General features: G+C 48.3%; 1 protein-coding gene across 6 annotated transcripts; it reads left to right on the forward strand.

Moving 5' to 3' along the window:
- The first annotated feature begins 12,954 nt into the window (after positions 1-12,954).
- Positions 12,955-40,970, forward strand: LOC148831366 (transducin-like enhancer protein 3-B). Of its 6 annotated transcripts, none has more exons than XM_088920537.1 (21): positions 12,955-13,446; positions 13,926-14,136; positions 14,749-14,849; positions 15,569-15,632; positions 16,896-16,940; positions 23,352-23,414; positions 23,760-23,864; positions 29,114-29,318; positions 29,837-29,853; positions 32,059-32,181; positions 32,356-32,406; positions 33,008-33,160; positions 33,572-33,704; positions 34,151-34,320; positions 35,187-35,263; positions 35,827-36,076; positions 36,616-36,863; positions 37,107-37,254; positions 37,435-37,585; positions 38,329-38,405; positions 38,785-40,970. In XM_088920537.1, the coding sequence occupies exons 2-21, from the start codon at positions 14,113-14,115 to the stop codon at positions 38,890-38,892; spliced, it is 2,313 nt and encodes a 770-aa protein (XP_088776663.1). In that variant the 5' UTR covers positions 12,955-13,446; positions 13,926-14,112; the 3' UTR covers positions 38,893-40,970. The 6 variants fall into 6 exon arrangements, with proteins under 6 accessions (XP_088776663.1, XP_088776665.1, XP_088776664.1 ...); XM_088920539.1 differs by having other exon boundaries at positions 33,572-33,689; XM_088920538.1 differs by having other exon boundaries at positions 29,117-29,318.
- The last annotated feature ends 29,789 nt before the right edge of the window (positions 40,971-70,759 follow it).

The following is a 70,759-nucleotide window of genomic DNA, read 5'->3' on the forward strand; positions in this document are numbered from 1 at the left end:
GAGGCTGCCTGTCAGTATAAGGGCCGGGGGTCAGACCGCCAGCTCTGGACCTTCCTGCAGACAGAAAATGAACCCCGCTGTTATTGTTTTTTTTTGTTTGTTTCTGCGTGGCAGACACTTCTTTCCCCAGCTTCTCCTACTCCCTGAACACCAGTAAACCGACTGAAAGGGTTGTTTTGCATCGGAATACAAAAATAAATAAGATCAAATTTCCTTAAAGGCACCCGGTAGGCCAGGGCTCTACTCTCCTGAGTGCAGCATTCTGGCAAATCTCTCAAGCCTTTTCAGCTTGAGCTTTTCCACGGCCTGTAGGAACCGTGGGACCCCTGTGTTACCTTGGCTACATGGCTCCAAATCAGATTAGGACCTCCTTCAGCTAAGAGCACACGGTATTGGATGAAAACTCGCTAAGTGCCTCTTCAAGGAAACTGAATTAGTGTGTTGTGCAGCGATACGCTGGTGAAGCCAGCCCACACACCTTCAACACTCTGGGTTTCCAACGTCTCCGTACCAAAAGAAGCCAAATTTTTTTCTTTTGTATTATATTTTTCCTAGCTGACAAATGTGTGCAGCTTTGAAAAAATGCACAGTGGTCTCCACTGTCTTCCCTGTCTTTGCCCTGCAATGACATGTACGGTCATTTAGCTTACCTGCAGTATGAGCATAATCCTGAGAAACAGGCAGAACTTGCTGTGTTTTGGGTATATTTTAGGAGTGTCCTTTCCAAGGGAAAATAAAACTGTGCACCACAGTTCATTAAATAGCCTGCCAGAAGTAGTATTGATGTAGTTCTGTTCAATTACTTAACAAGATCTAGCTCCACTAATCTGAATTCCTGGTACTGGATGATGCTTTATATTTCCCAAACGTGAGGTCGAATATTCCCTGATCAACACTCTACCAGTAAATGTGATCTTGGGGTGAAACAAAGAGATTTATGTGGCTGTGGAGGGTAACTTTTAATGACATCATTTCCCTTTTGGTTTCTGGCACTCAGGCTATCTCAGATGTGGATGTAATCATTTGTCTCTTCAAATTATCCCGAAACCTCTGCCGTTTATCACCAGCAAGACACCAGCAATTCAAACTGTTTGGATAATAGCAGTATATAAAAAAGCATAATTAATTTCATAGCTTGTTCTGCTTGTCAGCTACCAGTCTGTCACCCTTCTGATCCATTATATCTACAGAGAAGCTGTGCGCCTTTTCACTAAAATGTTTCTTGTTGTTTCTCTGCTTCTTTAAGATTTCATGATGTATGTGAAGCTCAAAAATAACGTACGTGGGTCTGTGATAGCAGCGCAAAAGTATTCAGAGTATTGTTATTATCCCTTGTTATTAGTTTTCAATATGTATTTAGGAGAATTACCTATCATGATGAGTTGGAAAAGTGTCAGAAAAGTGTCATTAGCAATTGAAAATCCAGACTCAGAAATTAAAATAAAATACATTCATGCTGAAGTTTTTTGTTCATTTTTAAAATACCAGAGATGAATTAAATATAATTTAATCCCATTACCCCAGACTAAATATACAATTTGTTTTAATCTTGCCGCCAGTGCTGTTTATGATAATAGCCGGTTGCTGCGGGCTTGTTTGAAAGACGTTTGTAAGGTACAAGAAGATAATGAGAGAATTATTAAAAGAAAGTCAATTTAGATCTTCATTGGAAAGAAAAAAAACACGCAGAGACTTGGCTTCACACAGGCTTATCCTTCCTTTCTTGATTTGCAATTCATCTGTCTCGCTCCCACCCTCTCTGTGCCTGTGTCTCTCTCGCTCAAAAGAAGATATTTATGCCCCAAGGTACTTGGCAAACACCGATCTTATTATTTAATACCCAGATAATCAGAGGTGCTGTATCAAATGCCTTAAAAAGGTCAGAAAAGAAATCTCGCCTGCCGAAATCAATGACCTGTCAATTAAAAATTCCAGGAAAGGCACGTCTGGGAATGATCCCTCCGAAGCAGGCTCGCATGTCAATATTTATTGAGCCAAAAGAGATCTCAAAGCAGGGCCATGATTGGCTTTGACCAGTGAGTAATGAGCCTGTACTGCGCGGGGCCTGTGCGGTAGCTAGGAGACAGCATCGACAGCTCTGATCTCCGGGCTTAGCCCCGTGCTCAGCTGCTTGATAACTAACTTGTTGGGAGCTCACTTCATTTCCCTCTGTTCTTTTATTCTTCCTTACCCACTCCCCTGCTCTTGGAAAGGGGCTTTGCTGATAAGAGCCATCCTGCCGGTCCTGACCCGACTCCTGCGAGCCACGCCGCCTGCAGAAGTTATTTTCAGAGTCACTACTGTCACTCAGCAGCCGCGGAATCGCTTGTGTGAAGTCAGTCTTGCCTGAAGGGGGTATTAGAATTTGGCATTCAAGAATAAAGGAATGACCTTTGGAGGAGGTTAAAAAAAAAAACTCCGGCTCCCTAAAGTGACAGCTAGCCTTTGTTTTGCGGTAGATCAAAATCCTCTGCGGAGCCCAGACGCGTGTCTTCAAGACACTCAATATACCTGCCTCTGCTGCTGAACAGTGCCTTTCTGTGGAAGACGCAGGACTGATTCCCCCTTGCAATTCATTTCCTCTTGCCGGGCCAAAAGGAAGATCTCTCATGCCAGCCGGCTGTCTCTCCCTACAGGGAGAGATTAGGGAAGACGTGTATGTCGCTGTCTGAACACATTTCTGAAGTCTTTTTTAAGGAGATGAAGTGGCTCTTTTGATCAGCCCCAAGAAAAATTGATGGGGTCTTCCAAATATTTGCAGGAGAAGTGACTAGCATGTTCTTAATCAGCCTCAGGGACAAGCGTCTGTTCAGGAGAGAGGTACCTGCAGTAGGATCTTTGCCCTGCCTGTTTTATCTTTCCATTGCCTTGAATCACTCGACAGGTTTGCAGTGTGATGAAAGGCCAGTCACCTCTCTCATGTCCTCTTCTTTTCAGGAATACATTTTGAGTGTAGACTTCAGGCCGTCCAATGTAAATGTTGACCCTCTAGTGGAGGGTATTGTTGTATCCACGCTCCTTTTAAACTGTTCTTCAGCTCGGACTCTGCTCGTAAACATGTGCCTCACCAGCCCTAACCTTGCCCACTTGAGGAGAGGCAACTTCCCATCAGATTATATCAAAGTAATTAAAACAATGCTTCCACATGGAATAAAGAGTGGGAAGTCAGTGCCTCCCCCCCTCCCCCCCTCTGTGTGGGTTAGATTTCCACTGCCCCTCCCTCGCCCCCTCCCCTGCTACACTTCCACACTGGCCCAGTGCACTGCTTGCTGCTGCAGTCTGGAACTCATTAATTGGTTACCTTATGGGAGTTGTAAAGGGAACTCTTTAAGGCAAGGAACGATCTATTTAAGCAGTTTTAGCACTGACTTAATAGCTCCCTTCCCTGCAAAGCCGGGCGCTTCAATAACTTTCCCCAGCGAGTGCCATGACTGAGCTCCCGAGAGCGGGCCTGTCCTGTCCTCCCACTCCCCCTTCCTCTGCCCGGGCTCCTCTGTCCTGCCAGTCGGCCTGTCTGACCGCTCTCCCCCCGGTCCTTTCAAATCCAGCCTGAATGATGTCCTTATTCGGACTCTAGCTGGCCTTGCTTCCATGCGGCCCATTGACACGTTCAGGATCGGTGTGTTTATATCTATTACTCTGCACTCGCCCTGACAGATGTCATTGTACATGTTCTATGGGTCATGTCCCACAAATGCATCATCCAGCACTAAAAACATGCCTTGATGTTTACACCTGTGTGTATTCCCTAAAGTAATCGGGAATATTACACTTTTGACTGTGAGTCAAGGCGGGAACTCCTGCTGTAGGGAGTGGTCTTTATTTATGTCTTCGCTGGTGTAGAAAGCAGATTTCAAAGTCACATCCAGTGGTTTGGTGTCACCTTGAAGGCAGCGGCTTACTGTGCTGTGTCTGTGCCGGGAGTAAACAGTAACAAGATCCGGCCGCTGGGGCCTTTTCTGCGGTTACCTCCAGTGATCGGGTTTCCTTCTGTTTTTTTATCCCCAGAATTTACTTAAGGTACCTGTAGGCTTTCATTCTTCCTTTGAACAGCAATCAGGAGGTCTCTGCAAAGGTATTTCATTATCTGCAAAGCCCACTTCCAAGCCTGCAGAAAAACATGTTTGCCAGCAGTGATCCAGCGCAGAGATGGCTGATATCTCTGGTGTTTACTCAGCCAAAGCAATGCTAACTAAGCTCTGGTGCTCTGCAGTAACTCTGAGGAGCTCTCAGACACTTCCCCTGGGGGGCAGAGGCCTATAGGCTGTGCTCTCGCTCTCTCTGATCCTCAGACTGGGATTCAATAACCTGGACAGGAAATGAGGACTTCAGCTCTACTTGCACTTATTGTTCTTTTATTACATTGGTGCTCTTGAAAACTACTCTGCAGTTCCTTGCAAATCCCCTTTCACTGTTTCACCTTTGTCCTGCAAACCACTGTGACTTCAGACTTTTTTCCATTACTCAAACGGTATAATTTCTATTCAGGGTTAACATAACGGCATTAGCCCTCCTACAGGGTTTGTCATCAAAGTTGTTCTTGTTTTTTTCTTTCCGTTGTTTTGCTTTCAGGCTGAACCACCAATTTTCCCGGCTCATTTTTGACTACAGCGTTTTTTGGAGGTAACATCAACTCAAAACCATTAAAGAACACTAATATTAACCAGAGCCCTAGTCTTATCTAGATCTAATGTAACACTTTCCCACAGTGATAAGTCATGCTGCTGTGCATCTGTAATATATCTTCATAATCACACCTAGCCTCGGTGCTGTGACAACAGCGAGATGACTTATTTAGTCTTGCTGCATAGTTCGTCATTTCATGCTGCATCGTTTGTGCACAGATTTTGAGTTGTTAAATGAACGATATTCTCCCGATGTTCTTGTAGATAGACATGAATCAGAGGATTCCTGTTATTAGTGCTTTGATTGATGCAATCAAATCAGGTTTCTCTGATGAAAAGATTTGCCGGGGGGATGGCACCCAGCAGTACTAACAGCTCGGTGTTGTCTCTGTTATTGTTCTGTTTCAGCCAGAAGAATGGTGCGTCTCGGTACAGCTAGGCCGCACTTGAAGACTTCTGTCTCGGCGCTACTGCCCTGCAAGAGGCTCTGCCCGGCCACTGTATAAGCTGCTCTTCTCGCGTCGCTCCGCGGTGCACTGCACCTGGCTGGCTGACTTCCTGTGAGAAGTTTGTACTGTGTGGGTTTTGGTTGGTGACACATATCCCACCCCTCGGGAGTGCAGAGTGCCTGCAGTAGTCAGGCCTGACTCAGAACTCTATTAGCACAGCAGAGAGACAGCCGGAGTGGAAGTGCATCACAAAGCTCAGGAGCTAATGAAGGTTAAAAGCTACCCTTAGAGTGGGCTTTTCGTATCCAGCGCGCATTACCTTCCAGAATGTTGTTTTTTTCCCCGCGTAAACGTCACTCGCCTTTTTCTTTTTAAAAGCAGCTAAAAGGATTTTTTTTTTCCGCAGAGATAATAGAAAAGAAAAAAAATGGCCTTTTGCAACAGGTAATGGCGCACTCATGACCGTTCAGGAAGGAGTGATCCCCTCCTTGCACGTATTGTTAAAGCCCACTCCTGCGCGTCCTGATGCGGTAGAGGAGAAGAACCTGCTGGCAGGCAGGGAGTGTCGAGTATATGAGAGCAAGTGGCCGGATCTGGACAGAGACAGAGCCAGTTGGACTGGAGTGTCTGGAAAAAAATCCCACCTTTCCCCACCAGCTGCCTCCTCCCTGGCCACTCTCTGACTTTGCAGTGAAAGACTCTGTTGCAGAAAGTAATGAGTGCTTCCCCCTAGTGGCCAGGCCGGTACAGGCCCAGAGCACTGAGTCAGCCCATGTACTTGGCTCTAAAACTGTGGAGAAGACAGGGCTGATTAATGGTCCAGTACCACCTATAATGAGATCTGGGCCAGATTCCACTTTCTCAAACCTTGAGCTTTGCTTTGCTCAGACTTAAATGTCGGTGATCCCCTGCTGTCAGCCTGGCAGACTGAGGGCGTCTCTCCAGCTCATGGCCTTGCTGCTCGATGTGACAGGAAGGTGTAGTTGGGTGGGGAGGGGCTGCTGGTTTGCTGCCTTAAACAGTTCAGTACTGTGCAGGGTGGCATCAAGTCACCCTTCAGGTGGCATAAATCACCTGTGATAAATACAGTGGAATTAATTAAGACATGCTTAACCCTGTGTTAAGCTTTATGGTACTGTTTACTAGACAGAGGAGAAACACTAAAGCTCTGTGAACCCGTAAGCATCTCAGACACAATCTCTTAAGACATCCTTTTACCTCTGATTAGCCACAGAGCAGGACTCGGTAAGTGCTGCCGCGCCAGAGAGGTTTAAAGAGAAGGAACAGCTCTGAGGACTCCAGCCCTAAACTGAAGATAACAGGAGATGGGACCTGGGCAGGACTCCAAACATGTGTTAAGTGGACATCAGGGGAAAATCTGATATCTGGAAAGCAACACTTGATGAAGTCAACATTTCAAAAAGGACATTGCTTTTAAGAAGAAAGGGGAATTCAGCGGTACAACACCTCCGTGTGTATTTTGGCAGCTAATTTAGACTGGACACAATGAGAGAAGAAACAACAACTTTTTTTTTTCTTTTTGCGGTGGCATGGCAGAGATTTGCTGCTGAAGTGTGTTCCCACCTTGCTGTCTCAGTGCTGCTGTGCAAAGACACAGTGGTCCTGGTCTCAGTGCAGCTGGAACAAAGGCCGGACAATGAATTGTGCAGATGAATTGACCTTTGACCTTGAACTGACCTTCTTTTCTGAGGTGATCCACCAGGATCGTCACAGTCTGGCAGAACGATCACCCAGGCATGCTGGGATGTGCCAGTCGAGCTAGCTGGTGAGGATTTCAAAAACATCTCTTTCCCTGGCGTGATCAAGGACTGGCCTCAGCTCTCCAGTCTCATTGCACTTGTGACCTTGATCTTTGCACTGAATGTCTTGCTCCTGTCTGCGGCACAGACTCCTCCAGTTCTACCTGTCAAGCCACGCAGTAATTCTAGGCCAGCCATTGTCTGCGCACAAAAAACACGTGTGATCACAGGGCTTCAGGTGGTGTTTTTACTGGTGCCATTCCTCGCTGTGCTTAGAAACTTTATGTGAGCCCATGGAAAAGCCAGCTCCGGTCTGTCATACAAAGCACCTTTGGGATGGTGGGCTAGGAGTGTGAGTAGTGGTGAGAGGAGTGAATGTGTATTTGCAAGCCGTCTAAAAAGAAACGCAATGTTGTGTATCAGCGGTGTGTTTACCAAATGTTCACACTGGGGAACTGTTTTGGATTGTGTGTGATTATTTTTTCACTGTTTTGTTGCCTTGCCTTTTTTTTTAACATTTCCTGGGTCTAATTGGAGAGCAGACCTATTTATACTAAAACTGAAATCTAATCCTAGACTCCCTCCAGCACTGTTTATCTCAACAATGTATTGTCTAAATGTGTGACACCTGCTGAGTCAAGACCTGGCCCCTCCCAGGGAGTGCAGGGGAGGAGACAACAGCTCTCAGTGATATGTTCAAGTGGCTAGCCCTTGCCTGTTTCACACACTGTGGGGAAATGTTATTGTACAGTATGCCACCTCACAATGGGATGATTTCGCAAGTGCTGGGTTTGACACATCCACTGCGCACAGCTGCACAGCAAAGAGCGTGGACTGGCCTCAGGGGACAACTGAAACGGCGCACTGTGCAAGGCTGTACGATCGTTGCAAGACAATAAAACTCTCAGGCTTGTGAAACACGAATATGACTCTGCTCGGAAAGCATGTGGCCGCCTTTGTTAATGACGCATCCTAGAAATCAAATGCACAGGCCGAGGTGAAGGTGAAGGAATCTGCCCCTGGATTTCTGCATCTGGACGGTGCCAAGGATGAGACTTTGAGAAATTCCAGAGGGGCTGATGGCAAAAGGGTTGAAGATCTGCAACTGAGTCCTTCCACATCCACATGTGTCTGTGTACACGGCTCTCTCTGTCCATAACCTTTCATTCTGACTATGAAGCCAAGGACCAGACCACCTTTTTACCTTCACCACCCTGGCAGCACAGCAAGACCGACAAGCCCCATCCCCTTTGGCGCTCAATACAGCCGAGCTGCACATGTCTCAAAGGAACACCTGCCCCACAGCCTCCCTGCTTCTCACATCTTTCAAGCCTCAGAGGAGTTATTAATTTGCATGACGTTTTGTAATGCAGGAAATTATTTGTATTGCAGGCATAGTAAACAAGCAGACTTGACAGGCGAGTTCGGTATCCCTAATGGGCTCTAAACGGGCTTCAGATGCCTTTTTGAGAAAAGCTCATTCTGACCTGTTACCGGTGTTAATGGAATGGCATTAGCTGTTATATACGAGTGCCGACTTAACAGAATCTTCCAGGGAGAGAGATGACCTGTGCCTCCTTGGTACACTTTGTAAAACAGACAAATAGACTGCATGGTGGCTCTGTTAGCATTAGTCTCCCCTTGGATGTCAGTGAGCAGCAGCTGCTATTGATTTCTCCAACAACACGGGAAAGTTCATTGTGGAGAGCCGTTCGGGACGGCAGTATCTCTTCTCGATTTTTGCCTTTAGCGCCTAAGCGAATGTGTCCGCTAGGCCGCTGGCTTTCCAGCTCCTTCAGCTCCTTTCACTTCCTTCAGCTCGGGAGCAGGGCAAATCTGCAGGGCGAGAGGGGGGGTCTCTGAAGGCGTGTTCGCCTCCAGCCCCGTGCGGGAGCGCTGACGGTCCTCCCCACCTACAAACGCGCTCCCAGGGCAAGTGGCAGCTTCAGCCAATGAGAGGCAGGGGCCCTTTAAATACATGCCGAATCACTTGGCTTCCGAATCGCCTGTGATAATGCTGCTCCTTGTGTTTTTAAGATATTGCTAAGTAGCTGTTGATGTCAGAGAATTAGAATTTCAGAGCGGTAATTGGCTCTGTTCCTCCCCTCCCCAGCGCCGGACTATTCACGCAGGCTGTGCTCTTGCCAGAGTCTCTGTCTTTTTGTTTGGCGACACTGTTCATGTCTGCATTTGTCCCCTCGGATAACGCCTTTCATCCTGTTTGCATTGACTGCTGGCTGACGGGTAACCCTGATACACTCCGGCCCATTCATCCCGCTGCCGCACACTGGGTTGATTGTGGATCGGAATGCGTCTCTTTTGAACCGGGAGCCCACGTCTGAAAGCATGTCAATAACCCTGTGACTGCGGAGCCGCACAATACCAGCTCATGGGGAAAATAAGACCTTCATTTATTTACTGTGCAAACAGGAAGGCCCAGTGTGTGTGTGCGCGCGCTGAAATAATGAATATGATTCATTTGATTATGGCAACAAAAAGACCTTTTATTTCTTGGCATTTTTTTTTTCTCACACAGTATATCTATTCTAATATGCCATAGCACCAAAACACACTTGGCAAGTGCTTCTTAAGAAAAGAAAAATGAACACAGGGACATTTCAACAGCTGAGGAGAAAGGGGGCACACAGCAGAGCATTCATTTAACATTGTTTTTTTCCTGCCTCGCTGTTAAAGCAACTTTATTAACTTCTGGTTCCCTGTGTCTGGAAATATCGGGTCCTCGGTGTTGGCGTAGTTGCAGGCTTGGTAGCCGTTAAGACTTTTCTTATACACGAGCGCTTGCACAGCCTGGAGACCGACGAGAAACCTGCCTATTTCTGGCACATTTTGTTTTCTGTGTTAGAATTTGTCAGGTGGGGTTACGCTGTGGCCAGTTAATTGGGAACAGAACATGGCTCTCATTTTGTGAAGTTTTCAAAAACAAAATAAGCTCTGCAGACTTGTGCTCTGCTGTGCCTTCAGGTGGAGAGTTCACACTGGTTCTGTGGAGGTGTTGGGCTAACAGGCAGGAGTGGATGCAGGGTGCTTGCCTGTAGGGCTGGAGCACATTCTCATGGCCCTTGATCCCTGATTCATAGTATTGAAGATGAAGGTCATTATCAGTCCTGTGCACTGGGCTGCTCACAGAGGTTCAGGGGCCAGAGACACCTCACTGACTGGCTATTGACAATATGCCAGTGTCCGGACAGCACAGCAATGCTAATTCAACATCAGCGAGGAGTCACTCTGTCGCTCAATAAATCAGTCTTATTTTTTTCAAATCTATAATTCCTGCCTGTAGGGAAGGATTAGTCCTATAGTACAGTATCACGGCGCTCATCAAAAGCTTAACGCAATCTCCATTACTCTGTTTTCTTGCAAAAACTTACGTAATGCCAGATTATCCAGTAAATACATCTCACAGACCAGAGCTCTGGTGGCTAGGGTTTCCATACACCGAGGTCTCGCCCTGTCGAGCCTGGGCACATGGAGAGACCAGTCACAGCAGACGCCCAGTACGTGAGGTGTGTGATCCCACTGAAACAGGCACTGTTGTTTCCCCTTGTAAGGAGAAGACCGGAGTCAGTAACAGGATCAAGACCGACAGCTGGCGTTGACACCATTGTGAAACCTTCTGAGAGAATGAGACCTTTCTTGTAGTTATGATGCATCCCATTTTTTTTTAGTTTTAAGTTCCTACCGATGCCAAAGCCTGTTTTGCCAGTCCCGTTGAAAGACATAACGCTAAGATGAAGGTTAATAAATATGATTACACAAGAATGTTCATCTAGTCTTACAACGTTTTTTTTTTTCTTTGATGGTCCATTTAAAACGGAGTGTGGGCATCTGTCTGCGCGTGACGTGGCTGCCCTTGGCCAGCCCACTTCGGCGTGGTTTATTCCTGCTCCTGGGCAGGCCCCAAGTGTCTCCCTGCCGCTCACCCGCTCCGCTCCGTCTCCGCTCCAGGCCGGGATTTGGCTCCGCCCCCCCACCTCTCCGCACCCACGTGGGACCAATCCAAGGTCCCCAATTAAGCGGCCAATGAGGAGCAACCCTTTCGGCAGCCAGTGACCCTGCTGCGTCGCCTCACATAAACATCTTGAACCGCGTCCAATCAGGAGGAGCTACTCGGGAGAGGCGTTTGAACGGTTGAACAATGGCAAAGGCCTCTTCTCCCTATCTTACCCCGTAGCTTTACAGTAACAAAGCCCTTTAAAATGTAAACACGGGACACGGGTTTATTTTATCAAGGTGGGATTCTTGAAGATTTATATTTAGAAGTTCGTTTTTTTTTAAATGCATTAGTACTCCACGTCGTAATGCTGATGTCCAACAAAAAAAAAATAAAAAAACCTCCTTTGCTTATCAGGCGTTGAAGAAATTAACCCCTCATAAAGGGGGAAACGCGGTCTGCAACAGCTTTGTTAATTATTTTCGCATTTCTGCCTGTGTCAGTTCCAACTGAAGGGACAGCGCACCTTGAATCGGACAGCGAGCGGCTCAGTTTGCGATAATGTTTCATAATGCAATGTTTTTGCGCGAGTGTGTGCTCGGTGCTTGACATGGCAGTGGGGAATGGGGTGGAATCGAGCGCATGCAAATAAATTAGGTGGATGTCGTTTGGAAATGGGGGCCGGTCGGGCTTCCCGTTGTAAACATCTTCCTTTTGGTGAGGACGTTCCAAAAACAGCACTTCTGCAGGGAAAAAAAACCCAAACAGGCGCGCACTGTTTTAATTCCCCTAAAGTACAACAAAGGAAAACAAAAGCAGAAAGACGAGCTGCGTTGGTCGCGACGAGCATGTTTGCTTCAGAGAAATAAACGCTGTGTATTCGTGGTAATAAAAATGTGTTCGTTGAATAAAAAGAAAAAAAATCAAACTGATATTTAGCCCCTGCTTCCCTGCCTTTTCCCCCCCTTTGTTTTATGCATGACTCTTTTTACCACATGGTAGTGACAGATTGTTTGAGCTAGAAGGAAAAGCCATTCGGAGCTAATTAAGCAGCCATTCTAGGCACTGTTCGCAGGCAGGAGGCTTGAGAAGCGCAGGCATTTGTCAGCGCTCGGCACCCTCGTGGGTTTGATTGACAACAGTCGGTGCCCTGACTGACAGGCAGCACTATCTCTGACCAATAGAAAGCGAGAGAGCCCGACCACCGCGCGGCCATTGGACGAGGCAGCCGTGAAGGATCAAAGCGCCCCACGTGAGTTAGAGTAGCTCCGAGGAGCACGTGATCGGCTGCCTTCCTCTCGAGTGCAGACATGTTGTGCGGTGTGTAGATTATACATCATATTTAAAAAAAAATAAATGAAATCAAATTAATTCCTAATAAAAGCCAAAGGTCAAACACATCTTCTTAAATCATCAGACTTTTTTTTGTTTTTGAGCGCAACATGGCTCTTTGGCTCCCATGAAGTTAAAAATACATATTTTTTTGTATATTGAGTTATTGTACTGAGATCCCGATGATTGGTGTTGAGGTCATTTCGAATCGGTTTGAAATACAAAGTGTGGAGTGTCTGTAACGCACTCGACTAGATTGAATACATGTCTAATGGAGTGAATCGTGGTATTTAATAATTAGCCTATAGTGGGATTATTATTAGACCATTAACATACATCGTCGTTAAAATATCTTTCATACAAGTGCTTACACGTGAGATCACTTGCTCAACGTTTACGGCTGTATTGTGACAGGCAATGTTCTTCAGTTACTGTTAGTGCACTATCAAAAGCTCATCTTGTTTACCAACCTAGTTTCCCTAATTGGGCACAACTACTCTAACTCTATCGACAATACTTTACCAACATCTGTATGTTCCTTTAGCTTTTGAGTGTCTTCATCTTATCTGTCACAAATATGCATATATATTATTAATATATACGTTTTTTTTAAGTCATAATTTCGTATTTCACTTGGCTGTAACAACTTGCAGTTTAGCTCCAAAATGGCGGAAGGTGACATCACAAACACCCCGTCCAATCCTCTTTCCGAGAGCGCCGTGTCCCCACGTGGGGACAGCGCTCTGCGATTGGCCAGAGGGGGGGCAAACTCCTACTGCTCACCTGATTGGGCCGCGAGAGGCGCTCTCGCGGCTGTTGAGCAGCCCCCTCGTGTCAGTGCTCTGTCTGTGTGTGGTACAGTGAGCCAGGCAGTGTGTGTGTGAGCGCGCTGGAGGAAAACTGGAGAGCAGAAGGTTGGTGAATAACAACGTCAAAACTTTTTTTTCGAAAGAAAAACCGACATTTAACCCCAGTCTAACCCGAATGCGAGCTTTCGGTGGTACTGGGAGGCTCGAGTGGACGTACTGGACTCGCCACGAGCTAGCCAAGGCTCAAACGCTGCGTGTGTTTACGGACCAAAGTCTGAAACGCTTGTTTTTTTAAACCCTGGGCTTGGATACTTGGATAGAGGCATCTCGAGTCGCCCGGCATCGCCCGAGATCGCTCCCGGGTGCTCCACGGCAGACCCTACATGGGGAGATGATGTGCTGTTCAACGGTTCGTCTCGGGCGAGCTCTTCATCTTTGCGTTTGTGTGAATCTCGGAGGGTTTTGAAGACTTGCTAAGGACCGAGCAAGCTCCCTTGCCCCCGTAGCTGAAGACAAAAGGTAAAGGCTGGCGGAAACGCGGAGATCCAGTTCGGTTTACGGTCCGTGTGCGCTTTGTGTGTGTGATTCTGCCGCTGTTGATCAAGCCACGGGGCGCACGATACCGTAGAGAAGGTTAATGTCCCCTACAAAAATAAACCTTAGCATTTTAAAATATGTCTGGCGGAGAGAACAAACTGTGTCTTCTTAATGCGTGAAATCGACGATTTCCATTCCAGGCTGGAAAATACGAAGATCCCCAAATCTTTCTGAAAATTAATCCTTATCGCCGTTATAATTACCACTACGGAGGAAAAAACCTGGATTTGATTCAGCTTTTCCCAACAGATGTCAACGGACCGTTTCTGTGCGATGCAATTATTCCGCTCCGACTGCCTCGGAGCTGCGTGGCTCTCTTTCTAATTGGGCGAAACTTGTTCATATATCATTCCTGTTTGTTTTTTTTTTGTGTCCGTTTTGTGGTCGATGCGTGTTTTAAGGCGCTTGTTGGGCAGCGGATGAGCCGAGGCTGGCGCTGGGAGTGTTAGCACCCCCGATCCCTGCGAGGAGTTGGGCTCCGGAGTTCGCAGACCTGCGCGCCCGGACTACTCGCTTTGCCCGCTGGGGATTAATCAGAGAAACGAAGATATTTCCTGGACTTCCCCGTCGAAAAGGGGTACACCGAAGATGTATCCGCAGGGCCGGCACCCGGTAAGTGGAATCCTGGCCGAAACTGCAACTAGCTACACCTATCCTCACCCCCCACCGGAGCAGTAGTTGTACCCTGTTATTTGAGAATCGCGTTCCGCTCCGATTTGCATGCAATTTTGTTTCACCCCTTCTGTAATAACTCTGCACCCTTTTTGGGGGGGGGGGGTATCGGTATTTAGGGCAAACAGAAAATGTGCCGTGCAGGTGATCACGCACGACAACACGGGAACAGGACACGTTTCGAATTTAATTTTATGGGTTTATTTCGCCGTCCTCAAACCTTGCAGTTGCCCCCAGTAGTGTGTGTATGCGTGTGTTTCTTTGCCATTTGTGGTAGGGGGTAGTGCTTTGTTTCCACCAGGTGCACTTGAGCGCTGGGTGGACGCGCTCTTTACCAGGCGGCAGCGGGAAGGGATCGCGCGAGCCGCCTGGGAGCAGCTCGGTCAGCCCGCGGGCGGCGCGAGCTGGATTGTCCTGCGGGCTGCGGCGAGCGAGACGCGAGCACCCCCAGCCCCCCCCCCCCCCCCCTCGCCCCCTCCCCCCTAACACTTTTGGGTGCGATAAAAAGTGCTATTCCGTTTTCTTTTTCTTATCTTAATCATATTTTTTCAGGCGCCTCATCAGCCTGGGCAGCCAGGGTTCAAATTCACAGTGGCGGAGTCCTGTGACAGGATTAAAGACGAGTTTCAGTTCCTACAAGCTCAGTATCACAGGTAATAATTACAGCCGTAGGAGGATTCGGGTTGGGTGTGCGGTGGTGGGGGAAGTCTTGTTTTAATCAATCCTGAAATGTCCCGAGATGCAGGACTGCGTTTACCGGTAATACAAATCCCAGTTTAAAGACGCGAGGGCTTCTTTAAAAGCGTCGAGACCCCTGATCTGGGTTGTTGCTGGAGTTGCGGATAGTGGTAGTCCATGGTTGTGATTAGCAGTGCATGTGACTTCTTTATTTCACCGACCGAAGCAGAGAGAAAACTCCCAACCTTGCAATTCGTGTTTTGAGTACGAGTGCCACGGTGGTGTCAGGCGCTCGGGGCAGTTTGTAATATGTTGCTCAGGAAGGGACTTTGGGGGGTGGGTAAGAGTATGGCGGCACATGTCGGTCTCGGAGCTTTCAGTGCCGAAATGTGAATTTTCGTGGAAAATGTCTGCACCGCTGCGCAGAGCTGAAATGCTACAACTTGATTGGAAATGAAAGGGATTTTTTTGATTCAGTAAGGTGAAAGCGCCTGTTTGCAAAGTGACTGATGTTCCCGTTCAGCCACTCCAAAGCTCCCCAGAGAGAGAGTGTCTGTGTGAGTTTCCGGGCGTGAAAAGCCGGTTTTTCAGGGGCTCTGATGTCGTGACAGCGGCGCGGGAGGGGCGTGTTGAGCAGACTGTTTTGGGGGAGAGAGTGAAGACTGAAAACGGGCACCCTGTTTCCTCTTTTCAGTCTTAAGGTGGAGTATGACAAACTGGCCAACGAGAAGACGGAGATGCAGCGCCACTATGTCATGGTGAGCTGACTTTTCTCATTCCGGAGCGTGGTGGTGAGCCGTGCACGTCCAGGGGTTTGTTTTAAGATTTCCATCTAAGGGCTGGTGTAAGAGCTTGTGAAATCACACAGCAGCACGTGAAGAGATGAGGCTTGGGGGGCGGCTCCAGTACCCCCATCCTGACCTGGGGCTGCTGTACTTGGTATCCCGAGAAGAGGGAGTTAGTGTCTACAGCAGCTGTGTTTGGCCAATATAACAATCTTTACACCCAAGCCTATAGCAGACACTAGCTGGGTGTTGCATGGTCAGTGAGGATATGGGCATGGCCTGGAATTCATTTCTGAAGAGCTGTACGCTATTTGTGATGGGTGTCAATTTCCATCACTGCTCACGGAGAGAGAGGGGTGCTAAAATGTGCTGTTGGAGTGCTTCCCATTTTTTTAATCTGTAATGCACGGCATTGTTCCTTCAAGTGGGGGGTTTTCTTGATCACGGCAAAGCTCGTGAATTAAAATGATCACGGTTCTCTGGGTGTGACAGACGAGTGACCGTTATATCTTCTGACCTCAGCTGAGATGAAGAGAAAATACACAGAGGTATTGGAGCATGTCTGAGTGATTTAGGCTTGTCTGAGATCCCTATTACAGTGGGGTGCATGGCTTAACTTCAGCCACTATGAAAGTGCGTTTTTCCACAGGAAAAAAAAAATCATATGAAGCTTGAGTAAACAGTTCTATTACTCACCCTCTGTTCCTTTGCTGATGGTGTCAGGCTGCAGGTTACAGAGTTCTGTTGCTCTGATCTATGATTTGTGACACAGTGGTGTTTGAAAGTCCTTCTCTAACAAGCTGTTTGACTCGGGATGCACTGACCTCATAAAAGGATGGCAAGCCAGTGCACACCAGCTCTCCTGCACAGCGCCCTGACGTACCTCTGTGGAGTTTTCTTTAAATAGCTACAGTGGACGAAAGGGGACCAGCCAGAGATTTCAGGAGCTAATCGCTAATTTGCCTGTCCAGTTTTGTGCTCCCCTGCTGAGTAGTCACAGACTACTAGCTGATGGATTTTCCTGCCACTCTGACTTAATATTTCTCCATTTAGCAACGTGTTTTGTGATCTGACGAGTGGGTGTCATTAATTAACAACCTGTGCAGAAAACAGGATTATTGGCCAGTCTTGTGGGAGAGGCGTTGTTCTTGCCTAATGGCTTCAGGATCTGAAAGGGTGAGTAACGCAGCTGTTTCCGAGATGCTCATTGGATTTCTTATTTCTTTTGTGTTCCAGTACTACGAGATGTCTTACGGGCTGAATATTGAAATGCACAAACAGGTATGTACCCTGGAACCACAGCGCCAGCATGCCGACCTTTTTCGGAGGGGGGTATTTCATTTGCATCACTGGCGGACTATGGAATTGCGCTGTAATATTTCTGGGTTAGGCGCCTTAAATCATTTACAGAGCTTTAAGAAGGTATTGTGTGAAGCGTGCGGCAGTAAATCTGGCCGAATGTGTGTGAGAGCAAGGCTATGTGGGTGTGTGCGCTGCATTGTGGGAGAGGACGTGACAAAGGGGGGTGTCCCAGCCACATCTGTGTCTGGGATCTGCTGCGGATCCTGTTTGGCCAAGTGGGTGAGGGAGACAGTGGTGGCACTGTGCAGGCTTGTTTACACAGGGAGCCCAGCATCATGGGACTCGACACAGATAGGAGTCCTCCTCCTACTTCCTACCACGGCCGTGTAGGTCTGATAGCCCTGAAGTCTTCCGGCGCAGCTGGAATGCGATGGGGCCGCCTTGATAAGATTAGGAGGGGAGAGCGTGTGATGCCATCGCGGAAGGGAAGATTAAGAGCCGATTCCGGCTGCTCAAACTTGTAAGCTTCATTAAAGATGAAGTAAGGGGTGTGGCGCTAGACTTTGGAGCCTGCCCCCGACGCTATACGGGCATCACAGCTGAAGCTTCTGAGCGTTGAGCTGAGAGAGTGGCGTTGCAAGGTTGAGCGTGATTCAGAATTAAATCTCCGACTAAAGTACTGCGCCAGACCGCAACATTTAATGTCTGTAGCTGCTCAGAGCTGGGGCCGTGGGGGCTCCGGCTTGCGGATTTGGTTTGGAGAGCATGTACGGTTGATGCTGTCTGGCTTAGTTGTAAGGAGCTGTCGGTTACGCGGAAAACCTCGGGCCGTGTGATTTAACGCGCCCCGGCACTGTATTGTGAGGGGAATTATGAGGGGAAACGCAGGGAGAGTCTGGGGGTCTCCGGTGGAGCCTCACACGGCAGTGTTGGATTAGTCCCGGCTCTGCAGGGGGGTGAACTGCGGCAGACCGGGGACAGGCCGGCCGATCTCGCCCGGGTTGGCGTAACGGAGTCACGGCACCAGATGCTCGGCAACATTTAGCAGGAGCGCTTCCGCAGGCAGCAGGAGGAGAGAAAAAAGAAGTTATTTCTGGGGCAGGTGGAACGGTCTCGGGTAAACGGGTTAATTGGCCGACCTGTTTTTAGCGGCTGCCTTTTGTTTATCAATAGCCTCGGCTGACCAGACTGCAGTGGCTTGAATTATTCATGCGGAGGCCCTTTTCCTTCCAAATCGGAGAGCTTATGATTACATCTGCCTGGAGTAGACGCACAGACGGGCTCTCTCGTGCGGGGAGGGGGTCGGGGAGGAGGGTTAATGGGCTGGCTTTGACCAGCTGCAAATGAAATCTTAATTCTGCTAAAGTTCGAGGATCGCTTTGAGGGGTAGGTCTCTTTATGTCCGTGAACAGCACAGGTTTCACATCTCGTAAAGTGAGGCAGAGGGGAGCAGCCTAGGTTCTGGAGGCTGGCTGATTATTGCAGCTTTGGGTGATTTGTTTTGACAGGCTTCTTATTATGTGGGAATTGGGAAGTAATTGCAGTAGCCTGGTGTCAATCAGCAGTTTTAATTGTTGCAGCTCATTATGCTGTGTTTGCTGGAATTCTTGCAGAGGAGCAGGGGGAGACGTGAGGGGAGTCCAGCAAGCAGGTGGGGCCTGGCGAAGGGAGGGGGAGTGCCTTTCCGGGACTGCTATTTGGTTTCCTCGACCTGTTGGTGCCTGAGCTCGCTCGCGGAGATCCGAGTTTATTAAGGGAAGCCCTGTCTGCGGCTCTGTGTGCTGAGCTCCCTGCGCTTTCTTCGCTCTGCCTGTTCAGATGAATAATTTATGCTGGTTTCTAGGACTTGTTTACCAAGGTGATGATGGCTGACTTGTCTGGAAGCCAAAGCAAACTTGACTCGATCTTGAAGGAGTAACTATAATGGAGAAGTCCAGTCAGGAGGTGGGGCTGTCGCCCGTGATCTCTCGGGGTTCGTGGCAATCTGGAACATTGCTCCACGGTCGTTTTGTTGAAGCCGCTACCCTGATTTCTTTCAAGAAGTAACTGAATGAAATTGTTGCCATTGTTGGCAACTTGATGAGCCGACTAACAAATAACTTCCTCTCCTTATGCTTCGGGACAGGAAGGAGCTAGGTCCTTGATCTCCGGTACGAGAATGAGGTCTCAAGCTGAAATATTGTGATTTAACTGCCCTGTGGTGTTTTTGGGCTCTAGTCAATGTGGTCGGACCGTACCAATATCACTGTAACCTGATCGGTTCTGACTTTGGAGACTAGGACTGGGCCTGATCGTTGCTGGGGTGGGAGACCTCTGTGGAAAAGAGGGTTGCTGCTGTAAGTGGTGCTGGTGGCACACTCCGTTTGCACCAGAGAGTTCAAACCACTGCCCCAGTATGATGACGGCAGGCACTCGGTCATTAAAGATCCTGTGGATCTGTTTGTAAGAGTATGGCTGTTATCCCTGCTGTCCAGGCTACACCCCTCACGGGATATCCTCAGTTTCCCACTTGGTTCTGTTGTGAATCATGTCCCCACTCTTCACCTGACTGCGTGTCACCCAGGTAGGTGTTGCAGTTGTGGATGACGTGGGTCTTCCGTCTGTACATGGAGCAGCTCCTTGGAGCTGGGGACTGCAATGCAAATGCAGTTGGTTAATTAATTTCACCACAGTGAAATAACTGCTGAGACCATGAGTCTTTTTCCAAAGAAGCAACTAACTTTGGTTGGCTTTCCAATAGGTGAGTGCTCATCGCTGCCTTGCAGGTGTAAATTTCCACGGTTGTCCACTGTGGAAGGCTTGTCTCTGGGTTCATCACAGGGATAATTAAAGTTATTGGGTAGAAGAACCTTTGAAGGGTCACAGTCTCAATTTTGTGCTGTGCACACCGCTGGGTCTTGGGCGTCTGGCGTTACTCCTGTTGACTCAGCTCTCAGGCACGGCTGTGTGCACAGAGGGGTGAGTAATGCCTTCAGGCATCGGCCGGGCTTGACATAACACGGGAGATGTAACTGAAAATGTGTAGAACAAACACTTTTATATTAGGGCCCAGCTGCTTAAGAGCAAGGCCATCATTCCGCTGTGGTCAGATCCCTGCTGAGGTAAGTTTAGACTGAAGTGCTGGCTATGGTTTTGTGTTGAATGGATCGAGATGGGTCTGTGTGGCGATTGTAAAGATCCTGAGCAGAGCTGCAGAACACAGAAGGTCTGAAATTTGACCTTTCCTTTTTGGGTCACTCGCTTCTTGACCTGACAGTGATGTCCAGCATTATTTTTATTTTTTTTTTTTTCCAGTGGCTCAGCTGGCCAGTTTAGTTCCTTATAAAGAAGATCCTTCAATTTTCAGTGCCCAGTGCACTGTTGGTTAATGTCCACGTGTCTTGTCCTCATGCGAGCTTTAAATAGTTTGAGTTGCTTTTACCATAGTATTCATGTCAGTTTTCTGTTGTGGTAGCCGGAAGTTTCTGTAGTTCTCAGTGGGGCCTTTTATGAAATGATCTGCTCATTGGTCTGCACTCGGGTCTGCAGCCAGGCTCCTTGTGAGCCCTGGTATCTGGCCTGTGTCCAGAGCCCAGCCCCTGCGTGTGTGTCGGGAGTGGGGGGTGCTCCAGTCCCTCGGGGGACACTGGAGTCCCTAGCCTGCCTCCTCAGCCTGCGTCTCTGGTGATTAGTGCTGTTGGTGGCCTGGAGCTGCACGGCACGCACGGCTACAATCACCAGTTGTTTTCCTGCAAATTTAATACTCATCAGTGTCTCGCTCCACTTTGCTAATGCCGATAGCAACAGGGCAAATAGCTTTCAACATGCCATTGACAGGCCGGCCTGAGAGCGCTCTTGAAGCAGTGCTAGACAGCTCCGAGTACCTGTAATTGTGTACCAGAGCTCAGAGCTCGCTGCTCAAGGGCTCTGCTTTCATTGGCTTAAAGTGACAATATCCTATTTTTATCCGGTGCTAAAAGCTTGCTGCACCACACACAATGGAAACTGGGCCTTTTTATCTTTTTGCTTATCTTTTTTTTTTTTTTAGTTCATTGTGGGTTTTTTTTTCTTTTAGCTTCGTACCAGTTGTCTAAAACGGCAAACGCCGATCACAGTGCTCTTTCCTGGGACTTCCCCCCCACAAAATCGACCAAATCGAGCTGATCCCTCATTTAAGCAAATGTTGATTCACTCTCTAATGACTTGTACTGGCGCCAAGCGTTGCTGTAGAATACTAAAGGACCCAGAGGAGCGCATTCCGGGCATCTTCACAAATTCTGGATTTGCTAAAGCGCTGTGTCTTCCATCAGAGTTTTGCAGCTCGCCTTTGTGGTACCGGTTGAAGTTAGACGGTGGCGGTGAAGTAGACTGGCCTGAAAGGATTTGATCTTCTGCCATCTTCGGTATCGGCCAGCAATCTGAGCAGCTTTCTTTCTCTACGGCAGCTGTCGTCGTCGCGGTTTCCTTATACGTGCTGGACAAGTCAGTTACTGCGGTTGTATTCCAGGCTTCGCGTTTGTTCTTGAACGTGGGCTGTTCTTGCCTCCCTGCCTCTTCCCCAGTGCAGGGGCTCGTTCTCTTTCTTGTAGAGCGCGCTGTCGAGGAAGGGTTTTGTATGGGGGTAGCTGTGCTCGTGCTGTATCGCCATGCTTCTCTCCCTGGTAGCTGAAGTGTCTTGGATGGTCTGATTACATATTCATTGGAGAGTCCTGCCAGCACTGGGATGGGGTGTGGGCTCAAGATTGGGGGACTGAATTAATTGGTGCTTTTACACGAGTTGCCGTCCAAGTTTTCTTGTTGGAACAAAAGGTGCACAAAAGAATCTGGAACGCAGGCAGCCATCAACACGGGCTGTCTGTTGCCGAGCTCTTGGGAGCTGCTGTTGCTGATGGCGTGTGCAGCAGTGAAGGTCCGGGTGCTGTGTGTAAGTCATCACCTGGATCTTCTGGGGAGGAGGAGGAGGCAGGCGAGCTCCAGCTGGGCTTGAAGAAGGGGTACTGTTGCGGCCCTGCGCACCTATTAAAGGCAGCGTAATCCTATGGCCTTCTGGTAATGTCCTGCAAGGCTTTTCACACACTTGTAGTAACTGTGTTGATTCAGAAAAAATGGTGCTGAGGAGGACTGCTTGTTATGTGAAAAAACTGCCGCCCTGGGAGCAGGGGTGGGCGGGTGGGGTGTTGCTGGAGCCCTCTTGTCTACTCGACTCCCCCCCTCCCCCAGACCCCTCTTATCCACCATTAATTTGCGGAGCTGATCTGATCGACAGCCCAAAAATTCAATTTAATGACCTGCCTCTGTGCACGTAATATGATTTTACAGCCTGTTACGGTCAAGCTGAGGGAGCAATTTACATAATGATCGCAGGGAGATAGGGGCTGCTGGCGTTGCTGTGGCAACCCGGAGCCGGGGCCAAGGAAATGGAGATTGGAGCCAGCCGGGGCAGGAAGGGGAGGGGGGCTGTGGCTCTGGACCTCGGGGATAGACGAGAGGGAGTGGGCGTGTTACAGGAGGTGCACTCTAGTCTAAGGAGGTGTACGCTGGGCTGTGGCAGGGGACCCGCACTTTGTCTGTCTGCATGCGGAAACGAGCTGCCCGACTTCGCGACTGCTCGTGGAGCGGGTGTACACCTGCTGCCAGTCTAAGATGACGGCGGAATTCTCTTTGCTCTCCAAGGTGCACTACCTGGGGGCCGTTGCTCTCCGCGAGCGGTGCTCTTGCAGCGTGAGGCAGGCAGGGCGCATGTTCAGTGGCTCTCGGGTGTTTTTCTCGGGAGTCAGAGGTCATGCAGGCAGAGCAGACCCCTGGCGATTACACTCGCTACACAAAGACGTGCCATCAATGGAGCTCATTTAAAGGGTTTAAATATTTCATGGATCTCCGGTTGTGCATCGTGGAATGCTTGTGAAAGGGAGAGAGGTGGGGGCGGGGGGTCTATTCAGAGTATCTCATGGGGGGGGTTGCTGTCCCTGTGGTGGCAGATGCATAGTTGAGACTTTTGTTTGCTTTGTAAATATCCATTCTGATTTTCATGCTCCGATTTGATTCATTTTCCCCTCATTTTTGTGCTACCAAAACGCGATAGTTGTTACCATTTTTTAGCGAATGCACGGTGTAAGCAGAGGTTTTGTAAGACCTTCCCAGAATTAATGAGCTCTTACCTGGAAATGAAACAAATTAAGGGGCAGCACAGGTGTTCACTCCCCATTCTTCCCGAATACATTCTCTCCACATTTGGTATTTTGAGATGTTTGCTTTTTTCTAAACTTTATAAAGCTAAATTGCATATCTCTGCAAAATAATTGCAAAGCAGCCTTCCCCAGATGGAATGGTAATTAGCCTTTTTCCCCTCTTAAAGAGGTTGTATGAAGTAGTCTTGATATTCATCCTCATTTTCTCTCCCTTCTTTTCCAGACCGAGATTGCTAAACGGCTTAATGCAATCCTAGCTCAGATCATGCCTTTTCTGTCACAAGAGGTGAGTTTCAGAAGCAGCGTTAATTTTTTTTTCCAGTCTTCATTTCGGAATTGGCGTTTTTACGTGAATTTGTGTCGATGCCTACATGTTTAGGAACGAAGGATTGACCTGATTTTACAGATGTCTTAGATTACACCGAGGTGTGAAAACGCCAAACAGCCGCATCTTAAGTGGGGGGGGGGAACTTGTCTTCTCCCTTTTCTTAAAGGGACCTCTTATTTGGTGCATTTTAGGCAGGGGGGAGTTGTGGGGAGCCCTGCGGCGCTCTCGCTGCAGTGTGTGAAACCAGTGCCTGCGTCTTGCTTGTCTGTCCCTCACTCACTTCTGTCTCCTCTCCCCTTGCAGCACCAACAGCAGGTTGCGCAGGCTGTTGAGCGTGCCAAGCAAGTGACAATGACCGAGCTGAATGCCATCATCGGGGTACGTGGACTTCCCAATCTGCCTCTCACCGTGTGTATACCCTCTTATTCCTTCATTTACCACCGCCAGGGGCAAATCTGCGCACGGCCAAGGGGAGAGGGCTGTCCGGAGAACAGCTCCTGCTCCCGCAGCTCGGACCTGCAGGCGTCGTGCCTCCCTCAGTCAGTGCCCCCTCCCCCCCACTACTTGTCATCAGCCCTGCCCCTCAGGTGTGGGAAGGCGCGGAGACATCTCCCTCACTGCTGCGAGGAGATTTTGCCCCATCAGCACAGCGCATGTGCCCACTAAGCACGATTCACTCTGTCCTCTGCTCAGCTTTCTCCACTGTGTGCAGATTTGGCTCTGTCATGAATGGTTTTGTTGGTTTTTTTTTTAATTCCTGATGTGCTAATGTGTAATTTAATTTTTGATTCTCAAGTAGGTCGCCTTTTCGTCTTATGTTTTAATGTGATCATTCGTATGTTCTGCCATCCCGTGTGTAAGGGCTGTGGGGTGAGAAATCTGCAGTGGCTGTCCCTTGTTTTAATTTTGGCCTGGGGCGGGAGATCTTTATTCTAGAAAGAATCATCAGATTGGATGCTCGGACTGATAACGTGCAGAAAGTATTGCTTTAATTGGATTACCGTGTGGAGTTCGGTTTGTCCGTTACTGTTGACCCACATAGCTTAGAGAATTAAAAGCCAGTGTCCGTGTGCTCTCTTTTGGCTACACCCACAGTAGACTCAGTGAGGAGACACAAAAAAAATTGTGTAGAACCAAACTCATTCTATCCTTCTGCATTTGTTTTTTTGGAATCCACCCTAGTTCCATTGTAGATGGGGACTTGCATAAAGCAAATGGAAGTTATAGCCTGCAGAGGGATGAAATGATCAATTCTTTTGTCTGATCAAATTGGCTATTTTTTTTCCTTAAAAAGACTACAAAAGAAAAGAGCCTGATCCCGTTTTGAGGAGCCTTTCTTGAAAGCGGTCGTTAGGAGGCTTGGGAGTCGGGTTAGGGGCAGCTGGGAGGTAGATATTGGAATTCAATTAAGGCAAATGAGTGAAGGACAGTGCCCCCCCCCCCCCCCCCTTCCCCCCATTTTCAAGGTAATTGCTTCCTTAAATCTGGCTGAAGGAGGCTGGCGGGGGGCGGCGTTCCTGCTCTCCCGCTGTCGGCACGACTGGCCCCCCGATCGCTGGAGGCCCCAGGCAGTCCAGTCCGCTTTTGCTGCTGTGTTCTGTGGGAGAGCGATGGCGGGAGGTCAGTGTTTGCCCAGAGAGGGGCCGGGCGGCTCGCATTCAGGTTCAGCGCGAGTCGGGATCTAGTGAGGAGAGAGGAGCGAGGCGGTACGTGGACAGAGATGGAATCGGAAACTGTTGACCGTTTAAGGCAGCGTGACGGTTTTTCCAATAATCCTAACAACACCTTTTCATCAGTGAAGTGAAACCCCAAGGTCTATAAATCTTCATAATGGTAGCAAACGGAGTATCCTTTGTTTGCCAGTTCAAGTTAATGCAGTGCATGACTTTTTTTTTTTTAAGCCAGGTGTATTTGCTTTTCAAATTTGTATTTCCATATCGTAGTTTGCATGCGCCTAATAGATGTTGCTTTTTTTCCCCTAGAGGATATTACTGTGCGAGCCCGACTTTGATGCAAGATTTGCAAATTCCCTGCAACGCTGTCGCAGTGTTATCGGGTTTAGAAGTACCCAGATGTATCGGCACGGGTTCGCTTGTTTTGTTGTGCGGAGGAAGTTGGCTAGAAGGTTGGAGTTTATGCAGTGGATGGGTAGAATCAAATCTGTATTTCGGGAAGAAAATGTAGGCTCTGATCCAGCATCTAGAAAGAGGTGGTGTTAAAATAATCTGCCTGCGATGAAATATGACTGAAATAGGTCTGGAAAATGTTTCCCTGACGTATTGATTGCAAAACAGATGTTTTAAAAGTGGATTCTGACTGAAGGCTGTTTTCCGTCTCATCTCCTTTGGCGTTGAATATTTTATTAACGTATTGTCAGACAGGATTGTCTCCCCCACATGTTCTGTGGTGTGTAAAGCGTTATTAAACCTGAATATATTGTCATTCTTCTCTTTTTTTTTTATAGTCCACCACAATCGTTTCTTAACCCTAGGGTTCCAGGCTGGGTTAAAATCCTGATTGGGAGTCCCAGTGTTAGACTTGCTATGAAGAGGAAAGACTTTATTTTTAGAAAGGGGGCATTGTTCATTCTGTTCAGCCTCGGTAAACGTGCCAAAACTGTCATGAATATTTCAAAGGGCGAAGTAGATGAGCTCTCGCCCAGCAGTTTGCATAAGAGTAAGACAAGCCAGCTGCTGAGATGAGTCCATTGCAATCCCCAAAGCTGGGGTCCCAGGAGCCCTTAACGGCATGCATCTAGGACATGTCGGAATTGGTCTTCTGCTGCTTCTACCGTTACAGCTCCCTCTGTGGGTTTCAAGTTGGAGAAGGGCCCTGTCCTGATGGCGCACTCGGTTTTCAGGGGGTGTTTCCTTGGCCAGGCTGGAAGAGAGAGCCATCCAGCTCTACAGGAGAATTTCCAGAGCAAGTTATGCTGGAATGTCTTTAGAACTGCAAGAAACCATTGTCATGCTTACTGACTTTTTTATGGAGCTCCATGCTGAAAGCTGTGATTTTCCGGACTTCTGGAACTGCACCTTTTAGAAAGGCATAATGTGCGGGTTGCATCCCCATGCTCTGGACTACGATATTTTTTTCTCTTCTTTGCAACTCAAAAGAAGTGTGTTGGTGGTATAGTTAAGATGGGACAGCCGCTGCAGATTTCCACTGAGAAAAGTTCAGTGTCAAATGAACCTTCCTCCTCTGCATTTTACGGTTTGTGAACAGTGATTTTGCAAACATTCCATGCTTTATCTAATGTGCTTGCATTTGATGATTGTTGATGATCGAACGTGCATGGATTGTCACGGAATTTTGGGCTCTGGTGAAAGACCACGTTTTTGGGGAAAAAATGACCTTCCATGCGGTTCGAAGCATGTATTGTGTGTGGCTGAAACTTGATGTGAAAACTCACTTGGCTAATTTGTTCATTGCATTATTTTTTAGTTGCAAAAATGCTGTAGTCTTGATCACAGATTAAAAAAAAATACAAAGACCCCAGGTTTTGGACCCAGAATATTAAATTAGGTATATTCTTCTCTAATTCTGGCTTCATAATTAGGCCTCTTGATATTGTTCCCTTGGGTTCTGCCTATACAGTTCCTCATTAGGAAGGTTGTTTAGATTGAATGGGGATTTCCCTCCTGCAACAGGGGTTTGCTGCCTGTAGTTCCTTGATTCTTGATCCCTATACCAATAAGCCCTCTGTCCTGACGCCATCATACCCAGATTGGTATCTGATCTGGCTGGGAGTATTTTGGGAGGTTCTTATATGTGTCTAAGTGTCCATTCATCTAAAGTGTAATTTGAGTGTGCCGTACAGAAATTATTTAACCTACACTCCATACGTTACAGAGTTTGTCTATCTGTTATAAGGAGACAGCTCAGGGTAAAGATGCAAAACGTTCTTCATATGCGAAAAATATGCGTTTTGAATTTAGAGCCAGTTATGTGTTCATTATATTCAATTCAATTCAAGGTGCTTTATTAGCATGACAATCAGTGTTGCCAAAGCAAATAAAAGTAATATTTACATTAAACAAAATAAAAGTAAAATAAAATCTACAGACATATTACAGACATTTACAACAAAGACATATTATAAAATATTGACATATACTGTAGGCGGATGGAGCATTATTGGGAGACAGGCTCACTGTTCCTCAGGCTGTGACAGGAGATCACATACTGGGCTCACCTGATTCGGAGCCACCATCAGAGCTTTTGTTTTTCTCATTTCGGCTGAAGGCCGCAAACCCTGTGACCGCACACGGGGGAATGAGGAAGTATAGGCAGATTCCTCTGACACGCCCACCTTTGAGCCAATGGTCACACTGCGGGCGGCACAGCGTGCCTCTTCTAAAGCCCTGTACGTCTACGCACACCTGGGAGGTCGAGCAGGTTGCTGTGTTGCAGAGAACCGACAGGCCCTTGGGGTGAGCACCTTTGCTGATGGAGCCACAAGGGAGCCCCCATCCTGTAGTTTTAGATATTCTCCCTGAACCGGAGCTGAGACGAGCAAAAAAAAAAAAAAATCCCTTCTTTAGACCATTTACTAACAAGCGTCTCTGATGCGAGAGTGTTCAGCAGATGAAGAATCAGATTTACCCCCTCACTCTCACTTCGCCTTCAGTCAGGGAGCCACGCCTCCCGAGTAGGAGCAGAGACGGCTTGAGCTTTCAAGCATGAAATAATTTTCCGCTGGTATGTTTAGTGCAAAAACAATGCTAAGTAAAGCAAAATATTGGACTGGAGTGAGCACACATGCCGCAATGGCAGTTGAATAATTTAGTGTGCTCAAGGATGGTAATAAATAGCCGAGGTCCTTATTGGGGGTTCTGTTAAGTATTATTTAACCTTCCTATAAAGTGCTTGTTTACATGCTGAGTGCCTTTTAACTCCCATCCATTTCCAAAGTCTTTTTAAATGCTGAAATATTGATGTCAGTCTGGAAGGGCTGGGCTGCGCTTCTGCCTGTTGGAATGGCTGCTTGTTCAGATCCCAACAGCTGCTGGTTTGGCGTCTTGGGTGCTAAAAGTCTGGTTTTGTGGACAGCTTTGCTACGGTTTTGTGAAACTGCATAAAAATAGCATCTTCCAGGGTTCCCCCCCCCGTATTTAAAGAGCAGGCATTGTCAAGCCAAGGGTTTAACAGAAAGCAGGCATCTGTCATCTCCTGAAACAGACCCAGGATCCTGCTCTGCGTTTCTGCTGTACTGTTTTAATTAAAATAGACGCACAGTGAGCAGAGCTCATTTAAAAAATAATAGTGAAACATCTGCAACTGCCTGACGTTTGTCATTTTTTTTTACTTTACCGACATGAAGTACACTTCTAAGCTGGCAACAGCTTGTTGGTTGGTGCTCAGAATGCACAACATATTGGTATTTTAAAGGTTAGATTACTCTTAATCAAGTTGGTTGAGCTTCTTTCTTTTTTTTTTTTGATGGATGCAGGAGTGTCTTCTGTCCTCAGATGTTGAGATTTAGTCTTACAGTGGGACTAATCTGAACTTGATAACCTCGCTTGGCCCGGGTGGGGGAAAATACATTAACGACGGCCCGTCCCTACACTGAACTGTCCGGAACCGGGTCTGGATCGGCCTCGCCTGGCGCCTCTTGGTTATTTCTGCCGACCCACTTGCGGTATGTTTGTCCACAGCAGCAGCAGCTCCAGGCCCAGCACCTCTCTCACGCGGCTCATGGACCCCCGGTCCAGCTCCCCCCGCACCCCTCAGGGCTGCAGCCCCCCGGCATCCCTCCGGTGACGGGCTCGGGCTCCGGCCTGCTGGCCCTGGGGGCGCTGGGCAGTCAGGCCCACCTGCCGGTGAAGGACGAGAAGAACCACCACGACCTGGAGCATAGAGGTGAGGAGCTGACTGGGCGCCGCTCCGGGGGCCGCTCTGGGGGCCTCCGTTGCTATAGTGGGTGGCTAGTGCATCACTAGTGAAGGCCGACGATACGGTGGTGTTGGGTGTGTCTGCATACTGCAGCTAGGCCAGTGTCAGCCAATCAGGTGGTGATAGTCTAGACATCGGAGGCTGCCAGTCGTATTGGTGTAACAAAGAGAATCACAAGATCCCTGCTGTGGGCAATAAGGTGCTAAAAGTGTGATTGAAACAGCCCGGGTCAGTCAACATCAGACTGGATTTGATGAAAACTTGCCCGTGTCACCTGGTGTTGAGCAGGAAATCGTCGAGCATTGTCCTCGCGTAACAGAAATTTCATCAGCTTGTTTTATAACCGGGGCTGCTTTCATGGCTAGAGCTGGAAAATCGGTTTACCTTTCATGCGTATACTAATTTCTCTTTCTCTCCTTTTTCCCCCCCCCCCTTTCTTGGCCAATCATCTTTTCACTCTCCTCTTGCGCTTCCCTTGGTAAAAGAGCGAGAATCCAGCACGGTGAGTTTCAAGATCATGACATTACATCCTAACGGCGTAAGATGCATGACATGTAGTGTGTGTGTGTGTGTGTGGTGGTGGGGGGGGGGGTTCGGTCATGTTGTGTGAGTATATATATATAAAAATGAACCTTTTTGTATCTTTCGGGAAGCGTCTGTCAGTACGCGTTTCAAAGCAGAATTATTATATTCTGTAAGCTGTTTAAAATGATAAAATTGGGAACAAAGGGATTGTAAAATAGAAGGCTGGTGCTGTCTAATCCAGGTAGAAAATCATAGGATGGGGATTAGCAGTTCTATAATTTCATCACAATTAAAAAAGACTTTCAACTCCCCTTTTGGAGGGATTTATTCCTTCCTCCCTCCCGCCCTCCCTCTCTCGCTGCTTCCAGTAAATATTTATGAATACAAATACGGAATTGTTTCCTTCTGTTCATCCCCTTGGCCTTGTAAGCCGTTTATTAGATGGGCTTAAACCTTCGTGATGGATTGCGCTGGAGCTGTAAGATTGTGTTTCAATTGAATGCGCCTCGTGAATGGGGGCAGTCATGTCTGAAGAAATTAAACTCCTCCGGTGATTAGCGGCACTGCCATTCTGCTCTCCCGTCAGAGTGGGCTCGTTGTCCTGCGGGGTCATCCGATCGCGCCGGCGGTGACTTTGGTTGTCGGGTCGCGTTGAAGCAGGCCCGTAAAGGTCAGGCCATTAACCAGACACTCGGCCCTGCGAGAGAGGACGGGCCGCTACCCGAGGCCAAAAAAACCGGCCGGGCGCTTCATTTCGGTTTGTTCTAATGGTAAAAAAAAAAAAGCGGTGTGCTACAGACTCCTTGACAATAGCAACATTCATGTACATATTTAGGACTTCGCTAAAGAGGCTCGACGACTTGAATGTCTTTGTAATCTGTCCAAGAAAGCAGCACGCTGCCTGGAGAGCCCTTCCGCTGGCTCCCTGGACGCTGCCCAGTCACATCCTTTCTCCCAGCTCTCGAATCCTTCTCTTTTTTTTTTTTAACAACCACAAAAATAGCCGGCGAGCTCCAGGGATTGCCAGCTCTGCTCGGCATCGATCGCCGGCCCTGGCAGTACTCGGTGTTCCCTGTCCACGCGAGAGCGGACGGCCTGAGCCGCTCACGGAGCAGGGAATGGCCCTCCTCGCTTGCCGATTTTTTTTTTATCATCTTTCCGTGGAAGACCGATCAGCGGCAGTGAATAATCCGAAGCTTGCTGGTCCCGTGCCCACAATAAGTCGCCTGACTCGGCTGCTCGGGGAGCCCGACGCCACGCCGCTTGCTCGGCCAGCCTCACGGGCTAAAGAGGAAGGCCTGCCGTTCAGCCGGGTGCTGGAGCGCGCCTCCGCACCGAGGGGGGGCTCGTGTTTTTGTAGAGGCAGGGGCAGTGAGACTGCAGAGAAGAAACCCCTCCCTCCCCCTTTCCAGTTGAGTCATTCTTCTCTGTGGTGGTTAGTTTACCTCTGTGATGGAAATGTTTGTTGTTGTTTTTTTTGCTACAACGTCTTTGCAGTGAAGTAAACCTTCTTCTGCACAGTCAGCTTATCTTCCATTTCAGACTCTTAAGATGGTTTGCGGCTGCCTGCACGGCTTCGGTTCTTTTGCATATAAACTCGTACACCACGGCACTGCATCCGAACGTCGGCGCTACTCCTGGGGGTGTAATTCGTGTTCTTGTGAGGGTGGGGGATGTGGGTATTATCTGGAGACGGGCCCTGCTAGGTACCCAGTCGAGTCAATCAGCGGATGAGCATTGTGGCTGTTATGCTCTGCTGCTTTGAGAAGGCCACCCTGGGATTCTGAATCCGTTTGCCTGTCCGCCCCATTCATCATGAGCCTGAGACAGCCCTTTAGTGAATGCACCCGGAGGTGTGCCGGGGAGCTGGCCAGGGTGTTGTCTGGCGGCTGCGTTGCATCGTCGGGCCCTTTTCGTTTTACCACGATGTCCTGGTGCTGTGATCTCCGCTGCTCCTACAAAAGGTGTTTGCTCTGCAGGTTTATTCCAAACATTCTGGCAGAGTCTCAGACAGACAAAGGCAGTACATCTCATTTAAAAAAAGACAACAGGATTTTTAACCCATTTTAAGTGGCCAGAATTGATTTGTAGGCCTTAAGGGCCATTTGTTTAAAGGCACTGTATTTTGATGGATCTGGCAGGTGGCTGATTTAATCTTTTTTTTTTTTCCTTGTGGTTGCAGAATAACTCCGTGTCACCGTCCGATAGCCTGCGGGCAGCCAGCGAGAAACATCGTGGCTCCTCCGACTACGGCATCGACACCAAGAAACGCAAAGTCGAGGAGAAAGACAACATGAGCAGATATGTACGTATTTTTGACGATTCTCCCACCCTTTGTGGGCTCCAGTGCTTGCTCTGTGTTGCGGTCTTCACCGAGGAGATTAGTACAGGCGAAAGTCCTGGTTTTCCTTGCTCTGTGAATGGCAGCCGACTTGCTGTGCCTGTCGCCTGGCCTCACTGTCTGTTTCTCTCTGAACAGGACAGCGATGGAGACAAGAGTGATGACCTGGTGGTCGATGTGTCCAATGAGGTGAGACCAGCTGGCTTGTACGGTGTCTTTAGCTCATGTACAGAACCAGTTTTAAGGAGATTATTCTTTGTAGAGGTAGGCAAGAGTCTGCGAGCTTTTTTTAAAAGGGTTTTATACTTGACATGAACTGCCAGAGGCTGCACTTTATGCTGGGAATATAGAGAATTTTAATCTAGCAATAATAGCACACGTTTTCCCTTTTGGCTGCAAATCCTTAAGATGAACTGAGACGGCACTTTAGAGAATTGAAGTTTCTTTTTGCACGGGACTTATTCAGAAAGCCCTTCATCTGTTCATAACGGTGCAAGCTGAAAGTTAGACTCTGAAAGGTCAGAGTTCAATTTTTGTTTTTGATTGCACGCTCATAATGAGGAAATAAAAAGAAATGTGGCTGCACTAAACTGCCGTCGTTAATATTACAGATCCCTAGATTTAAGAGTTCATTTTTGCCCGTCAGTCTGTTTTAGTGCTACTTTTGAAATATGCATCAGGCTGAGTCGGGCTCCTGCGGAAAGATGGGAGCTCGCTGGTCTGGGTGTGCGCCGTGAGAGAGGGTGCGTGCGTCGGAGTTCAAGTGCTCTTCTCTCTGCCTTGGGTACAGGATCCCGCTACTCCCCGCGTCAGCCCGGCACACTCGCCCCCCGAGAACGGTCTGGATAAATCGCGGGCGCTGAAGAAAGACGCCCCCAACAGCCCTGCCTCCGTGGCCTCCTCCAGCAGCACCCCCTCCTCCAAAACCAAGGAGCTCGTTCACGTGAGTGCAGCTCGGAACGGGGTTCAGCAGAATCTCGCTGATCCGATCTACTGGGGGGAGGGAGGGGGAAACACCGAACCCCTTCGAAACCCTCGCAGTTTTCTTCTCTAATGAGATTAGTCGGGTTTTGTGGGTTAGTATGCAAGTTTGCATAGCCAGTCCATGCATTCAGTTTGGAACAGAGTTATAATAGGGAAGGGGGAAGCTATAAAAAGCCTGAGGTTCTCCCACTCTTGTCTTGGGGCATCTCCTTTTTAATAGTGGCCTTGTAGCTTTGCAGCAATAACAGGCTGTCAGAGTTAGATTGGATTATGCTGCGCTCGCAGCCGGACTGTCACTTTGGATTTATCCTCTGCGGCTGCCGCCGCCGAAATGGTGATTTTTCATTTTGTTCTCTCTCCTTCCGTACAGAACGACAAGTCCTCCACCCCCGGCCTGAAATCGAACACGCCGACGCCGCGGAATGATGCCCCCACCCCTGGCACGAGTACCACCCCTGGGCTGCGGCCCATCCTGGGCAAGCCCCCCGGTATGGAGGGCCTAGGTACTAACATTACTCTGTACCCGCTGTGCTCTGCCTCAGACTGGGGGGGACTTGTCAGGGAAGCTGTGAAAAGGGCTCACATTATTCAGATGTGCAATAAGAGCTTGCAAAGCAGTCTGCTGTAAGTCTTGACCCAGGAGAAGCTTTCGAATGTTCACATTGCTGCACCGCAATGTGAAATTAGAGTCCCAAAACTCTTCAAAAGTCTTCAGCCCCTCTCCCTGATTATCCCAAAAGTCTGGGTTTTCATTCCACTGCGTTAGACATGTTTAGTTTCCTCGTGCCCTGCGTTGCTGTTTCGAAGACATTGCCTGTCTCTTGGATGGGGATTAAGGCCCTCTGTTGCAGGCCACCGCGCAGTAAGACGCGCCCGTGTCGCGTCTGTGTGAGGAGCAGGTCGGCTGTGAAGCACACTCGGGGTTCACCCTCTCTCTCTCGCCCCGTAGGCCCCGCCCTGCGGACTCCCCTCTCCATCTCGGGGTCCTATGCTGCGCCTTTCGCCATGATGGGGCACCACGAGATGAACGGCTCCCTCACCAGCCCGGGGGTCTACGCTGGCCTGCACATCTCCCCCCAGATGAGCGCGGCGGCGGCGGCGTACGGGCGCTCTCCCATGGTGAGTGGTGTGCTGCTCTTCCTCCGCGGGGACGGCGCGGACCTCCTGCCGCGAGAGCGGGGGTCCTCCGCGGGGACGGCGCGGACCTCCTGCCGCGAGAGCGGGGGTCCTCCGCGGGGACGGCGCGGACCTCCTGCCGCGAGAGCGGGGGTCCTCCGCGGGGACGGCGCGGACCTCCTGCCGCGAGAGCGGGGGTCCTCCGCGGGGACGGCGCGGACCTCCTGCCGCGAGAGCGGGGGTCCTCCGCGGGGACGGCGCCGACCTCCTGCCGCGAGAGCGGGGGTCCTCCGCAGGGACGGCGCCGACCTCCTGCCGCGAGAGCGGGGGTCCTCCGCGGGGACGGCGCCGACCTCCTGCCGCGAGAGCGGGGGTCCTCCGCGGGGACGGCGCCGACCTGCCGAGAGTGCTCCGGGGTGTTCCGCGTCCCCGTGCCTCTTCAGGGCTGCCTCGTCGCCGCTGCCAGCTGGGAGAGCTTTCTTCCGCGGCGTTTAGTGTCTCCGAAGAGACCCTGTCGGTGACCGCTGAAAGAAAACCATTTGTCTTGTAATTTGGGTCTTTTTATTCCTTTCTGAATGTCGCTCCCGTGTGGAGCTAAGAACGTGCTGCCGTGTTTTTCCGACAGATCTTGCTGCAGAGTGTGATGGATATCTGGGAATAGGTGGAGCAGTGCTTCTTTGTTCGTGGAAACCTTCGAGAAATCTTCTCCCACACTCTCGCTGTTCGTCATATAGTCAAATGCGTTTTTTTTCCCCACTCCAGAATCGTTCTTTGTTCTTTGAGCCATCGCGCACTCTCTCTGCCCTGGAAGCTCCCCGCTCTGGGGAGGGGTGAGCTGACAGTGACCGGTTTCCTGTCCTGTTTCGTAGGCCGGGTTTGATCCTCACCCCCACATGAGAGCCCCGGGCCTCCCTGCTAGCCTCACCTCCATCTCGGGTGGCAAACCGTAAGTCAGCGCAGTTCGTCCCACTTTGTTTTCCTCATTTGGAAGGTATAGATTTGCTCCCGTTTTTTTTTTTTGTGCAAAACTACCTGCCTATTCTTTTTTTAAAACGTTTTATTTAATTATACCCCGACCCCACAGGCGAGGAAACCTGAAAGTGCCCTGCAGAGCAAACCGTACTGCAGACACTGCCTCGGGGGTCACACCATGTACATTATGTGGTTTCAGTAAAAATAATAAACAAGAAAAGGTGGGGAGAAACATACTTAGGCAAGGAACAAGAAAACTCGCATCATCTGAGCCTTGTTATTGACAACAGGGCCCAAGCTAGCAGTGTAGTGATAGAGGCCGCGTACAGCCGAGCTGTGGATCTTTCTAGAAGCACAGTGTCTTGACAAAATTACCATTTTTTTTTGCTGCACGGTCAGGTGTTAATGAAGAAAGGGAATCGGCTGGCCCACCTGTAGCGCTTTTGTTGTATTTATAATTCTGAATGGATCAACCCAGCCTGGGGAGGCCTGGTTTGGTTCTGGGCTCTGAGCTGAGGCGCCCCACTCTCCCCGCAGGGCGTACTCCTTCCACGTCAGCGCGGACGGGCAGATGCAGCCGGTGCCCTTCCCGCCCGATGCCCTGATTGGCCCCGGGATCCCGCGCCACGCCCGGCAGATCAACACGCTGAGCCACGGCGAGGTGGTGTGCGCCGTCACCATCAGCAACCCCACGCGCCACGTCTACACCGGCGGCAAGGGCTGCGTCAAGATCTGGGACATCAGCCAGCCGGGCAGCAAGAGCCCGGTGTCGCAGCTGGACTGCCTGGTGAGTGGCGCTCCTGGGGGGTAGGCGGGCACCGCAGACCAGTCCGGCCATAGAGCTCCTTTCCGTGTTCAGTTTAAAATCTGGCGGTAAATTTAGTCTCGTATCCGTATGAGATCAAAGACACCAACGTGAACTGCTCGGGGGATTTTGTAGCATTGTCTGGCGCACAGTGGCTTCCTTTTAGCGATTAGTTTAGAAATGAAACCTCTATCCCTAGGTTCTCTATATGAACTTGTGGAATGACCAGGCTGATTTTTTTTTTTAAAAAAAAAGCTCTGCTCATGGGGAGAGAGCGCTATGATTTTAATTGCTTTAAAATTAGCCTTGATATCGACGTAACACCGCTGTTTAATTCGTTTAAAAGCCTGCCACTATTGATCCCATTAAAGGAGGACACGTCATGGTCGTGGAAAGCGTCCAGCTTGGTCTCTCCCCTGTAGACGGAGCTCTCTCTCTCTCTCTCTCTCTCTCTCTCTCTCCTCCTGTCGCGCACAGCGAGGACACCGCTCTCACACTCTCCCGGCCTCTCTGCCTCCCAGAACAGGGATAACTACATCCGCTCCTGCAAGCTCCTGCCGGACGGCCGCACGCTGATCGTCGGGGGCGAGGCCAGCACTTTGACCATCTGGGACCTGGCCTCCCAGACGCCCCGGATCAAGGCTGAGCTGACCTCCTCGGCCCCGGCCTGCTACGCACTGGCCATCAGCCCCGACGCCAAAGTCTGCTTCTCCTGCTGCAGCGACGGCAACATCGCAGTGTGGGACCTGCACAACCAGACCCTGGTCAGGTGAGGAGCGCTCGCCCCTCGGGCTGTGCCCTGGCTTTTCAATGTCTGTTCGAGGGAGGGAAGAAGTCTGATAGGCTTTTAGAAAACGAGCCCTAGCGATCTGAAAAGATCAATCTCCAGTCTGTGCAATGTGGTGAAGTGTAAGAAAAGGCTGTGGAAGTGGTCTGCCCATTTCTTTGGTGAAGGTGTTGAGTGTCTTGCTGTGCCTGCCCCTTTAACCGAGAGCCCCTCCTGTGTTTGCAGGCAGTTCCAGGGGCACACGGACGGCGCGAGCTGCATTGATATCTCTCACGACGGCACCAAGCTGTGGACCGGTGGGCTGGACAACACGGTGCGCTCGTGGGACCTGCGGGAGGGGCGGCAGCTTCAGCAGCACGACTTTACCTCGCAGGTGTGTGAGGGGCCACTCCCTGTGCCTCTGCTGTAGTACTTTGTGTGTCCATACATATACTGTATGTGATGACATCACATATCTCCTATATGACATTGTGATGACGTCATATACGTTCTTTATAGCTGTTAGTACTGATGTTTCTTAACTACACTGTTATGTGCTGATTGTGCATTGCAGATCTTCTCTCTGGGGTACTGTCCTACTGGGGAGTGGCTAGCTGTGGGCATGGAGAGCAGCAATGTGGAGGTCCTGCACCACACAAAGCCCGACAAGTACCAGCTGCACCTGCACGAGAGCTGTGTGCTGTCTCTCAAGTTTGCTTACTGCGGTAAGTGCCCCATCGCGCCAGACTCTTGATGGTTAGCGCTCAGGTGGGTGGTTCTCTGTGCCTGCCCTGGAGTACCCCTGTGTCTGCTGCTTAGTGTTCCAGCTGGGCCCTCATACCCAGTGCTGATCGGCGCTTGTAACTGGTAGGATGGCTGGTTTAGACTTCTGTTTTGCACTGATTCCTTGGTTTCAAAGCATATGGTGCACTTGAGCTATGATGTCCAACTTCAGCCCAAAGAACTTTCTGCAGGCTCTTGTCAGGTGGCTGATTTAAAATATGCTCCCTTATTTCTTGCTAAACAGCTCTTCTTAATAGGTGATCAACTGATGAAGTGCTTTTCTTTCCACTTGAGTCCAATTGGTTTTATTTCAGCTAGTACACCTGGATAAGAGGTGCTCTGAAACTCGCTCGTGCACATGGGGCTCATGCCAATTACTGATCTCATTCAGCTTTTTAAGAGCTGAAAGTCAACTTTGAAAAAGCCCCCAGCTGGAAACAAAGACTTTTGGAGCACAAACCAGAGGACACAGTCCACAGCCCTCCAGCTCCAGGACTGAGATCTGCAGAATTGGAAGTTAATGTACAAGGGTCAGAGGGCTGCAGATGCTCTGGGGCACCAAAAGCGTGTTCCCACCACACACTGCAGAATGTAAAAGAGTAAGACAGACGACCAGATTCTTCAGGACAGCCTTGATTCTGCTCTAATAAAATATTCTAAGTGTATTTTATTTTCTTGATTAAAGGTAAATGGTTTGTGAGCACTGGGAAAGACAATCTACTGAATGCCTGGAGAACTCCCTATGGAGCCAGCATATTCCAGGTATGTGGGATCAATACTGTGCCGTCAGCAGGGGAGCTAGAATATGCACTGATTCGTTTTTTATCAACACGGATACAAGAAACATCATTTGTAGCCATTAATTTCTGAAACATCATTCGTAGCCATTTATTTCTGCCTTAATGCCCAGTTAATCATTTTGTTTCGGAGGATGCAATAGTTACACTCCAGGGGATGTTGGACCTTAAAATCGTCTTCCCGCAGCCAGACTCGGCTCACACACCCTCCGTTACAGCCTCACGCGTGTGGCCCGTGCTGGGCACTAGACTTCTGTCCACGTGAGAGGACAGTAAGATAATTCCTCTTTGAACCACAGAAATGCAAACTCATTTTCTTTTCTCCCTCCCCCCTCTCGGTGCAGTCCAAGGAATCCTCCTCGGTTTTGAGCTGTGACATTTCGGCAGATGATAAGTACATCGTCACGGGCTCGGGTGACAAGAAGGCCACAGTGTACGAAGTGATCTACTAGCTGGTGGGAATTGCCAAGGACCTGGGTATCCGTTACCTAGGGGAGCTACTTGAACCCCCCTGCCTCCTCCCTACACTGACCGAGGGGGGAGTTGCTGCAGACTCGGGGTGGGGCGGGGTGGCACTGCAGCTCGGCTCGGACCCCCGCTGGCTGTGGCACCGAGTCCATCTGCCCGAGCGCCACCAAGGACACGAGACACGCCAAGGGTGAGCAGCAGCAGCCATCAGCCTCTTCCAGACTGCCAGGAGCTCCTGAGGCACTGTAGCAGAGAATAGTCTTTTTGTTTGTGTTTTTTTTTCCTGGGATTGTGGAAGATCATCTTTTTTTACTCTTGAGGACATTCTGTAACGCACCCTGAAGCAGCGCTTCGATTTTTGTGTTTTTTTTTTCCAGCCACGCTCCTGTGCTCCTTGGACGTCTTTTGTGAAAAGTGTAAATAATGGAGTATTAAAGACACTTTTATATATATATATATTTGCGTGTCTCGGTACACTTGTGATGGGTTTTCTCTCGTCCGTTGTCACTGGGGATGGAAGGTAGCGTTCTTCTTTTTTAATTTTTTTAAAAAATGCATTTCAGGCTAAATCTCATTGAAAGCAAGTGGGTTTATTCTAATTTTTGTGGAATTTATTGAACTGGAAAATATGCAGATTTTTAATTTTTTTTTTAAAAAAAGAGAAAAACGATGGTTTCCGGACGTCCTCCTGGTTATTATGGATGTGTGCGGCTGAAGCTCTTGCCAAGGGACCCTGTTCGTGCGGCTGCTGTGTGGGCTGACCTGAGCTCTGATAAGGCGCCTCAAGGAAGAAGCTTGCTGAAGGACCGGCCTTGGCGTGGGGGGGAGGGGCAGGCGGCTGCAAAGGGTGACATGGAGCAGGAACCTTGCAGCTTCACAAACATTGTAAAATTGGGGTCACATGACTGTTCGCCCTTGGCCCCGTTTCTTAATTTTACCGGCGATTTACAAGAAGGCAGAGCCCAGGCTCTTGGTGGAATCCAATCGTCTGTCCCTCTGGAATGAGCAAGAACCTACTGATCTGCAGGGTGATGGTGTTCTTTTCTGGGATCGGTCTGGATTCCCGTTGTTAGTCTGGTGTAATTAGCCTGTGGATGTTTCTCGAAGAGCTCGCAGGGATCTGCCGAAGTGTAGCCTGTATATGCAGTAGGGTTGTGCGGTTTTGCAGCCGGCATTTATCCTACTGCAGTGCTGGCCTGGCTTGAGTTGCTCCTTCATCTGGTTTTGAGGGGTGAGCCACGCTCTGTGTTTCGGTTAATGGCGTTTCTCCTGCCACGCCTCGGAAGAGCCTAGAATGTTGAAAAGGTTGCAGCGATGCACTGAGGATCCCCCAGTGCGTTGTGGGGCGCAAGTAGGAACCATGCATTTCGAGTTTGCAAGCACTGTCTTGGCACGGCCATCGTAAATCTGTTTCTTGAGCAGGTCTTCATGTCTTCAGGGGATCCAGGTATTAAAGTGGCAAATCTTTTTTTTCTTTTGAGTTAAACAGTCAGAAGCTCAGACCTGAGCTGGTACCGTCTTGTCTGCCTTCAGGTTTTTGGTTCTTTGGTTGCTGTGGCCCACACTCAGAGTAATGAATGATTCCCCTTTTCTGAGGCAGTGCAGTACCTCCATTGCTGTATGGAGCCCTGTGAAACCTTAGTGTCCATCCATGGACTTAACTGAAGAGCTTTTTATTTTTTGCTTTATTATTGTCACTTTTTTAATATGGAAATGTCAGATCCATGAAGCCTTTTATATAAATTTTGTCCAGTTCTGGACTTGAGTGTTGGACCCCACCAGTCCTGAAATCGCTTCAGCCCATGAAGTGTGATGGGTGACAGAAGTGCAAGAGTCGAATGTTTCCTGAAAGGCGAACTTCTGCAGCCCTGATTCCCCAGCCACCTCACCCCCACAGCAACCTCCTTCCTCCCCTTCAGTCTAAGGAGCCAGGGAGTTGGGTTCAAAGTGTCAGCAACTTACTGTCTCAAACTCACACCAAAGTATGTAGCAAACTTTGTCATCACTGAAGATAATGTACAGTTGTTAATAATTCAATAAACTGTTTTTGTACAAAAAAAAACTTTTGTTTTTACTTATTTGAACTGGCTCATAGCAGGCTAGGGAAGTGTAGTTTATGACTGCACAAGAACTGTTAAAGGGTTGAGGTGTTTGGTTTCAGGGGTGCTTGTCCGGCCCTGTTTTGGATGCTAGAGAAGGGCTGCAGAGCTGACATATTTCTGAAAACGGTGCTTGCTGTCTGAACCCTTGTTGACCCATGCTTAAAAACCTCATACTGTTGCTGAGTTCCCTTGCTCGTCTCCAGTTATGAGCCAGCAATACTGAAATGGCACTTAAATGCAAGACATGAGTAAGAGTGATACAATTAAGCCCTGTAATTTTTTAGTAAAGAAAGCTTTTTGTCAATAAATCAGTTGAATCATCTCTGTTTGCGGACAGCATGCATGCATTTCTGTTCAGTGTGTGCAAAGGCTGGAGCATGGGTGGCGTTTCATTACACCGAAACTGTATTTTAGTTCCAGTTCTGAAATGCAAAGTTTTAACTGATGGCGAAGCAGATCCACAGGAGTGAACTCGAGGTCATCCGTCTGAAGAGGCAACTTTCCCAGGTACTCGGATAACTGGCCTCTATAGCTGGGCTTTGTTAAAACTCCAGGACGATCCTCGTCTGTGAAGGAGAGTTTAGGAAGTTATGGGATGAACAGGGAATGTGAATGCATGGTTAGGGCCATGTTGTGGGAAAAATTGTAGCGCCTAAGAAATTGAGAAAAGGCCTGAATTTTATTGCCACATGTTTTACTGTCACTGCACTTTCTTAATAAATGCAACAACCATCCTAAGGTCAGTTAGCACAAGAGCACCTCTTTGGGATTTATTTCAGACTCTATGCCCTTCAACCTCAGTTTCACGGTTTCTTCAGTAGCATTCCTGCCCTTGAATCCCTTGCTGAATTCGGTATAAACCACATTTCACCCCTCTCTGCTCTGATTAAACAAGTCAACTGGCATTTTCATTTTGACATCGGGTCATCCTTGGCTTCCTGTTTTGGCATTTTTAGGTCTGCCTAAATGTGTATGAAGACCTAACTGTGTGTGTGGTCTAACTGAAATAACTGGAAAGAGAGTGGGGTGTAACTAAGGTTTTCTGGTGATTTTGTGCTTCAGATTTAGAAGAAAGTCATTTAAGATCTTGGACACATTCATGCCTGGTCATACCTGTGGTCAGAAGGTACAGATGTAAAACTTACTGACATCTGAAAGGATGTTTAAACTGACTACACTGTAACCTGCAGCTCCAATAGTGCCTTCTGTGACATGCAGAGGGTCTCTTGCTGCAGCTCTGGGTTTAGTAATGCAGTCTTAGGGCGCTACTTGATAGAAACGTGATGTTGCAGGATTTGCAATTTTGCACAATGTTGACGATGAGGCAGCGCTCTTTGATGGGAAGCTTCTTGCCTCTCGGAGCCTGGATCTAAATCTGGGTCTGCTCCTGGTGTTGATGCAACCGTAGTTCTTGTACCTTGTGTGAACGGAGAGGGCAAGTGAGAACATTTTATCTCATCGCAGTGAGGTCGCCGCGCTGTTGAAGTCCGAAGAGCCAAGGGGACATAGAGATGGAATATCTTTCTCTTGTTGAAATGATCGGCTTGGCTGAGGCAGCCTACGCTCACTAGCACTGCCGCACTAGAGGCAGGGGGCCTTATTGTTAATTTGCACTTGTGAAGGGGTGCAGTGCGGCTGGGGGGAAGGGGGGGGGGGGGACCTCATCTCCTTCACAGGGCCAAACATGTGCTGTGTCCTTCAGGGGGCCTGGCTGATGATGCATTGAACATGACAAGGCATGCTGCGCGCCGGAGAGGAGGCAGCAGCAGCCCTGTAGATGCTCGTGTTTTACCTAATGCGCACCGGTAAATGGTTATAAGAGCATTTAAATTTGATTTTCAGCTGCGCAGAGCTTGTAGCTTTCTCTCGGGACCATTAAAGGAAAGGAGATTGCAGGAAAGCTCTTGCCTGTGTTTCCCGGCGCTCTGGTTCTCCTCGGAAAATCCAGTGCTGGTATCTGGTAAGACGGGAACGCTGATAGGGCTGGAGGAATGGTGTGAGGGAGCAGTGTTTTGTGTCTCCTCTCACATGCTCAGGAAGAGCCTGGACCTGCCCTGGGTGCCCAGTGAGCATCGCTATCTCTGTGACCGTGTGCACAGTGCTTCACTTCAGAAATAGTGAGCAGAAAGGCTCTTTGATTGTTTGGTAGTTTCGCCCCTTAGGAAATGGGAGAAAAAAAATACTGCAGTTTCCTGTGAACAACACACCAGGTGTTCTGCGAGTGGTATTTGAGTTGAATTGGCAAAATGAGTTGAAGAATCTGTCAGAATAGCTCTTCAGAAAAACGTTAATTTTCGCATAAATAGTGAAAGATGCAAAACATGCCCCACTTGAGCACTGAACATCACCTGGTTTATATGGCTTTTTGGGACGGTGTGGTAGCTCTGTGGCTAAGGATTTGCGCCTGTGGCTGGAAGGCTGTTGGTTCGCATACTACGGCCGGCAGGGGAATCCTACTCCGTTGGGCCCCTGAGCAAGGCCCTTAACCCCTGCTTTATACAGCTGCTCCAGGGGTGCTGTATAAATGGCTGACCCTGCACTCTGACCCCAAGCTTGTCTCCCTGTCTTTGTGTCTCATGGAGAGCAAGTTGGGGTATTCAAAAAGACAAATTCCTAATGCAAGAAATTGTATATGGCGAATAAGGTGATCTTATATTAGTATAGTTCAACATGGCCTGTTTGTGAGACATTGTCAAAAGGAGTTGTTTGTTATGTTTAATTTAGCTGGCAGCTTTATCCAATGGTGCCTACAGAGAGAAGCATAAGAAAGCCTGTGGTGTAGAATGAGGATAACCTTGCTGCTTGTCAGCACGTCGATGAAGTCCTTGAACCAACATTTTTTCTATTCCTGCAAGTCAGTCCAATAGTGTCCATTTTCCAGTGAGACAACAGAAGGCCACACAGCTCTTGCATTAGAATTGCACATCTTCAGGAAAACAATCTTGAGCTCCTGCCATATCCAAACTTTTCTCAGCTTGAGAAGGAAGTCCCATAGAACAACTTGGACATCCTTCACAACAGCCATTGACAGGAGACCACCATGACTGTATGATTGGCCAGCCTCGGCCAGAGAGGTTACACTTGAAGAGAGGTGAAATATCCCACAGCTGTCTATCCAGAGGCTGTTCAGGTGTGTGCATCAACACTGCCAAGTGTTTGTTGTGTAGGTCCAGGCTGGTTACATCTCAGACTAACCTGTAAGTACTGGATTTTATTTTGATAGTGTTTCATTGTTTCATACTGAAAATGTATCATGATTGATCTGTTTTTCTCTTATTTCCTATGAGATTGCTCTCTGTTGAAAAACAATTGTCTCAATTCTTTAGACCTGGTTGTCTGGTTTTTTTTTGTGTATCAAGGTATATATTTACATTGGTATTTACAAATGCAAAATTTCCTTTTACAAGTGAAAACATCTGCTCAAAGCTGATTTTTTTTCCAGTTAAAGTCTTCCCTTTCTGTGTCTCTCTCTACTATAAAAATCAGCGACAGCACACTCCCAATTTAGCCCAGCGCAAACCAAGCTCCTTAATTATCTGAATGAATTAATTATTGATTGCAGATCTGCTTTGTGCCAAATTGCAACAGCTCAGGTTTCATGCGTAGACATTTCAACTTGCTTTAAGACAAAAGGCAAACATGAAGCATGTTTCTGCGAACTAAAGATAAAGCACATTTTTAATTTAGATTGAAAGTGGAAAGGAATACATTTTCCCTAATGCCTCTGGACTGAGAGCTCTTGCAATGAAGGGAATCCTGCAACAGTGATTGTTTGAATTTGACTGCTCTTGCACTGCAATACTGCTGCTTCACATTTTCGGGCACTGATGGGGGAGTGGCTTTTAGTTGTGGCTGTAGTTGTGGCTATAGTGCAGAAACCCTGGCTCGGTTCAGGGACAAAGATTAAGGAAACTGTCAAGTGTTTTTGAAAAGCCCCACTGCCTGGAGGTTAAAGGCAGTGTACCAGTCCAACTTCCCTTTAGTTCAGCAGACTCCTTCTGCTTATCTGGGCAATTCTTCTTGTGTGTGGTTTGAAGCACTTGGTTCCTGATTCACATGAGCAGTGTTACAGGAAGGTGAGAACTCATCTTTAACCTTGGAGGCGTTTTTCCTCACTTAGTAAAACCATGAAAGGGCAAGCTACAGGATGAAACCCTTTTTTCCCCCCAGAGTGCTTGTCGATGGATACCGATAAGGATATGTTGAGAGAGTTTTGTTTGACACCAGCCGGTGACCGTTTCCTAATGAGATCCCTTGGCAGGTAGGATTCACGGTGCTCACTTCAGAAGGGTTCGGGGATTTCACCGAGGGTGGTGGTAGGTGAAATAGCCTGTTTACTAGGTTCTCCTCACTCACGGTTTTGGGGGTGGGGGGGGTTTCAGCCTCGGTCTCCGATGATGGCTGATGATAAAATGAGGGCTTACTACATGAGATGCGTAGTGGCTAGTGGTTCAGAAACCGAGCAAGCTGCCTGTAAACGTCCAGGAAAACAACATACATGTGTGTCTGATTTCTTGATAAAGAATGGGTCTGGACTGTGAGGGGCAGCCACGGATTGGCCAGTCCAGTGGCTCAGAGATCAGTAAATCTTTGCTGGGGGTTGGGTCGCAGGACTCCCGGTGAAAGAGGGAAAATTGCTCCCACAAAATAATCCTTTAATCGCCGGGGTATTGCCAGTCTTGGGTTTTAACTCCAAGGGATGTGAAACCCCCAATGTTTGTGATTACAGTGTTGGATCGGGGTAACAATGCCTCTACTGTTTGACTGCAGGCTACACCTCTCTAATCCACTGTACATTCCAGCAGAGTGTTGAGTTACACAAAGACCACCGGGGCTCTGAGGAGGGGAGGTGCGAGTGGGTGGGGAGGGAGGATTGTTGTCATGGAGGTGAATCCAGCCCTCCTCCTGGCAGATCTCTCTAGACCAGATAAGCACTAGGACAAGCAGAGGGACAGTTCGTGTTTATTTATTCAATAGCCCACTAATCCTGGAGCTCCCCCGACTGCGATAGCACTGCAAGTCCAACTGGAGATAAATGTTAGAGGAGTATTGCAGTCCTGTGCCTGGGAAAACTGCAGGGCACTTTGGAACACTGCACTTTCCACCTGATTAGTAAACAGTTAAACCACTGAAGGTCACCTGGTATGGAGTGTGGGGTATTTTTATATCTCGTACTGATACATTGTCAGACAGATCTGTAGAGGATAATAGGTCCTCTTAGGTCAGGGTTTTGATCAACGAGGTAATTTAAGCATGTGCTTTACTGAGGTGTCTTCACAAAGCTCCAGGGCTTTTGAAGGTTTATCAGGGCTGGTGTGATATATTATCCAGGGTTTTGATCCTAGCATTCCAAGGTTTTCTGGAAATCTTCACTTCTCTTCCCCTTTAAGAGGTGTAAGATTGCAAGGCCCACAATGCAGTGTGTGTTTTGAAGCAGCTGCCTGGACCTTTTCAGTGCACATGGTGGAAACATTTAAAGACCCCCTTTTTAAACCAAGATGGAATGCTCTGTAAAATCGAGGGGAAGAGTGGGTGGCATGCTCTATAACATCCAGGAAACACAGAATAACAGTAAGATCTTTGGCAGGATGAACGTTCAGACATGCTCTGTAGAGCACACCATTTCATAATTATACCCAAGACCTTCTAAAATGCAACACCATCTTCCTATAACAAGAACCAAATCATCCCCTGTTTTTCTGGACAGAGTTCATCTGGTCCCACATAGACTATTTCACTCAGGACATTGTGAGCCTTAGTAGATGAGGAAAGCAGAAGTTATAACAGTTCTTTGGGGCCTGGGGCTGTGCATCCACTGACACTGCAGTATTCCCTGCGAGGTGCAATTTGTGGTTAAAATGTCTTGAGACAAGATTAAGCCCCGACAGAGAAATAAAATGTGTTTCCAGATCATACTCAATTTTCTTCTGTTGGAGTCAGATCCCTCTGGCACAAAGAAAGAAAGAGAGATGGAGGGATGGAGGCTGTAATGGAACCGTTCATTGTGCACCTGTTTTGATGGGCAGATCACAGCTGCACAAACCCAGTGGAACACAGATGGCAACGCATTTCACCTAGATGCCAGCAACAGGGTCCCCAGGCACCCAGAGAATAGCCCCAGTGAGAAGCTGTTTAGGCTGCTCTCATTCCATTTCTGCAGCGTCCTCCACCCTGAACAGAGATTTCAACATGCTTTAGAAGAGAGTCCGATGTATTGCAATGGTAATAACCGCTGTCCAAAGTGCACATCTAATAATGATAATTCTTTTCATAAAAAGGAAGCACACACATGCACACACTACCCTTTGGGATTTCAAGACACAACTGTAAAGTTTTGGTGCTTTCAGTAGGCATATGATTTGCATGGAGAGCTGATTTCTCAGAAGAAATGTGTTGTTGCTAGATGTGGGTGAGTGATTTCATTGCTCCTAGGAGTGAGGAACCCTCATTCTGATGCCACTTGTTGCTGTCAGTAATGAGATATATAAATGTGAGCAAACAATGGAAACATTTTGATTTGCAGAGTTAAAGAACAGGAAAATTGAAATCACAGATAGCAGTAGTTTCACAGAGAAGTAAGTAGTTGAGACATTTAACAACTATCCTCGAGGTTAACCCAAAATGGTACTGTCATTGCAGTGCAATTATGTTTTGACTCCACTCAAATATATATGACGTTAAATATGATTATATCTAGATGACTACCAAAATCTTTCTTTGAGATACCTAAAGGATATCTTTAAATGTAGCTGATTACATGATGATTGATCCTGTCAGTTGTTATGAAATTAATACCAGAGACGGAGAGATTAAGAGTTAAAAACATGTTGAGATTTACCTTAGAAAGCAAGGAGTTTGTATAAAATATAGAAAATCCCCTTTGTTATTCACCAACACAGAGCAAGTGTGAGAGCATTGTTACTGTACAAGGGTGCAACACCCAACCACTGTTAGATATGACACAACTTCAAACCGCTAGGCAGTGAGTCATTTCCTATGGGAGGCCGGGTTAAGAAATCGTGTGCCACAGCTCCTTGTCTCTCATGGTCTGGGCTCTGGGGTGCGGGGATGTGGGTCTGTGTGGGCGAGGTTTCTCTTGCTCAAACTGCAGCTCAGCAAACCAACAGCACAGACTCACTCATTACGAGCATCGCCCGAGACAATCGCTGTGCCGCCGACCTCACGGGCAGCACATATCAAAACCCAGCAGGCGGCTATCAACACTTGCTGTCAACGGATCCCACAGATTCTGGAAGTCTTATTCACTGAAAACTCCTCTTTTTAATCATGACGAAAATAATCTCCTGGTAGTGACAGGCTACCACCTCAATAGTATCTCTACTTGAATCAAATGAGTTCTTATAGACATTTTTTTCCCTCTCTTTGTGTCGGGGCCAGGGAGTAAATGAGCAATTGTTGACTGCTCTGTGACCCTTAACCTATGGCATATGACCTGTGTAGCATTTAGAGAAACCTGTGTAGGCAAATCAGGGAGGGGGAGACACAGTGTTCTGCCACTGCCCCTTTTCCCCCATCACCCCACTCTGTAGCCACATGTGAGAAGACATCACAGCCATTGGGGGTTTGACCAGCCTGAACTGGGGGGTGACCTTCTGGCACTGTCTCGGGGGAGCCCCCGTCAATACTTCCAGATCGGGTACTTAGTCTGAAAATCACACTTGTCGCCACTTGCACATAAAGACAGCCCAAAGACTTTCCTAGAAACGTATCGGTTTCATGTTTCACAAGTTGCTCTAATATGCCGTTTCTTTGCCATTTGGCACATTTGCATCAGTTTAACCCCTGGGGAAGTTCCGATACAAAATCCTTCCACGGCTTATAGGCCTCGAATGCGTGGGAAATGGTTTTCCGTTGCATCACTTAATGATCATAATTAGTTAATTGTGGGAAGTCACACCAGAGGTGAAATTAGCATGATGACTGGACCTGTGTCTTCTCTGGTTTAGCCCCTTGCTTTGTGGAGTCCTGAGATGATCTCAATAACCAGAGCACCACACTTCCTATTGAAACCTTGTTAATTGAGAGCGCTCATTAGCTAACAGTATGGGGAGCTGTGTGCTTGCTGTGTCTGTAAGAGGAGGGAAATCTTCTACGACTGACCCAGAATGTCATTTTAATTGAACCCCATCTGTATAAACATTAAATGGTAACTGTTGTTTATGCCTTACGAGATCTACACGCTAATGTCCGCACAATCTTCTTTGGGCTACTCCTCTTTCACCGATGTCTGAAAGTGCTCTGCCCGTAAATGAGGACCTAACTTCCACCCCATCAAACCATGGGTAAGTACCCTTGTCATAGAAACAGGATACAGCTGTGTCACTGCTTTTTTTCATTTTAGAATTATCTGGGTGTGATGCAAGACAAAGCCCATCCTCAGAATCATGATGTCATTTCTTCAGTGATTCCTTCAACAAGTTTAAATACAAGTATGTAGAAAGTATATCATATTTCCCTTATTCCATTTTCTACATGCTTTATCCAGTACAGGGACACAGGGGTGCTGCAGCCTATCCTGGCAAGCAACAGGAACAAGGAGGGATACACACTGGAATGGCTGCTTATATCATATTTATCACAAATATATACATCTACATATATGAACTTGTGACTTAAGCTGTCAAGATAGAGCCCAGGCAGCTTCCCATGATGTATAGCCATTAGTGCTCTGTGTTGTGGCTGCTGCAGCCTCAGTTTAGTCCAAGGTTGTAGCACTGTGGGAAGAGATGTCATAACATTGGGGAGGGCGTTTTGGGTTGTAGGAGTCTAGAATAAGCTGCCCAGCCTTGTTCCTGACCCTGATACCAGTGCTACTTCCAAGAAATTGTTTCACTTAGCTACTAAAAACAAACCAGTGTGATAAGCTTTTATGATTTTTTCTCACATGCAAACCGGTTTGTGTTAACTGTTGAAGATCTGAGGTTTCCTGTGAAAGCCGTGAGTAACTTTTCTCCAGGACCTGCAGAGAGTGAGTGTCCTGCTTGTGTCCACTAAATTCATGATTAATAAAGTGTTAACCTTCTTAAGAGCTGTGTTTAGATTCCTGAGTGCTCAGTAAGGGAGTTCCTATGTTAAGGTGATGTTGGCTGCCTCAGTTCAGGCTTGATGATTATGGCACAATCAGATTGAACAGAGGTTGTTTGCGAATTGAATTCCTTGCTCGTGCAAAAGGTCTCAGCGAGGTACGTGCTTCATATATACTTTTTTAGTGCTGAGTGCATTGACTGTTGTTTTCTTTCTCTGTTTTTGGTTTCGTGGGCACGTACGTTTACTGATTCGCCTGCAGATTTTCTCTGTTTCATTTGATTAAAATCAATTTTGTGTTCTGGTTTCATGCTACAACTGGAGCCCTTCTCCCTGTGGGACTGCCAATGTGAACACAGCAGAAATCCTAATTTGGCCTCAGTCAGCCCTAAATGGACCCAGGAGTCTGCCTCCAGTCTAAACGCCACACAGAGTTCAGAGCAGAATTAATTTCCTTGTTTTGAGATCGTTTAGGCCTAGAAAAGGTGTGGCTATTTTTTGTGTGTGTTGTCTTGATAATTCATTATTTTCCCTTGTTGTGCGAGCTTTCAGGTGGCTGATCTTATCCTATAAAATGTAGAAGTGCAGATCTTTAAGGTGCACAAGTTAAAATGCAGTGCTGCACAGTACCCTGGTTAGTCAGAGCTCTGCAGTTAGGAGCTTTCAAAACCAATGATATACACTGGATTATGCTGTGTCCTTACACTGCTCATGGGATCTAGTATCATTCCAGGATAGAGCTTTCTCCTGGCTCGAATTTAACTTTCTTTGCAATTTTGCTGGTTTGGTGCACAGTGAAAACTTCCTACCCTCACTTCCTACCCAGAGTGTTTTCAGTGCAGTGGCAATTTAAAGAAACCTTTCAGTGCTTGGGTGATCACTAGCCTGAGCACTATTTTGCTTGCATGGGGTGTCGTATCAGCACAGTGTACATTTCATGGTGAAGCTCTGGTTAGCTGTACGACTAGGACCAGCGTTCGGAAAAGGGGTGAGGGTTAAGGTTTGGGTTAGGTACTTCTTCAAAGCGCTTAAAAAAAAACTTTCCAGATAAATTGCCAATAAACAAACGTACAGCACAGAGATAATCAGAGGGCTAGGAAGTGAACTGGCTGCATAATAAACTTAAGAAACCGCTTGCTTAAATGAACCTTTTAAGTTGTTTACATCTCCACAAAACTTGCAGACTTTTGAAGATACCTAAGTAATAGCTTGGGAAGAACAGAGCTTCTGCATGACATGGGCTTATTATTATTTCTAATGTCAGGGAGCGAGACAGTCAGACTCTGGAACAGAGCCCCTGTTTTGGCATTCAAAGCTTCTAATAAACAACGCTGACATCCCCCACCCGCTACACCCCTCTCTATTCTCTGTCTGCAGCACTGATAATGACTCCAATTAATCAGAGTGGCGTTCTGGGTGACAACAGACCTCTGAGTTGAGCTTCAGACGGCTTAGAGTGTTTGTCTAGCTTTGTCTGAAATCACTGACACGACCGAGCTTCCCCACTAAACCAAGCATAATGCTTTGCTTGTATGCGCGACATGCTGCTGCGCCCAGCCTGCTCTCCCCCGCGCCCCCCGCCTCGTGCCCGAGCAGATGGTGTGGGAAGGCCAGGCGGCGTGGCACTGCCAGCTGCGCCCGGCTCCTTCTCCCGCCGACGAGCGCGGGCTCGCTGGCACCGCACTCTCTCAGTGTGCCACGCCGCTGCCCCCTTCCCTCTCCTCCCAGCGCCTCTGGGAAGTTGTGAATGAATGATGCACTGGGGCGTCTGCAGCTGAAGAGCCCCTCCTCCCCTCCTCCACGTGCACCCCCCTTCTTCTCCACTGCGGTATTTCGTAGGCTCCCTGATCAGCGCACCCCAGTCCAGCTCCCCGGCACCCTCTGCCCGGATCCCTTCTCACTCGGCTCTCTCGTTATCTCCCAGAAGAGCACAGCCCCCGAGCCCCAGACCAGCCCTGAGAGAGCACCTCAAACTCATCCCACCTCCCGGCGCTGTGTCCCTGTCCTCTAGCACATACCGGCTCATCAGATCCAGAGCAGAACCACAACATCTACATCACCACCTACAGGCACATTTAGAAAGCTCATCAAACGAGGTGATTCTTATTAAGATGCTAATTGTGCTGAAGACACTATGAAAGAGAAACAAGGCTTTGCTCTCTTCCCTGCGTTCTGGAGACATTCCTCGTCTCCATCCCTGCTGCTCTTTGGACTTTCCTCTGGAACAGTTTAAGCTTGATGTGTCCTGGCCAATTTTTGGTTCCTGTCACTTTTGGGGGGTTTGGAGGAGGTGGGGGGTGAGGACGTGAGTAGAAGTCAAAGGAGATGATCAGGTTCCATATACCTCGTCCCTAATGAGTTCAGTCAATCTGCTCCAGCCACATTTGCTCAATATCAGCTAGCAGTACACCAGCAACCCAAGGATCAGAGGGCTGTGATCTATTTGCTTGACACAGCAGGACCCACTTTGAGTAACCAGTAAGCATATGAAGGACTGTAACATATCATTTGTTTTCGCGGCCTAACAGCCTCAGTGCTTGATTCTGGGAGTTCTGCTTTAGGCCTGCTGTCAGTGTTGCAATAGATGTTAACATCAGTGATGGAAGAGCAGGTTTTCTGACAGTCACTGCACTCCGCCTCCAGGGAGTTGGGCTGTGGTGTGGCGTCGCCCAGGGGAGGGAGATGGAGATAGAGGGAGGGAAAGACAGTGGTGGGGTGAGAAGGAAGAGGCGAGGGGGAGGAGGGAGACAGATGAAGAGGAAGGCTCAGCCCCAAAGGAAGAAAAGGAGAGGGAGAGAGGAAAAGAGAGAGTCTGTAAAGCAATGGGACCTCTGTGTCACAGCAGCTCATTTGTTTTAAGGTCACAGCGGTCAAAATAAAGGTGCTGTTTAAATAATCCAGGCAAATATGCACACCCACAATTTGTTTATCTCAATAGTACAGGCAAATAACTAGCAGAGAAACATTACCTCCTAGTCCCTTTGATAAAAAATATATAAATTCAAGACGTTTCTCATGGGAAATGTGAGTTCCTCCTTTTGTCACTTTTTTTGAACACAATTACATCTGTGTCTAGGCGGACCGTTGTGATGAAATGTTAGGGCGCATCACAATTGCTCAGACCCCGCGGTTCTCTCAGCAGGAGCCAGGGTTTTTCTCCCCTGGGGAGGTGATCTGCTTCACGTTTTGATCTTTAACCAGATGGATAGTTTGACGAGAAGAAGTGCCATGTGGCTCTTTTTTTCCACCTGGGATGCATATAGCCTGGGAGGAACCCCAGCAAGTTCAGCAGGGAAACCTGGCATCTTCACTAACCAAGGCTACCTCTGACCAGCTTCACAGTATCTTGTGCTGTGTATTTCGCACATACGTTTTCTTATATTAGGAATTACTAAATGTCCACTTTAACTCCCACATACACATGGATGACTGTAGAATGTCACACACACACACATGCATGTAGAATGTCACACACACATGTACACGTGTAGAATGTCACAATCACTCATATGCATGTGTGTAGAATGTCACACAAACATGCACAAGTGTAGAATGTACGCACACATACATGCGTGTAGAATGTCACACACACATCACGTCCCAAGTGTGTGCCTGTCCGATTCCGAACATGCTCGGAAACGGGAGTGTGAAGCAAGGGCTCAGAGCTGCGGCTGATTGTGTGGACAGCCCCCTACCCCACGAAGAAAGACGATAAACACAGAGAGACAGCCGTGCTCCAGAGCCTTTTGTGCTTTCTAAACAGGATGAAATTGAATTAAAGAGCTCTTCCACCCATAAAACCCCTGACCCGTGAAGCACCTTGCAGGATCATGACAAGAGAGCTAGGGAGAGAGGCCTCCTCTCTCAGACTCACAAACTCCAATTAAGGCCCGGCAGTGTTTCATCCCCTCCTTGTGTGCTTTGGACAGGCTGTAAATCATGCACACCCACCACACAGCACTCCGCCACTCGTTTGAACCCCAGTCACATCGAGTTCCCTTTGCGAAGAGTCAAGAGAGGGACCGACAGCGACAGGGTGACACTGGACACCGGACACTGGACACATGCCAGAGACTCAGACTTCCATCCTAACGACAGCCCGATCACCCATGACAGGGGCATCTGAAAAATGTAAAGCGTGTTTGCAATGAGCAGAAAAAGGAGCAGGACTGGGGCTGTGGCTCGCTGGTCTCCTGCTGTGTTAGATACCGATCACTTCAAATGATTGTTTCCTAACGAAGCCACCAGTTCTGACTTGTCTGTGCTGCAGTGTAATGGTGACATAGAAACAAAATCTGAAGTAACGTTTTACAGCTTCCATGGTGGTGTAGAACGTATGAGTTGGATTTAAATGTTCAGACAAACCAAGGAATAGTCACCAATGCATGGCAGATGAAGTGTGTTCTAGTTTTTATTATCTATGCTTTTGATGTCTTACATAATTGAATTCTACACCCTCTTATGCAACAATAAATGTCCACTTGCAATTAATATTAGAAATTTAGCCATACACGGGGACTGGCTTGTACCATGCTAAATCATCAGTTGTGCAGCAGCTCAGATGTCTTTTACAAAAGGACCAGCAGTAAGTTTAGTTCCGAGTGTCCTGGCAGTGATCTGAATTTAAAAAAATACCCACAAAGACATCCTTCTTAGAGCAGTGGAAATAGAACTGGTGAGAGAGTTGTGATCATATTCACTGGTGCTGTAATTTTGATATTGACCTCAGAGCGCATTCCAGAAATTACCCCACCACCTCCCACTCAACCAAGAAGGTAATGTAGTCTACCGTGCATGGATTGCTAGTCACAAACAAGTCAAGGCAGATTATATCAGCCTCTCACTTTTTCATTTACCCAGCACACCGGTGTTGTGAGCCCATTACTGCAGCCCATGTCCAGTGTCAGGGGAATGTGTCTCTCTGGGTAACCCTGTCACCTTAGGTGTGGGAGATAATGGGATTCAGCAGAGGTAAACAAGAACAGCCAGAGCATGGAGCAGCAATTAGAGAAGCAATAAACAACATTGTCAGTTTCGTAAGCAGGAACAAATAGCAACGGATTAACCCTAATGCTTTAATGGCTGATCAAACAGAGCGCTCCTGCAAATCAGAAGAAAAAAGAAAATCCAGAAAGTTAATGGGCTGACTGTCTAAGCTTTGCAATCCACTTCTGTTTAAGCACTTGAAAGAATGCCCGTTCCCCGACACAACACTTTGCTCTTCCCTGTACAATGTGTTGTGTTGAGAAAGTTGTGTTGAGAAAGAGTTCCATACTCCCGCTGCTGGAGGGCCAGTCACCTTAGGTGTGACTGTCTGCAGGTCTCCTTTCAGCACTAGCACCTGAGGAAGTAAAAGAAGATGTGACACTGGTCCGATTACATCAACAATGAGCTGATTGAGGTTGCTAAGAGCTCAGCTGGGCTGAAAGCTCTTGGACACATTGGATCTCTTGGACCGTCAGGACTAGAAATGTGGACGACTGGTCTAGCAATTCCTCCTAAAGGAATGCTTTGACACAGGGACTGCGCTTATGTCTGTTTATACAAGTCTGCTGAACATGAGGTAATAATTCTAGCACCTGGTGGCAGATTCGAGCAACTGGTAAATTTGGATTGACTTTTACACCTATGCATCTGGAGGTCTTCTTGTACTGACATATCAGTTGTAGAAGTGTTTGTGGATGTAAAAAAGTCTCTGTCGGGTCATATCCTTTTCTACAAAGGTTGAAGAGAGAGATTAATAGAAATGGATGTGTTTCAGACTGCCTCTCTAGAGAGTTTCAAGAAGACCATATTTAAAACAGATTTACAACCAGTTGCAAAAGAAAGCCCACAATGGACCAACTTGACTGCTAGCTGTAACCTTCAAGCCCATGTGTAGTAGCAGGGACAGGTGAGACAGCTGTGCAAAAACCCCATTATTGTGCCTGTGGGTCAAACAAAAATTAGACTATGACGAAGCATATTACTGGCTGGTCTAGATCCACAAGGTTTGGTCCCTAACCAATAACACCGACTTCTCTTTTCATATTACAGCAGTGTCTGGTTTGCTCTATCACTAGGCAGCAGATAGTTGCTACATGTTGTGACCATACTGGCTTTTATATGGTTAATATGTCTGCCTTCTCTTTTTTACATGTGCATAACACATTCAAATCGCCTATGCAAAGTGCGCAAGTAATGAGACTGCAGTGTAAACAGACTGTTACATACTAAAATATTTAAATGTTCTTCCTGTTCTGGGCACAGCAATTATGTCTTCAGTTACAAGTGTGCTGCACATATGTATTCAAGCAAGGCCGCAGCAAAGCGACAAATCTACACCGCTGACGTCATGCAACACATGAGGAGTGTCTGAGAAGCTGACCGCACAATCAGCCGCTGCCATTGACTCTGCAGCTCAGAACAAAAGAATTCCTGATCTGCTCTGCGCCGACCGACCAGCTGAGCTGGGCAGATCTATTCTTTTCTACACACAGGAAGTAGGTGAGCAAGGCAGTGCATAGAAGAGATCACCGTTTTCCTGAAGCAGGAAAAAAACCCCACTACCTACCTACCTAGACTGGCGCTTCTCCATTCATGGGTATTAATCCGTTTCACACCTGTTTCACTTTTGGCATCCCGGGAGGCTGGTTGTAACTGAAATGGAATGAATATGTGTGCGCCGTCAGCCACGCGAGCTGCAGTCAGGACAGCTCAGTGACAGGCAGCCCCGTGGGGTCAATGCTCGAGGAAAAGATGGAGCGGGGGCACACAGGGGAGGGGGCGGGGCAGGGTGGGGCAGCAAGATCACTAACCTTGGCCTGCCCCGAGCCTGTCATCCCCTGCCCCCCCCCCCAGGGTTCTCATTTTCTGCGAGAGCCACCGTTTGCCACCGTAGCATTCCCAGCCCTGGCATCTCCTGCTCATTAGCAGCAAAGCTATAATTGTTTTTAATTTAATCCCTTATTTACTTGCTAATTTGGGAGCTCTCTCTGCTCAGCTCTGTTAGGCAAGAGAAACAAATCTCCTCCGATTGCATTGTACACGGCAGCTCGCTGCTCCCTAGCCTGTAGTTAATCAATATCGACGGCTCACCATTTTTTATTTTTCCCGACAGCAGCAGTACTGCCTGCAGCATCAACAGCCGCACAGACACCACCCAGCCCACCACGGAAACACTGGAAACCTCTTCTGAGGAAGCAGGGAGGGCTTGCTAATAGCTGCCATTGACCGACTCCCTCCTAATCTCCTGGCTAGCCCAGGGCGAAACGGTAGCCGTGTGTGTGTGTGTGTATGTCTGTGAGCTCACACAGCCACGTATACCTGTTTTGCAACTCGTGCAAATCACCTCGTTAATAATTATGGCTGCCGAGAGAGCCTGGGCTGGTGTTTTATTCAGCTGCAATTTATTCTCTCCTCGCAATTAAGTGCAGCCGCAACGTATCTGCTCTCTGCGCTAATAATCTCCCGCGCTGGAGACTTCGTGACATCAGCGAGGTTAATTGAGCAAGGCTGTTTGTCTGATCCACATGGACGGGGCTGCAGATCGTTCAGTCAGGCGCCCTGCTCCGGGTGCTTCCTTCTTCACCCGCTGCAGATGCTAAGCTGGGACTCCTCAGCGTGCCGTCTTTTTTCTGAAACCCTTCTCAGGCATTCCCCTGTATGTTTAATGTCCTTACTTTGGTGCTGGGGTGGGTAGGCTAGCTTGTGTTCGTCATGGCGCACTGCAACGATTTCTGCAGGCAAAACCAAACTGTCAAGATAGACAAGTTCTAATAACTGAACCTCAAACTCTTTATTCCTCCTTGTATCTACTTATTTATTTTCTGAAATACTTAGGGCTGGAAATTACAGGGACTGAGGACTTTTATATTGGTTGCTTCTCCTTTTCAGATTCTTTATAAAGCTCATTGCTCAATAACCACTCAGTTTACACAAATGCCATGTCCCACCACACACTGTCAATGCAGGCAGCTCCTGACAAAGCTCTCCATGGAGCTGTCTATGAGGCTCTGTACTCCTTTCACTGGGGACCTTGTTACTGTAGCGCTTAAAGCAGCTGGAAGGGTTTGGGTTTTGAAGCATGTTACCTCTAGAGCCAGGAGAGTGGAGCTCTTTAAGTGAGGCAGAGTGTTTTCTTTTGCTGTAATTGGCTATCACTATTGAGTGCTGGGTCCAACTGCAGATCAAAGAAATCAAAGTGTCCTCAGCCTGCATTCATGGACTGGGCAATCAGGGAGAGAGAGCTTTTCCAGGAAAGACTGGGGCAGTCAGGAGAGCAGAGGACCTGTTTCTGAGAGGGACTGCGCAGTGAGGAGAGCAGAGGGCCTGTTTCTGGGAGGGACTGGGCAGTCAGAAGAGCAGAGGGCCTGTTTCTGGGAGAGACTGGGCAGTCAGGAGAGCAGAGGGCCTGTTTCTGGGAGAGACTGGGCAGTCAGGAGAGCAGAGGACCTGTTTCTGGGAGGGACTGGGCAGTCAGAAGAGCAGAGGGCCTGTTTCTGGGAGAGACTAGGCAGTCAGAAGAGCAGAGGGCCTGTTTCTGGGAGAGACTGGGCAGTCAGAAGAGCAGAGGACCTGTTTCTGAGAGGGACTGGGCAGTCAGGAGAGCAGAGGACCTGTTTCTGGGAGAGACTGGGCAGTCAGAAGAGCAGAGGACCTGTTTCTGAGAGGGACTGGGCAGTCAGGAGAGCAGAGGACCTGTTTCTGGGAGAGACTGGGCAGTCAGGAGAGCAGAGGGCCTGTTTCTGGGAGAGACTGGGCAGTCAGGAGAGCAGAGGACCTGTTTCTGGGAGGGACTGGACAGTGCGGAGAGCAGAGGATGTGTTTCTGAGAGGGACTGGGCAGTCAGGAGAGAAGAGGACCTGTTTCTGAGAGGGACTGGGCAGTCAGGAGAGCAGAGGACCTGTTTCTGAGAGGGACTGGGCAGTCAGGAGAGCAGAGGACATGTTTCTGGGAGGGACTGGAGCAGTGAGGAGAGAAGAGGACCTGTTTCTGGGAGGGACTGGGCAGTCAGGAGAGCAGAGGACATGTTTCTGGGAGAGACTGGGCAGTCAGGAGAGCAGAGGACCTGTTTCTGGGAGGGACTGGGCAGTCAGGAGAGCAGAGGACCTGTTTCTGGGAGAGACTGGGCAGTCAGGAGAGCAGAGGACCTGTTTCTGGGAGGGAGTGGAGCAGTCAGGAGAGCAGAGGACCTGTTTCTGGGAGGGACTGGGCAGTCAGGAGAGCAGAGGACCTGTTTCTGGGAGGGACTGGGCAGTCAGGAGAGCAGAGGACATGTTTCTGGGAGAGACTGGGCAGTGAGGAGAGCAGAGGACCTGTTTCTGGGAGAGACTGGGCAGTCAGGAGAGCAGAGGACCTGTTTCTGGGAGAGACTGGGCAGTCAGGAGAGCAGAGGACCTGTTTCTGGGAGGGACTGGGCAGTCAGGAGAGCAGAGGACCTGTTTCTGGGAGAGACTGGGCAGTCAGGAGAGCAGAGGACCTGTTTCTGGGAGAGACTGGGCAGTCAGGAGAGCAGAGGACATGTTTCTGGGAGGGACTGGGAAGTGAGGAGAGCAGAGGACCTGTTTCTGGGAGAGACTGGGCAGTCAGGAGAGCAGAGGACCTGTTTCTGGGAGGGAGTGGAGCAGTCAGGAGAGCAGAGGACCTGTTTCTGGGAGGGACTGGGCAGTGAGGAGAGCAGAGGACCTGTTTCTGGGAGGGACTGGGCAGTCAGGAGAGCAGAGGACCTGTTTCTGGGAGGGACTGGGCAGTCAGGAGAGCAGAGGACATGTTTCTGAGAGGGACTGGGCAGTGAGGAGAGCAGAGGGCCTGTTTCTGGGAGGGACTGGAGCAGTCAGGAGAGCAGAGGACCTGTTTCTGGGAGGGACTGGGCAGTCAGGAGAGCAGAGGACCTGTTTCTGGGAGGGACTGGGCAGTCAGAAGAGCAGAGGGCCTGTTTCTGAGAGGGACTGGGCAGTCAGGAGAGCAGAGGACATGTTTCTGGGAGAGACTGGGCAGTCAGGAGAGCAGAGGACCTGTTTCTGGGAGGGAGTGGAGCAGTCAGGAGAGCAGAGGACCTGTTTCTGGGAGGGACTGGGCAGTGAGGAGAGCAGAGGACCTGTTTCTGGGAGGGACTGGGCAGTCAGGAGAGCAGAGGACCTGTTTCTGGGAGGGACTGGGCAGTCAGGAGAGCAGAGGACCTGTTTCTGGGAGGGACTGGGCAGTCAGGAGAGCAGAGGACCTGTTTCTGGGAGGGACTGGGCAGTCAGAAGAGCAGAGGGCCTGTTTCTGAGAGGGACTGGGCAGTCAGGAGAGCAGAGGACATGTTTCTGGGAGAGACTGGGCAGTCAGGAGAGCAGAGGGCCTGTTTCTGGGAGAGACTGGGCAGTCAGGAGAGCAGAGGACCTGTTTCTGGGAGGGAGTGGGCAGTCAGGAGAGCAGAGGACCTGTTTCTGAGAGGGACTGGGCAGTGAGGAGAGCAGAGGACCTGTTTCTGGGAGAGACTGGGCAGTCAGGAGAGCAGAGGACCTGTTTCTGGGAGAGACTGGGCAGTCAGGAGAGCAGAGGACCTGTTTCTGGGAGGGAGTGGAGCAGTCAGGAGAGCAGAGGACCTGTTTCTGGGAGGGACTGGGCAGTGAGGAGAGCAGAGGACCTGTTTCTGGGAGAGACTGGGCAGTCAGGAGAGCAGAGGACCTGTTTCTGGGAGGGACTGGGCAGTCAGGAGAGCAGAGGACCTGTTTCTGGGAGGGACTGGAGCAGTGAGGAGAGCAGAGGACATGTTTCTGGGAGAGACTGGGCAGTGAGGAGAGCAGAGGACCTGTTTCTGGGAGAGACTGGGCAGTCAGAAGAGCAGAGGGCCTGTTTCTGGGAGAGACTGGGCAGTGCGGAGAACAGAGGACATGTTTCTGGGAGGGACTGGGCAGTGCGGAGAACAGAGGACATGTTTCTGGGAGAGACTGGGCAGTCAGGAGAGCAGAGGACCTGTTTCTGGGAGGGACTGGGCAGTCAGGAGAGCAGAGGACCTGTTTCTGGGAGGGACTGGGCAGTGCGGAGAACAGAGAACATGTTTCTGGGGGGGACTGGGCAGTCAGGAGAGCAGAGGACCTGTTTCTGGGAGGCACTGGAGCAGTCAGTCCCAGCTCTGTTTCCTTTGGGAATGGTCCCAGTTCATGAGAAGGTGTTCCATTTCATTGTTAATACTTGGGTACTTGCTGATTACTACTAGCCGTGAAGAACACACGTTTTTCAACAGCATGAGCTGAACAACTGTTTTTTTCTAAACTCATATTATTCAGCACTGGTTTTGGTTTTCATTATAGTCTCCACACAGATGTAACTCTACCAGAGCCACACCAAATTTGTGTTTATTGTTAAATCGAGTTTTATATGCTATCCATCAACACAAGACTTTCCAGAGAGACTGACAAAAGCCGAGCCAGGTAAAGAAAAGAGGAGTGGTGAGAGGGTCTTTTAATTGGATCTCTTTCAGAAATATATTATGACATAATCGCGTTTCCTCACCAAAGCTCAGGAGAGCTTGTCTCCATTCCCCAGCCTGAACAAAAAGCAGCGATTCCATCTTTAGAACCCAGAGGAACTCGGTAACCTTAGACATTGTGCTTTTCCCCTCTCAGTCTGGGAGATTAAAGCCAGGGAAACATTACAGGAGGCCTAGTAATTGACCCTGTGTCTCTGTCAGACAAAAGGCGACGCTCTGGCAGTTCTCACAGAGACTCGTCAAGCGCCAGTCAAGGATCCTTCAAGACTTCGGCGAATTGTATGGCTTCTGTGCAGCAAACTACAGACCTCAGGATATGATGAGCCCCCCATACAAACACGATTGTAATGACAGCTCCCCTTCATAATGGAGTGTAGGCACAAAAAGGCATTATCTGAGCACACTTAAAGGGAAGATTGCTGCCTGGGTTTCTTTTCATTCTTTTATTTTCTCTTTCCTTCTTGCCAGCACCCCTCCCCCCCCCTTTTTTATCTGGTTTTTATTATTATTATTGTTGTTGTGATTATTGATGGCAAAGTGTGGCTCCTTGATTCCATTCACCCTGATTGATTGTAACCTTTGGGCTCTGAAGAGCTCTTGAGCCGCTGCACGTCTGTCTGTACAACCAGAAAGTTTTGCAAGTAGCTAATGAGCTGCTTTGCATGCTTGGTTTAAGGGGGGAAGTGGGAGGGGGGGGGGGTCTTTAAAAATGAGCGGAGGCTTTTGTCAGGTCGATACGAGGCGTCTGTCACTTTCTCTCCATCTCCTCCTGCGTTTCGCACTACCTACAATGGGCACTGCCAAGGATACTGAAGGGGACGGAGAGGAGGTGGCGTCCGCGGTGTGCGTCTGGGAGAGGGGGGTTCTGGGTAATGTGACGCTAAGCAGCTCTCGCTGCTGGTTCAGACATGTTCAGGAATTGTCCATTTTTAATGAGAACAAAAGAAATTAATTGGTGGTTTAGGCCTAATGAGACTGCTGTGAAAATGAACAGGGCCTCATCAAGAGAAACAAACAAAAAGCCCTTCAGTGAATCGCTGAGGAGCATTACTCTGACTAAAGCTTTGTGCCAGGGATGATAAATCGCAGGTCAGGAGAGAACCATCTGTGCCTTTTTTTACCACTAAAGAAGGAGTAGAGGGAAAATGGAGAACTGACGCCTAGGAGGGAGAGAGACAGAGAGAAAGAAAGAAAGAAAATAAGCCTTGATAAAGCCCAAATAAAGCTGAAATTCACCATTTTTATTCATCGGGGTCTCAGTGTGACACCAACGTCTAACCACAGTGATAAAGAAAATAAGACCACTCGCATTTGCATGCGAAAGGCCCAGAGGCTGCGGCCTATACACTCATAAAGCCAAAGAGCTCTGATTTCAAGGGATATTTAGCCCCTATTCAGGCAGCAACAAAGGCCAGCCATTCAGACAGCCAGCGGTGGGTCCAGCCTGATTATGGCTGCCAGGCTTGAAGGCCGACAGAGCCATCACAGAGCTCATTTGTTCCCACTGTTTACTTAAAGCCTTTCTTCAATTCCCACTGCAGATTTGTATTTCTGGGATGGCCTTAGCACTGCTCAGGCCAGAAAAGAAAAGGAAAGACAGAAAACGAAAGGGGTAGGGGAAAAAAAAACAACAAAATCTGTCTGCTCTATACTAATCAAGGTAATTGGAATAATCCCCCACCGGAGTGAGGGGGGAAATTGTTTCTTCGCGTCATTTTGGGTTTCGTCCTCATTTGGCCCGTTCGGCCATTCGAACGGCCTGCTGGTGTGTGATGGTGGGGGTGGAGAGAGGGGTTGGCGACGTCATCACTCATCACCACCCCAGATCTCTCCCAGCCAGCAACACCTCACCCAGAATTCCAAATACACAGAGCTTTATTGGCATGGATGAGTCTCCCAGGCCCTGTCTCCCAGCTCAGGCCTGTTTGCGTGAAGGGGGGGGGGTATTTGTTTCTTTCCAGCAGTGGCTTAGTAAATATTATGGCCCTTTGAGGTTTTAAGAGGAGGGAGAGGATAGTTTGTGTTGTTTAGCTGTCTTAGTTAGATAAGGGAAAGAGTTTGCTGACGTAGAGAGGGACTTAGACCATCTAATCTGATTCCACCAGCTCCTGTGAATCATTATGAGACAGTGTGGTGTCTGCAGGGAGCTGTAATTACACAGAAGGATTAGGGGACCTTAAGCCACATGTATTGTTCGTGTTGGAGAAGTGGAATTGGGCAGAGGTAGGGCGAGTCAGTTTGAGGCGTTGTGAGCACAGGCCTACAGTCAGCTCTGTGATTCTTGTGCAGGGAAGATGAAAGTGGCAGAGTTGGTGGCAAGATTTACATCTTGCTTCAGCCCAGAATGTTAAAAACAGGCTGGCAGAGTAGAGCCACAGCCCTCTTCGGCCACAGGACAGTTGAAGCAGATTGACTTCAGGTATCCTGGAACCCATCCACTTCAATCTGACTCTGTACAGCCTCTTGTCCCTGTGTTCTACAGGTAGGCCAAATTAGATTTAATATTTCTCTTTTGGTTTTTTTTAATCTCATTTCAACGAAAAGAAAAATTCCCTGCTTGTGGGTGTGCATTATATTGTCAATAAATAACATACTTCCCTTTGTGGAAATTCCCCATGCCTAAATCAGTCTAAGCCGCAGAACTATTTAGAGAGCACCACAGCTATGTGATGGAGTAAACTGTTGAAAGTTGGAGTGTAAGCTTTTTCAGAATTCATGTGAGTCACTGAGGTGACACGAGTTCAGCCCGCTCAGTGCACACTAGACTGAGTAAGGTAGGAGTAAAGAGAGCCAGCTGATTAACAATGAAGCACACTGACATACACATGGCCAGTATTACAGGGTTATCTCCCGAACATAAAGACATTGATTGTAATGTAACAACAGTTGCTGTAATAAATGTCTTAGGTGGAAGGAAAACAGGTCTCTGATTTTTTTTTCCTTCTTCACTGTCACCATCACCATCATTATGACGTACCATGAGTACCAGAGAAACACATTTCTGGAAAACAACTGAGAAGAGATTTTCACTTCCCCTGACATCCTGGCTGAGATCTGCACACCACCGCTTCCATCAACAGAAATATGAATGATCCCAAAAGTTCTGGGGAGCTTCCACCTCATCCCGGACATTGACAGCAGCGACAGTGAAGCACCCACCTAGCCCCTGTGTAGGTTTTTCTCTAATCGCTCCGGCTGTTACCAGAGCACCCATTCCCGGGAAATTTCTAATGGCTCTTTATGATCGGCCTCTTTGAAACTCCCTGCCTTTTTTTATTTGTCTTGCTAATTGGACAAACGTCATGAGATTCGCTGATTCTCAGTGGCCTACCATAGTGTATTGCGCTCCACCTCATGAGGAGCACAGCCCCTGCTTCCAGATCTGGACACAATCCCTGAATAGTTTCTGAGTGCTTCGGCCACAGCTGTGTTTTAGCAAGCATGCTATCGGATCACGTCTATTTTTACACCAGGAACCACCAAGATAATTGATCCAAACCCTCCAATCTATGCAACTGTTGTTACTTCCTGTCTTGTTTTTCTTCTGCATTAATCTTCTAGTTTAGCTTGGGTTCGACCAAGAAGTACTGAAGGACTCTTTAGGAGACAAGTATTGATTCAGCATGAAGTGCTGTGGTTGTTTCTCGGCGGACAGCAAAAAAACTGCTTCACATTTGAAAATAATATATATTTTTTAATTTGGACATGAATTTCGATATGATACCAGATCAGTGGGCTGTTAGGAATAAAAACTAGCTAGAAGAATTTAATGGCCCCCCTTATATCTGTAACTTAAGTCCTGTTGTGTGGATACTGAGTTACTTCTGCTTGAGAGAGACAAGGCACAGCAAAAAGTATGGTAACACCCTGGAAGAAAATCACCTTCTATCAAAACTGATTTAAATGTAGTCATGGGGGGGGAGAGGTCTATCAAGCATCGGTTGTGCTGCACCCCTGATTAAAATACTTTGCATTGAAGTGCAGATCTGTCCTTTCATCCCTGAAGCAGGTATCAGTGCACTGAGAGCACATCCACACTTGACGACAACTGACAGCACAAGTGTCTCCAAGTCGAAAGGCTTTTGGAGGTGAAATATTATCTTTGCATGTTATTGCTTCTCTTGAACTAATCGTCCAGTCTGCTTCGCTTCTTGTGGGAGGGAATTTCAAGAAGAAAATCAGAGGTTATGAGGAAGAAAGAGACACTCCCCGGCTCGGTCTCCCCGTCAGTTATACTAGTTCATTGTTAGAGCCACATTCAGCTGAGCTGTCTTGACACAAAGCTTCTACACACCGCAACACTGAGAACAAAATGTGATAAGCTCACAAGCACTCCTGCAACTGGCTGTCCGGTTTGTGCATGTTGCAGGGCCTGACACAGACAGTCAAGCAGAATGCTGACATCTCCTTTTTAAATAATGGCTGAGCTTTTAGATAAATAAATACCTGCGTTTTACACAATTGAACCCATTCTTTTCACAGTGCCAATGGCAATCTGATCTGTCAGGAAATCACAGTAAATTCTCTTTATTTCTGTCTTTCTCAGCAAGCCAAGTTGGCTCTGGCTCAAGAAGAAATCTCATCGAATCAGCCACAGACACACAACGAGCTTCTGTCTATTACGTGACTGTTGTTTTCAAGACAGTGCAAATAACATGATCCGGGCTATGGATGAGCTGCCTGAGACATCACACTGCCCGTAGAAACAATTTCCACGCATGGATGAAATTATGAAGAGCGCACTTCGATAATCTACTCACCGCAGCATGGGGTCAGAACTGTAAACTGGGGGGCAGCCAAAGCATAAATTAAGGCAGCACACAAGGGCTGGGCATTTGTTTTAAATGATCTGCTACACTTAAACATTCGGCTTTGAACAGTCAATACTGCTCAGCCCATTCAATTATGCACTGGCCCGCCTCTCATTAACAAAATCCTGACCTTGACATGCACACCCTATTCTTGTCTGCCAGCGAGGCCCGTGGAATGACTCTCTTTGCGAAAGTATTGGCTGGGAAATCCATAAATATCGATTAGTTGTTTGCAATGTAATTTAAAATGTCAGTTATGAGCCCCATTCAGATAAAGATCTTCACAAACAATAAATCCAGACAGCGGCTCGTGGATCCCTGGGGTCCTGGCAGGGAGCATGCAGCTGAAATAAATCATTCTCTTTTAAAGCACTTCTCTAACATTAAAAAAATGGAAAATTGATCACGCAGTAGATTCCTGGGATAATGGCTGCACTACTTTCTCCCCCTATATGAATTTCAAATTATGTCTTGAAAAATAACAGAGCAGGGGCATACAGTCATCAGGACACCAGGGACCCTGTGGTCTCCACCGGGAGACTGGAACCCCCCTCTGTACCATTAATCCACTGGAGCTCTGACACTACATGTGATCTTCATGGCATTCAGCACCTACTCTCGCTACATAGAGGGGTGCTATCTTCGCTTATCCTGATTTCTTATTTAAAAAAAAACATTTTAAGATTTTCTGTTCCTCATTTCTGGCTTTATAAATTCAGAATACATCACATAACACATTTCTTTAAATGAGAATCCCCGGTTATTTCTGTTACATCCAACTGATCTTGAATAGTCGTTTTTTCACATCTCAGATCACAGCTGCAAAACTGCACACGGGGGAGATTGAGGAAGTGTGGAGAGATTCCTCCACCCCGCTTGCCTTCCAGCCAACCAACCGTTTTTTTACACATCACAGGCAACGCCTCCCTGCACAGCAGGTACAGCTTTGATTGGAGGAGAAACGCGTCTGTCAGCAGCAGCCCCACATTCCCAGGGGGCTGGTCCTCAGAGTTGCCATGTCTCCGAGAGGCAGAAGAGCCCTGGACAGGTAACCAGTCGTAACTGTCTAATCCCACCTCTAGCCTGTGTGTATCACTATGGGCCCACAGCTGCCTAGGTGGCACGACCCTGGTTTGAATCTGTGATCACAGAGCTAAGACTCCTTTTCAGTAGAACCATTCGGGAGACCCTGAAATTGTTTGTAAAATCTTTGCTTAAGAGATCTGATCTAATAAATGGATGCTTTCAGAAAATCACTCGTGGTAGTGGGGACTGATATGTCGGTGAAACAAAAAACAGCAACAGGCGACCGTCCGGAGAGACCAGATATGTCAGAGCCCTTCAAGATCTGTTTGTAAATAGGAGATAAACATCCCCCACGTTATCGCTGACGGACTGGTTTCAGCAGAGGAGGGGGACTCAGAGCAGGAGGCCCATTTCTTTCTGCATGCCTGCTCAACAAAGCACTGAAAAAGGCCATTGTGATAACCTTTGGCCTCTCCTTCCCCCTTGGCTTGGAGAGACAAATGGCAAGATGGCCCTGCCCTCCCTCCGAGGACCTGACAGCAGAGAGCCTGGGCTCCTCCTCAACAGGGCTCGGCGGCCTAGCGGGCGTTTTCGAGTGGCCACGGTGGGTGCACATATGAGGAAGCATTTGTCTGGAACGGTGAATTAAGCGCAAGTTTCGGTTGCTGGAGAAAGATTGAGAAGAGCCCCCCAGGGCTGTTGTTGTGTTAAGAATGGCCTCGACCCCTGCTCTTCAGTCCTGTCGAGCTAAGACAAAGCTTGGTGTAATCTGGGGGTGGGCACAGGTTCAAGAATTACCAGCTAAAGCTTTCACACCTACAGTTGAGGGATTTTCAGCAACGGTCGCTTACTCAGACTTTTCTGCCGCTGCACTTTCACTCAGCTGCCTATTGAATGGGCAGATGTAGTTCATTAGGCAGACGTGTGGAAAAAGACCACGTGCATTTTTCTGTGTGTACGCGCTCTTTATCTCATAATTAAGCCTGGCCTGTTTGCTTTATTGTGTTATTGTAGAAGGGACTGACAGCTGGGACTGGAGTCATTAGCCGTGTTGAAATATGCTGTCTTTTATGATTTTGTGTACGGATTGTGTTTCGTTTGAATTCTCCCTCTCCCTTCCTACAGAATGCCTCTGCGTTTCTTACCTCCAGGTGATTTAAATATACAGGATAAGGAAAGGTACATTTACCAATCTGAAATATTATCTGTTACACCCCACTGTTCCCATAAGATTTCTTGTTCCTTCTCTTTGGGTGGGGCATCACTTTTTTAACTGCCAAGATCATTGCAGTGTTATCAGAACTGAGGGGTCCCCAAGGGACATGTAGGGAAAAAAATAAAAAGATGGCAAATCTTCACAGTTGTCCCAATACGATCCAGTACACACAGAGAGAGAGAGAGAGTTTTGTCACAGGGTCTGGCTTCCCTCCTGCCAGCCTCTGTTTATAACACAGCTTGAAGGTAATCCCAGATTTCTGTGCTGTGCAATCTAGGCTGATGAGCACTCTGAAATCTCCTCTAAACCTTACTGAGCTCTGTAGACCTCTTACTGCAAATCTGTCAGGAAGACATATTTGCATGATTACTGATCGACTGGAACCCTCACCCTGCCTCTCCGCCTCCTCCCCCAGCTGAGCAGAGCTGCATGCTTTCTGGACCGTGAAGAAGAGAGTGGCTGCTTGTCACCAGACTGCTTCACTAGGATCTGGCTAATTTAACATTCCATATGGTCCAAGTGTGGCAGCCAGTGATAACTTCAAAGCCTGTGCTCCTTTAGAGATGGTGGAGCTCGAGACGCACACCAGCTTCTTGAAGAGCTCTGAATTTCCCTGCAAGCTAAACCCACTGCTCAGAAGGCCGTGCAGACAAGCCTTCTTGCCACTTGATTGAAATTGAGCAGGAGTTCAGTCATCTCTGAAGGAGCAGCAGTTTACTTGTGCGCCTCAGACCGTCCCTGGCTATCAACGGAAATGACTGTGATGCTACACAGGCCTGAGGTGTGGGATCCGAAACAGCTCTGGCCTCAGCCCAGGTCTTGCTCATCCCCTGAACAGCAGGACCTCATGAACACTTACCTGCCAGCTGGACAGAGGCACTGAATTCCTGAGTATCCTCAGAGGTATGGGCCAGCACTTTAACTTACCTTTTATTATGGAATGATTGGAGACCGCTACATCTTTCTGAAAGGCTTGTGTTGGATTAGCCTGATTTCTTTTTTAAAGACGAGAATGCTAGATGTTTTTCAATTCCTTCGTTATGGGCACCATCAGACTTTTCACAATCGTTACAAAAGCGTTACTCAGGGGACATGTAAACTACATCCACTCCAGCTCCAATCAGCTCACAGGCAGCTGAAAGCTTTTCCAATTGTTTCCAACTAATTTTTCTAAGAATGCAAGAGCCTCCGGATTTCCGGAGAAGAGACATTCAACACTCCTCCTTGGGAGATTACTGATCCAGGAAACCTTCAAGCTGGTTTTTGAAGGTTTCCAAGGTATCAGTTTCTTCAACATACAATAAGAAACTTGTATTATAATATTAGGTGCTTTATAATTATAAGTAGTTTCAAGAGGAGATTGGAAATGCATCAGCAACAGATAGTCCAGAGTGATCCTGGGCAGCTGCTATCAGAGCCCTAGTCACAGCAGCTGGGTTTGTACAAAGAACACAGAGTTCAGTCACAGGGTCCAAGACAGAACATTAATGGAGCCAACCGGAGCTAGAGCAGCTCTCTGACCCAGAGCAGAAGATTGCTTTCTCCCACTGCCTGTTCCACATTCTTATTAGGTATGTTTTCTATAAAACACTGCCTGGTGATCCATCACATGACAGATTTTTAACACGGAAATAACAAAGGCTCCAATTGCAGAGCAGTTTCAGGCTGAACGTTTTGCAGGGTGAGCGTCTGTGCCGCTGTCTTTCAGAATGGCACAAATAACACTAGCCGGTGAGATGAGATGAGGCCCTGAGGAAACAAGCTGAAATCAAGTGCCAGTGAATGCGGTCGTGAAAATCGGGAGAGACTTTCAATACTCGGGAACCTGCGCATGTGTGGAGCAGACAGCCCAGCCATGTGGTTGAAGATAGGTCCCTGACACCCGTCGAGAATGAGCCTGATGAGGTCACTGGGATCAATAATCAACTGAACAGCCAAATGAGCAAAAAGGGTCAACTAGCCTCCTGTTGTTCGTAACCTTCTCTGGTGTTCTGCTGTACAGATGGCTGACAGTTTGGATTTGGCTCCAGCTCATGCTCTGCCCTCCAGCCCTGCCTGTCTGGGAGAGAGATCAGTATTCCCAGTTGCAGGCCTGGCTCCCTCTGGGCCACCGATTGACACAGCAGCTTTCCTGCACTGTTTGTTCATGGTAGGGGGAGGGGCAGAGAGTGGGGTGGGTATGTAAAACATATT

Source organism: Atractosteus spatula, chromosome 7 (assembly GCF_055471065.1).
Source record: "Atractosteus spatula isolate fAtrSpa1 chromosome 7, fAtrSpa1.hap1, whole genome shotgun sequence".
NCBI classification, from domain to species: Eukaryota; Metazoa; Chordata; class Actinopteri; order Semionotiformes; family Lepisosteidae; genus Atractosteus; species Atractosteus spatula.

Bases quoted from the DNA above. Each gene is read 5' to 3' on its own strand.
- LOC148831366 (XM_088920537.1), top strand. From the start codon at position 14,113: ATGTATCCGCAGGGCCGGCACCCG. The intron at 14,850-15,568 runs GTAATAATTACA...TCCTCTTTTCAG, and splicing joins CTACAAGCTCAGTATCACAG to TCTTAAGGTGGAGTATGACA. The intron at 32,182-32,355 runs GTACGTATTTTT...CTCTCTGAACAG, and splicing joins AAGACAACATGAGCAGATAT to GACAGCGATGGAGACAAGAG.